Source organism: Miniopterus schreibersii (genome assembly GCF_964146895.1).
Source record: "Miniopterus schreibersii genome assembly, chromosome: 17".
Lineage (NCBI taxonomy): Eukaryota > Metazoa > Chordata > Mammalia > Chiroptera > Miniopteridae > Miniopterus > Miniopterus schreibersii.
In genome coordinates this window covers 13,778,392-13,850,480 of record NC_138117.1, presented here as the reverse complement: position 1 = coordinate 13,850,480, position 72,089 = coordinate 13,778,392, and the positions used below count along the sequence as shown (strand labels likewise).

At 40.8% G+C, this 72,089-nt stretch overlaps 1 protein-coding gene across 3 annotated transcripts; it reads left to right on the top strand.

Annotated features, from left to right (window-relative positions):
• Positions 1-43,185: 43,185 nt before the first annotated feature.
• On the top strand, positions 43,186-70,390 carry RAD21 (RAD21 cohesin complex component). 3 transcript variants are annotated; one of them, XM_081117081.1, is made up of 14 exons: positions 43,186-43,510; positions 50,497-50,674; positions 55,234-55,363; positions 56,391-56,490; positions 57,804-57,910; positions 58,625-58,831; positions 59,265-59,390; positions 59,710-59,832; positions 61,939-62,162; positions 63,242-63,401; positions 63,820-63,968; positions 66,572-66,721; positions 67,906-67,989; positions 68,676-70,390. In XM_081117081.1, the coding sequence occupies exons 2-14, from the start codon at positions 50,531-50,533 to the stop codon at positions 68,865-68,867; spliced, it is 1,896 nt and encodes a 631-aa protein (XP_080973207.1). In that variant the 5' UTR covers positions 43,186-43,510; positions 50,497-50,530; the 3' UTR covers positions 68,868-70,390. The 3 variants fall into 3 exon arrangements, with proteins under 3 accessions (XP_080973207.1, XP_080973209.1, XP_080973208.1); XM_081117083.1 differs by lacking the exon at positions 43,186-43,510 and adding an exon at positions 43,643-43,926; XM_081117082.1 differs by lacking the exon at positions 43,186-43,510 and adding an exon at positions 43,685-43,756.
• The last annotated feature ends 1,699 nt before the right edge of the window (positions 70,391-72,089 follow it).

The following is a 72,089-nucleotide window of genomic DNA, read 5'->3' as shown; positions in this document are numbered from 1 at the left end:
CAGCTCTGTCATGTTTATGAACGTGACTCAGCAGTGTACCGCCAGGGGAAGGTCACAGCTAGTGGGAAATGAAGTCTGTGCGCCTTCGAGGTGTCATTGTGAATTGACTGACTACGTTTAGGACTCGGCCCTAAGTGGACTATTTGGGTAGCTGATCTAGCTGAAGAGTCCTTCAGGTATAAAACCCAGAGCTCTTGCAAATGAATTCTTGGCATTTTAAGAGCTTCCCATACCCAAACATCTCCAAATACTTTACAAATATGAATTTTTTCATTTTGGGGGGGGGAAATGTCATCACAACCATTGCTGGGTGGGGCAGAGCCAGTGCCTGAGATCTCTCCTGGAGGGGTTCTGTCAGGTGTACTACTCGGTGTTTTATCATTGATATTTGAAGGGGGATTAGTGTGACCTTCCCCAAACTTAAACTAATTACAGATGGGAACATAACAAAGAAAATGAGAGAAAAAACATTTAACATAGTCATACCACATATTTGCAGTCTCCCTCCATAATCAAGTTGATAATTCACTTACAGAGATCCATTCTTATAGTGTCTTTCAAATTGCATATTTTCTGTTACCATGCATTCGAGTCTACTAGCCTTCCACTCTGCTTTTAAATCTACTCAGTGAGTTCTTCGTCTCAGGCACTGTGTTTTACAGTTCTAGAGTGTCTATTTGGTCCTTTTATTTATAGATTCTGATTGTTTAGATTGTCGTACATTTTCCGTCTTTCCTTCTACTTTTAACAATAATTACAGTTGTTCGACATGCTTAAATGCTAACTCCAACATCTGGATTGTTTCTGGGTCTGGGTCTGTCTCTTATCTGATTGTTGATCACTCGCCATGCTTTTTTGCGTGCCAGACATGTTTTTTCGACTTTGTAAGCGCTTCGAATCGTTTGCTTCCCCTCAGGAATGTTAAGTGTGTTCTGGAAGACACTGAGATGACAAGCAAGTCACCTTGATCTTGTCACGGCTTAGTGCTAGGCTTTATCAACGTGGGTCTGAGGTTTTAGTTTTACCCACACTCTTGGGGCATTGCCCTGACAACTAAAACGCAGCCTTCCTGCTGTCTCAATCAAAATGTCAAGGTTTTCCTAAGGCCTCTCCAGCATGTCTGAACTTTGACCCCAAATTCTGTCTCTCCGGCACTGCGGAGCCTCTAAATCTTCACTCAGCTCTCAAGCCTCCCAGCCGCCTGCAGTTTAAGATTAGGCCAAAGATTCAAATGGGATTATGTACTAAGATTTGAGGGGCTTCCCCCAATAAATTGACTGCCTTTTTTCCGGGACCATACCCCCTAATCCTAACCACGCTGGCAGTTTAAAATTTCAGTCTTTGTCTTCTTCATGTACCAAGACCAAAATTCTCTGCATCTGCATCATTCTTGCTCTGCAGGTTGGAAACTACCATCAGGGAGAAAGCATCAGGAATGTGAGGGGCACCTCCTACACCTTCCTCCTTGCAAGGGTTAAAGCCTTCCAAGGGCTGCAAATAGGTATTTTACATGTTTCCTTCAGCTCTTATACATGTTTATAATAATAGGGTAAGTTCGATACCAGGTCAGAGAAGCCTCCTCCCTCTGCTGAGTTTCTGAGCTCTTGCCCTGTGCACGTAGCCTTTTGTAGCTGGTGGATACCTCATGGGGAGACTGCATACAAACTCTCAGGCTCACTTTTTTGAGATTGCCTTCCTAGTCCTGTTTTCCCATTTGTGTCTGCCCCACCCAACAGACTGCCCAAGCTCTAAGACACCCCTTTTTCTTGGTTTCTAAGCCTCAAATAGGCAAATGCTCTTAGGAGATATAATCATGATAAATTCAGGGCTTATGATGTATGTTCTTTCTCTATTGTATCTTGGCCCCATATGTCTGGTGAGCTCGGTTGCTTTCCAATACTTTCAGAGAGCTCCTTGCCACTTTATTTTGTGCTTTCATTCAACTTTTATAGTTGTTCTCAGAAGAAGAGTTAGTCGGATAGAAGTTACTTTGCCATTGCAAAAACCCCTCATTTGCACCTTCAATTTAACTTTCTACCAGAATCATTTTCTAGTTCTGGCTAGAAAGTTAAAATAAGCTAAAAATCAAATCAAGGGAAGAGATGGCATGACAGGGTTTTCTAAGCTTTGTCTCCTTGTTATTTTTGATCCCCTCCTATATCACTTATACCAAGTTCCACCTATAATACAGTTCATTGACACAAGTAATTTCAAAGCATTTTAGTCAAATAAATGTCCCTGGTGAAATATTCTTAGTTAATAAATAACACATAAAAAACAATTGGTATTTGTCAGCACCATAAATTTTAAGTTAATTTTATGGCTGTTGAAGAGCAGAATGTTATTCCAGGCCCTAGGCCCTGCCCTGCCAGGCTCCAGGGCCACAGCCGCCTACTGTGGAATTAAATGGACCTTGGTAAGCATCATCAGATGTGGCTCTTGTGTTCTCTTTTCTCCACATTAGCCTCAGACCCTTGTGTGGTTCGTAGGGCTGCAAGACAGAGGGAATATATTTTTCTAGTCAGGAAAAGTAATTTAAACTCAAATATTACAAACGCGTGCAAACTAAATACCAGCAGGAAAGAGGATAGCAGGCTGAACTCGCATATTGTCTCCCTCGCCAGAGCTCTGACTTGGTTTAAAGAGTAAAGGCCGCGACTGATGCCGTGAATGAGAAAGGCGTGTCTGAGCTTTGCTTTATCCGAAGAAAGCAGAAAGTAAAGCAGTTCGGGATAGCACATGAAAATGCAGGTAGACATCAAAAAAGGAGAGACTCTTGCTAGAAGATCGTGAAATTAGTATTTGAAAGAAGAGGAAGTGTAAGGAAAATGCCAACTTATGCTTCTACTACTTTGTTTATGAAGAGAATGAGCGGGGAAGTTCTAATTGCAGTGCAGCAAGGGAGACTCAAAATTGAATGATAAATGATAACTAAACAAGTCACCAATAGCACTCGCCTCACAAAACTCTCCCCAGATAAAGCCTTATTCTTAAGCCTAGACTTCAGGTCTATATTGTTTGGACAAAGTATTAGTACACACACACACACACACATACACATAGCATACAGGAATATATATACCTCTCTAACAAATTGTTTAATTGGTTGGTTTTTAAATCACTTTTTATTTTAGAATAATTATAGATTTATGGGAAAGTTACCAAAAGGTTCAGTGTCTTAAATAAATAGTTTGTTTTTCTTTCATGTACTACCCCAGAGCTAAGCAGTCTAGTTCTGATAGCCATATGTTTTCATTAGTTGCCATTTCTGATCCATAAGAAAAAGAAAGTCTAGATAAAGCAGATTTATTTTAATAATAAATAATAAAGTGACCTGGGAGATGCACACAGGACTTCCACCCTTATATCATTTGTCCGAACTTTGGCATATGGCCACTTAACTGCAACAAAGGCTGGGGAATGTAGTCACTAGTGGACATCTGTATGACCAGATGAAAATTAGGGGGCTTATGACTAATAAGAAAAACAGATGAGATGGAAACCCAAGGACAGTTAATGGTCCCTGCACAGGCCTAAATAGAAAACAAGGTATCATTCATCATATGTCAGCATCCAAATATCAGCTCTAGGAGGCAGTTCTTCCCTGACCACTTGCGTAAAATCTAGGACTGGCCCTATGATTTTCCAGTCTCTCTCAAATATTAAAAAATCTACTTGTCACTTTAGCTCCCTAAAATATTCTCAGTTCAATAATTCATATGTCCAGTCCAGCATAATAATTAAAACTAAAACATTCATTAAAAGAGAAAACCTCTCCTCCTGTGAGCTCAGGTCTACTCAAAGGGAAAATCTACATTGAAAAATGTGTATATAGTTGGCTTGTTTTCTATTCTCTTGTAATGTCAACCGTCTTAAGCCAGCTCAGAAACAGCAGTCACTCCATGGTTGAAGTCATTCACGGGTTGACCCACTTCCCTGCCTCAGTTCAATGAGTTCACAGACTCTTCTTTCATTGATTGGGTTGGGAGGCCTGCAGAAATCAGGTCCCAGACTTCTAATGCAAGCCGGGGCCTAAACAACCTTTTCAGCAATTTTTAACATTGTTTCCCAGACACTTGAGTCACGGGCCACCAAGAGTAGGAAGAGTGTTGCATAATATTTCTAATGAGTGGCCAATCAGGTGTAAATGTACAATTAGACAAGTTTCATGGGAAGAAGAAAGTAAAAACTTGAGAAGAAAGGGAATTGTAGAAATGGCCCTTTTCTCAATCAGCAGTGATTTCAAAGTAACTGAAATGAGCAGTTACAGGATTTGAGCCAGTTTTTTATTAGGTTGCTTGCCTTAGGATATGAAAAATCATCTTTGTTGAAACATTTATTTGCATGTATCGCTTGGTGTGTAGATGCCTCTCCTGACCTAGTAAATATCAGTGATACTATTCAAAGGAAATAAGGCTAAATTTTCAAGTAGAATCTGTGACACAGGTAGAAGAAATAAACCAAGCACATTTTGCATGATAGAACCTCCATTATTTTGGCAGTGAGGCCATGCGCATTAGTCCTGTGACAGGATTATTTGGGAAATGGCCTATTTGATTACTTCTCAAAATAGAGTATGAAAATCATAGAGGGAGACGATGCTCGATGACTAAGGAAATAAACCCACGGGGAGGACTAATGTTCATTACCAGAAACCAACATCATTCTGAATTTGATTCTTTGAAAACACAGAAAAAGCTTCCAAAAAACAAACAAATTGCTTTTGCCTAAAAGCTGTTGAAAATGGCAATATCATCAAACGTTCTCAAAACAAAGGAAACCAAGTTAGTGGCTCCTGCCATAATGATAGCCGTCGCACCTTCCTCCTTGCCTTCCCGCCAGTCCCTTCCGAACGCTGATGACTATCAAGAATCAGTGACATGGCCCAAGGGAACTGTGCAGAGAGGTCCCTTCATTGAGAGATGTGGGAAATTTGTATAACATCTCCACCCCCCACAGCTACTTTCACTTAATCGATTTGTCTTTCTACAGGGAATATGTCTGTACATTTACTATCCCTGCAATACAACCAGCGATAATAATAATAGTTAACACATGATGCTTATATGTGTGTGAGCTTTACTCTAAGTAATACAGGGTGGGGCAAGAGTAGGTTTCCAATTGTGAGTATGCGAAACACAGTTTATTCTTGTATTATTATTTATTATTGTATTGTTTTCCATATGAACAATTGTAAACTACTTTTGCCAAACCCTGTACTACTGTTATATACACGTATAATATTAAATCTTTGTATTTTATATATATATGTATATGTATGTGTGTATACACACGCACACACACACACACACATGAACTCATTTCATTTTCTTAGTAATCCTATGAGAGAGGATAGATACAACTATCCCAATTAACCAATTGTGCGAACAAGCACAGAAAGACTAAGTAATTTGCCCAAGTTCCTATATAAATTAACTCTGGAGGTAGGATAAAAACCCAGGCTCAGAGTCTATGCGTTTACACTCGTCCAATGCAGCCTGTCTGGTAACAGCAGTAGTTATTGTGGGAGACTGTACCATCATTCCTACTGTTCACTCCCCCTTCCTGTAAGAGGACTGGATATGCTCATGCATTGCCATGACGCTTGCAGTGCCTTTGGGGAGAATACTTTCCTTTCCCATTAATGGCAGGCTTGGCCCTGTGACTTCCCTTGACCAATGGAACGTGTCAGTCTACCAAGTTCCCACGAAGCTTAAAGAGGCATCATGGAACTTACTTCCTCCAGTCCTCTCATCTCTTTCTCTCCTTGCTATGAATAAAACAGGCCCCACAGAGATGCTGACATGCAGCTGTTGACATGTAACAGGGTCAAGAATAAGTGCTTGTTGTCCCAATCTACTGAAATTTATGGGTTATTTGTTACTGCAACACAGCTGATAGTTACCATCTCCTGAGTGCCAGTATGAGTTTAAGTGATTCTCAGATCTTGCAGGTAATACATTGTTCTTTAGAATTCAGAAGGGTAATTTGAGTGTATCTAAATAAACCAAGAATCTTCATATGTTTTATCAGGAAAGTATCATTACCCTCACTTTATAAAAGAGAAAACGGATCTCAGATTAAGTGACTTGACTAAAATCACAAAATTAGTATTGTAATCCCATCCCCAACCCTTATCTGTCTGTGTGATTGCAAGGCACAGGTCTTTCTCATGATAGCACGCTGCATCTTCTTCAAGAAGAGAGAGCATCTCAGAAGACCCACGTTATCTACAGAGAGTTTGTGCCACTGAAGCTCAGAAACAGAACCCCAACCTCCTACCAACCTGAGCTGGAAATCCCCCTAAATTTCTGGCATGTCACAGCATTTGTTCCCTCTACTAATCTAAAAAACTATAATTGTAAGTTATATTACATTGTTTAGAAAGAACTTTCATTCCTGGCTGTACCTGGTTATGCTTTATAAACCTATATGCCATCATGAGAAAACTACTATATATTGGATCAATATTAATCATTTTTATTTATGGACTTGGTTTATTCAGGTACATATTCATTACCCTTGTGAATTCTGAAAGACAAAGCATTACACTGTAAAGATTGCAAATTCCAATCCACTTGATGTTTCAAAGTTATAGAGGTGAAATGTAGCTTGATCAGCATAGAAATCAGGACACATCACACTCTTGTTAACTATCAGTGTCCTTTGTGGACAGTCTCCATGGCAACATGAAGGAAAATGTATGATTGGACAACTTGCTGCAAGGATATATATATATACACACACCGGTATAATTAAATTAATTCCCCAGGCAATTTAAAAATCATATGGAAAAGATAGTTTATTGTTCTTCAAATTTTTATGCTAACTTTTCATTCCCTCCTCTCCTATCTTCCATCTTCTTTTTCATATAAACTAAATGGAATTACCAAGGTTTTGTGGGGTTTGTTTGTGTTTTTAAATTCAAACTACCACTTAAAACAGAGAAATCTTAAAAATGTATTTACATTTCTGAAACTCCATTCCTTGACCCTGAGGGATTTTAATATTTGAGTCACGATACTATCTTGGATGATATAATGTGCACTGTTACTTTTCTCTTGTGACAATGACAAGATAGAGCTGTTTATTATTTTTCAGGGTTTAAGAGAAGCAGTTGAACAGTCAGAAACATTCAGGGAATGAGAACAGATTACTGCAAATTGTCCTGAATCTCCCTTTGACAAATGAGTCAGACACTCATTTCATTCAAATCTTTGGTCCTTGTGTTTAGACTCAAATATCTGTGGGTAGCAAAGTGCAGTCGGGAATAAAAGTCATGCATATCTAACTAGCCACTGAGCTTGAGCAAGCCCAAGTCCACTCTGATCCGCTGTGTTCTCCCCTGTAAAGCACAGATGTTACAGTTGCAAGCCTCTCGAGTCCTTTCCATCCTTTGCATCTACTCTCTCCATGGACTCAGAGTGATTCATATCAAGTCATCAGCTGCAGCCTTAATTTACTCACCTTGTTAAGAATTAAAACCAGCCTGGCCCGGCCGGGCGTGGCTCAGCGGTTGAGCATCTACCTAGGATCCAGGAGATCGCAGTTCGGTTCCCAGTCGGGGCACATGCCTGGGTTGCGGGCTCGATCCCCAGCATGGGGTGTGCAGGAGGCAGCCGATCAATGACTCTCTCATCATTGATGTTTCTCTCTCTCTGTCTCTCCCTCTCCCTTCCTCTCTCTCTAAAAAAATCAATAAAAACATATTTTTTGAAAAGAATTAAAAGCATTCCTTAGGAAGGACCTCTAGGAGGGGGATTTCATGGTAGTCAAAAGCTGGTTGATGACAAGAATGATTCAGGGATCTTTCTGCCCCAAGTTCACATAAAGGAAGAATAAAATGTTATTTAAGCCAAAATTGACTTGAGCCCGTGAGTTTTTTCTTTATTCCACTAGCAGAGACTTCTAGGGAAGAGAAAAGGGAAGCCTCTATACACGGAACTGATTCAGAAGAAGCTGGAGGTTAGAGTCAGAGTAAACAGGGGAAAGGTAACCCCTCAAAACCCTGGAATTCCCACCACAGCCGAGATTGGGGGTACAGTCAAGTTCATTTGAATCTCAAAGAAAGAATGACTTCAGCTGACATCTAGGTAGCAGTGGGCAGATAAATGCAATATATTTTTAAATAATCTAATTATGTTGTATCTTGGCTTGAAGGAGCATATTTTTACATTTTAAATGTTTTCTATTCTGTGTATATCTGCCTCTTATTTATTAGAAGGGAACTGGCATGTTAGCGTGGGCTCAGACCTTAGGATGAGCTGTCGCTCCGTTTGTGTTCCAGCTTTGCTGTGCACTCATCCTTGGAGACCTGGTTTCTTCATTTCTAAAATGAACATAAAAGCACTACCTACTACACAGGGTTGTAATGAGGATCTAAAATAGGAACTATAAAATGCATAACACATAATAGGTACTGCACAACTTGATACTTTTAAATTTTGTTCAGAAGTGTTTACTGGGTTAAAGTACATAAAGTATGCAAAGCACCTTCCCCAACGAGGTGCTTGAGTAGGTTATGTAGAGATTAGTGTAGCATCAGGCAATTTGGAAATGATAAAGAAAAACAGAGACGGAGCTCTCGGTACCTTATTTTGGCTTCTGCGCCTGCTGTGCGAGCTTTTGCCCAGAAAGTGGGTTTTTCTCAGAGTCTGGCATCCTGGAAGCCAGGTGCTATGGGGAGGGGTAAGTGCCACCTAAACACTCCGCTAGGTTGATGAGCTTCCCTAAAGCACCGCATGAGCCGAATATGTAATAGGAGCTGTCTGTCCCCCATAACAAGAGTTTTTAAGACACTGCCTAGAGCCACAAAAGTAGTTCTCATTTGTTTTTCTCTTGGCTGCCTCTCCGAGAGCGTTATTAAAATCTGCTAAAGCGCAGCAAACGTCTTCTGTTCAGCCAGGCTTTTGCTTCTGCTTTGGATTAACAGCAATCTTGGGTTTCAGTTCATTAGAATGTCCTGAGTAGAGATAAATTCATTAACGGATTTAACAACCGATATCAGCATGCCCATACTTCAAAGAGATTGCACTTTTCTAAATGCCTCCAATTTGTCATTTTTTAAAGACGGGTCAAGTGGAGGCAAACTAATGTAACTCAATTTGTCTCCTTTCAGCTTTGGGTCTTCTAAGATTGTAAAAGCTCACACCTATATGGATGGAATTTAATGTAAATGTATTGAACTATCCAACTCGTTGCAAACTACACTGTAATGAACACCCGAGTGCATAATATGTTTAATTTATATAAAGGCTGCTTTCAAAAGGCCTTTAACAGTTCACAAAGACACTCAGGACACTTTTTTTTTAATGCATATATAACTACAAGCTTTTTAAAAATATATCTTCATTGATCCCAGAGAGAAGAAGGGAGAGGGAGAGAGAGATAGAAACATCAATGATGAGAGAGTCATTGATCGAGCCCGCAACCCAGGCATGTGCCCTGACCGGGGATCGAACCGCGATCTCCTGGGTCCTAGGTCGATGCTCAACTGCTGAACCACACCCTGCCAGGCAGGACACTCTTTTGAAGTTGGGAGGGAGAATAAATTACCAAGGCACAGGGTAGCCGTAAAAAAAAATACTTTCTCATTAAAAGTAAGTTAGGTAAAATGGTGTGGCTGCTGTGGCAAGCAATTTGTGGCTCCATAGTAAGCTAAATATCAAATTACCCCATGTCCCAATAATCCCATTCCTGGTTAAATACCCCAAAGAACTGAAAACTGGTGCTCGAGCAAAAACACAGATGCTTGTAGCAGCGTCATTTTCAATAACCAAAAAAGAGTAGGTCCGAATGTCCATCAGTTGATGAGTGAATAAACAAAATGTGGCATATCCATGCAGTGGAAAGGAACGCACATAGTGCATGTTGACATGTGCCACAATGTGGATCGACGTTGCAATCATTAGCCCGAGTGAATGAAGCCACACACAGAAAGCCACATATTGTATGATTTCATTTACATGAAATATCCAGAATTGGCAAATCCAGGGATACAGAAAGATTAATGGTTGCCAGGGCCTGCGGAGATGGGGGGAGGGGTGTGAACTGCTGAATGGATATGGGTTTCATTTTGAGGTGATGAAATGTTCTGGGACTAGATAGTCATGATGGTTGCACAACATTGTGAATGCGCGAAATGTCACTCGTGATAAATTTTATGCTATTCTACCACAGTTTTTATAAAGAATTTTTTTTAGTCAGTCTGATTCTCATGTCTCTAAAAGGATATAACTACAAGCCTGCCTAAAATCCAAGGGGGAAACTTTATTTACTTTAATACTCACCTGAGGATATTTTTTTCCTTTGCTTTTCAGAGAGAGTGGAAGGGAGAGAGAGGGAAAGAGAGAAATATCAATATGAGAGAGACATATTGGTTGCCTCCTGCATGCACCCCAACTAGGACCATGGATCAAGCCTGCAACTGAGGTACAAGCCCTTGGCCAGAATCAAACCCGGGACCTTTCAGTCCGTGGGCTGACTCTCTAACCACTGAGCCAAACCAGCTGGGGCGAAGGGGGAAACTCTAGATAGCCCCATGGTTTCCTTCAGACCTGGTGTTCCAGAGAAATAAATGAAGCCCAATTTAAGTGATTTCTCCAATTCCATGAAGTGAGCTTTTTCCTTCCAGGCTTAAAGATCTCCTAAGTGTTTAAAGAGCTCCTGGACCTCTCCCACTCCTGGTCCAATTAGGTGCTTATATAATACCTAAATATAGGTAGTAGAATCCAATCCTATATTTACTAATACCACCATGCTGTCATATCTGCTCACTGGCTCACTGCCCTTCCCCACCAGACTCTGAGTTCCTTGAGCCTTGAAAGTTTTGCTGTGGCCCTTGCACTCTGCCTTGGCACATGGGAAGGATTTCCTCGTGTATTAAAGTAACAGCCATGCCCTGCTCCCAAATTATTACCCTATTAATGCATTAAATAATCTTTCATAAAACAAGATATTCGTTTCCCTTTAATAAACTGAAACCAGATCTTTGCAGGGCAGTGTCATACAAGAAAAGCAGTGCCCTCGGACCTGGCTGTGGTTACACTACTTCCTAGCTCGTGAATAAATGTGTTAAGAACAACATGACATTTTTATGACTTTGATTGATCTTTAATTTTTAAGTCTGTGAAAATGAATCAACTATTGGCTAAAATGAATAAACTTCAACTACTCCCAGGCTATAGATGCTCGTAAAATGTCATGACTTTAATGCCATCGGTAGAGGGAGCTTCAGTAAGAACAGTTTTGTGATGGATTGGGAGAAAAAGGCTATGGTGGGGTAAAATCTATGTCAGTGTCTTTACATCAATATAGAATGAGAAGATTAAGACGGAGGTGGCAAAAAGGAAGATTACTTAAAAGAATTAAGATAACCATTTTTTAAAATATGAAGGCGGCATAGCTTTTATTGGTATAACCAAAGATTGCCCTACACAAAATATTGGTCCTTATTTTTAGTTACTGCTTTTCTAAGACCTACTGTTCAAGAAACCTAAAGCCAGAAGTCATCCTTTCTGGCAGCCTTCATTGGACTTAATTGCCTTGCAGTTAATGAGCCAGTAAAATGAGTTAGCTATTCAGTTCCTAGGCACCTATATTGCAAACAATTTTTCTTTAATGGCACACCAGACAAATAGATTAAATTATCCTGTTGTTGTTGTTGTTGTTACCTCTTAGGACACTTGGGGCTCATTACTCAACCCATTGCTTACAAATATTCAAGACTTAATATTTCAAGTCCTCATCTTATCATGGTGTCAACTATTCTGTCCAGTTTTATTTCTCTTTGCCCCATTTTTTCATTCGTATGTTTTTTCTGCCTTTACATTGCACATGTTTTTGTAGGTTGTCATAAATCCTTTTAAAACAAAGCATTGTATGTATATAAACAGAGGAGACTCAACAATATCTTGAATGAATGTGTGAGTAAGCAAGTAGCTACTCTCAGCCTTCTTCCCTCCCTCCCTCCCTCCCTCCCTCCCTCCCTCCCTCCCTCCCTCCCTCCCTTCCTTCCTTCCTTCCTTCCTTCCTTCCTTCCTTCCTTCCCCTCTTCCTTCCCTCCTTCCTTTTGCACTAAGGATACTGAGGAGATCTTAAGGATGCTCTGTTTAAGGTAAGAGGGCCCTAAAGAGTAAAAGCATAAAATAAGTTGCAACAGTATTGCAAGCATTAATATCTGCTACATTCTTTAAAACAAAAATCAAAAAGAAGATTCTCCTAATATTAAATTCTCATGAAATACGTGGAACCTTCATTTCCCTCAGTTACTCAAGTGTGATTGCTTCCATTTCTGTGGAATTCTTCTAGATTCTACCCCTTTAAGTTTCCTAAACAAGGAAACAGGAATTATGAGCACACACATATTATCCTAAAATACTTAGCTAAATATCTAATGGACTTATAAAGTTGCTTTAAAAATACCTGTGATATGACTAAATTCAACCATTTTCTGCCTCCTTTGACTGTGTTGTGTGTAGAGAAGTATCCATAAGGGAATCTTTTGTGTAGAGAAGTATCCATGGATTTCTACATAAGGGAATCTTTTCCCCCTCGTTGCAGTGTTAGGAAGAGTGAAGGGACTGGAAGGACGGGGTATAAGAGAGCTAAAATTCTTCTTTGTCACAGTAGGAAAGCATAAGAAAGATGCATACTCACATTATTTAGAAGGTAAAAGAATTGAAAGTGGTTTCCTTTGGGGTGGGGATGGGTGGAGAGTGGGGAACGCCATTAGGACACTGATAGTTTTTGTGTAAGACTTTTAGACTTTATTGTTTCATAGGTATTACATGCATGCATTACTATAATAAAGTTAAAATTTAGAATAGTCTTTAGTGGCCACCCTTGCTCTTAAGAACGACATCTGAAACCCAGAGCACAGCTTGCAAGGCCTGTCACCGTGTGGCCTCCTCTGCGCACCTCTCCCGCCACAGTCCCGGCCCTCCTACCTCCCGTCTCATCTCCGAGACACCGAGCTTTTTCACTTCCTCCCAGTTGCTCGCCTCTGGGACTCGCCATGAGCAGTAGCCCCTGCCTAAGACGGTCTGCTCTTCCTCTTTGCTCCCAGCCTCCTCCTGGCTGTGCTCCGGGGAGCTTTCCCTCTCCCGTCACAGCCAGGTTGAGTGTGCTTCCTGTGTGTTCCCTCAGCACTCTGGGTTTTCCCCGACCACAGCACTTATCACATTATATTATAATATACCAGGGGTGCATATGTCTTTTCAAATTAGTGTTTTGGATTTCTTTAGATAAATACCCAGAAGTGGAATGGTTGGGTCATAGGATAGTTTAATTTTTCATTTTTTGAGGCACCTCCATACTGATTTCCATAGTGGCCACGCCAATTTACAATCCCACAGGGTTCCCTTTTTGAGAAATTTCTTTGCATGACAATTTTTAACTGAATTCTGTAGAAATTTAGGGAGACTGGTATCCTCAGTACCAACTTAGAAGCAGTTTTTGCAGAAACTCGATGTCAGGCGGTTTTTTGAAGTTTGCTAAACTTTCCTGATGTAAAAATGTAAGCGCTGGTCATCGTTTTACTGTGTTTGGCTTCCGGTTCACTCCTGGGACACTTTAGGATGAATTATTACATCCCCGCTCGTTCCAGTTGCTGACAGCTGAAGGGTCTTCTGCCACAGAACCAGACAGGTAGCAGGTTACCTAGGCATTTGGAAATCCTTAGTGGGGGGGCTCAGAGAATGACTCCAACAGTCAGAGCATTTGCTGTGAATTCCAGAGTCTCCGCGGGACTCCGGAGGCTGCCTCTCAGACAGGCCTCCTCCCACGCGCTGTGGTTGGCCTGCTGCGGAGGGCGGGTCCTCATTACAGGTGTGTGTGTGTGTGTGTGTAACGTGTAAGCAACAAATGATGTCTCTGGAGTCCTGTGCCCATAGTTTCTAAAGATACCTACTGTTGCAGTCAGACAATGCATCTCCCTAAACCTTCACCCCAGGAGGTTGTCAGGGTTCGGGTGCATCCGTCAGGGTGCTTCGGGTGCAAGGAACTGAACCCCGAGTAAAAGTGGCTTAAGCAATCGGGTTTTATTGTCACCTCACAGATCAAGACTAGCCATGGGCAGGCAGTCTCAGGGTCGGCTCAGCAGCTCAGCGATGCCATCAAAGACACTGTTTCTTTTCACCTTTCTGTCTTCCCAGCCTCCGAGTGCCCATAAACCTTCCCCTTGTTCGCAGGGTGGCTGCAGCAGGCGCGAGCTTTACAGCCTCGTGACAAGGTTCCTCAGTGAGAAAGGTAAAGAGGAAGAGAGCTTCCCTCCCGTCTCTCCTTTCGTAAGAAAGAAATGTTTCTCAGAAACTCCCCCAGCAAACTTCCCTTTATGTCTCCTTGGTCTCAACGGGGTACCACAGCCATGCTGAGCTTCCAGAAGGGCTGGGAAAAGTGAAGCCGTCACTCTCAGTCTCTCGCTTGGAACTGGGCACTTCCAGCAGGTGAGAAGGGGGAGTCAGACAATACTTCACATGTATTAATCCACCAGATCTCACAACAAGCCCATGGGGCACGTGTGATATTACTGTTTTCGAGAGAAGCAAACTGAACGTCAGAGATGTTAAGTAGCACAGGGAGGTGCTGAAGGAGCCGAGATTCCAACTCCATCCTGACTCCCGAGGCTGAGCTTCTGACCACATATCGCACTGCTCTCCTCGGCCTGCAGTGTCTGCCACAGCAGGCAGTCCCCTGGGCTGCTTCTCAAACCTGATACTAAAAAGGCCTGAGCCATGCTCGTCTCCCTCTGAAGTGCAAATGTGACACTTCCCCTGGCTGCCGTGGAGGCATGGGTGAGCAGAGCAGAGAGGCGTCCCAGAGTGACAGGGATTGCTTCCTGTCACCATCAAGGCTGCAACAGCTGGGGCTGTGATCAGGGCCAGAGCTGGGACCTGGAGAGTCCATTCCGTGGTCAGGGGCCAGTGGTGAACAGCCAGCAGCCCGCGGTGCTCCCACAGGTATCAGAAAGTCTGGGCCAGTCAGAGGTGAGCGATTGAAGAGTCCAGGGACAAGCAGACAGGATTAGAATAGAATAGATTTTCTAAGTTACAGGACAGTGTTAGAGCCACTTCCACTCTGCCTCTCATTTTCAAATGAGAAAACTGAGGTCAAAGTAGGGTAGAGTAATTCATCCCAGATCACTCAACTAGTTTATGTAGAAATGCAAAATGAGCCCCCCCCCGCTTGGACACAAATAACTCAATGAAGCCTTCTTGGTGTGACCCTTGCAAAAAGCATCCCTAGCCTATCATGCATGTTTCTCTTATAACCTCTGTTGCAATATTGAGTCTGTTCACTTGTGCATGGGTCTCCCCCATTGCTCCAGGAAGGTCACAATAGCCAGACCACACCCGACCCTTGACATGAACCTTGACAGCTTCACTTGCTGGCGGAGTGACCCATGGCAAGTAGCATGGCCTCGCCCACACTCCTGCCCCTCTTCTATAACATGGGAAAAGCAGAAGTTCCAGCCTCACGCTGCTGGACACTGAAGTTTTAGACGGCACATGGCACTGTAGCCAGGCAGATTGCGGTTACTTTGTTTCATTTGTCTCGGGTGCCTGCACAGGAAAGGCAGGGTCCAAAATGGTAGTAAGATCGCGGAGAACTGAAGATTCAACAGAAAGGAGCCCAGAGCAGAAACGCCTGCAGGACTCTCAGTCCCCAAACCCGCTCTGAGGTTCTCCAGTTCCGGCTCCTGAGCGTTTAAATAAGACGGGTACCGTTTTCACTCGCTTCTTTACACAGATCTAAGGGATTCAAAGTAATATGCCTCAGGTCATACACTGACAAGTGACAGCGTCAGGACAGGATACCAAGGCCAAATGACCCCCAAAACGTGTTCCACACGCCCCGGATCATTGAGGGGATTAAAGAAGCTAATACACGCGAGTCCCTGGCTCAACGCCCAGCACAGGAGCGGCGGCTGGCCTTGCTGCTGGTCTCATGACTGTCATTCCATTCCCCGGTCCCTTCTGCCCTGGTCCCAGCTGAGAAAAATGGTGGCACTATTGCTCCAAAGGCAGAGGTGACCCTCAGCATGCATCAGAGGTGGGGTCAGGAAGCGGCGAGGGAGAACAGCGCCTGACTCGGGCCCTGTCCGAGGCGGGACCCATCTCAGAGTCACGTCGCCCAGCTCTGGGCTCAGGGGAAACAAGAGGCTGCCAGGCCCAGAGGTGGGCGAGGTGGCACAGGCTCAACCCCAAGCCTACCTGCACCTCTCGTCCCCCCTAATCCTCATTAATAATATGGCCAAGAGGCAGGAGAGACGCAGTGGTGCCGTGGCGACAATAAGCAAGCAAGAGAGAGAGAAAGCAGCCGGCGCTGCAAGACCGGTGCCAGACCTGAGCCCCAGGGGCTCCGCCGGGATTCCAGCGTTAAATAAACAGAGCCGATGGCTGCCCAGGGCCTGTTCCCTGCCAGGGAAGGGAGGGGGAGATGGGATTCTTGTAATGACGCCGGTGCAGGCTCAGCCATCGGGGGTCCACTCACATTTGACTCTGATGGGTCCCCAGGCTGGGGTGCCAGAAGCACCTGTTACAGCAGTAGTGTGGCAAGCCAAGCAAAACGCGGCTTCCTTCAGGCCACCTGTAAAGGAATCGAATGCCTAACAGCCCGGGGAATGCGCGTAATTGTCGTAATTAATTTGGCACCTCTTCCCTGGTAGGTGTTAAACAAGTCCCATATAGCGAAGGTCCATTTCCTCCTGCCCGCCCCGCCCCCTGCACCATTAAAGCTGTGAGGAATTGTGTCATTTGGAAAACCTTAGCACCATATTTTCCTCCGACACTATTTTTTGTTTCTCTTCTTTGGCCCTCTCTATCCACTGTTGGTACGAACAACTCACTTTCCTTGGCTCAGCCAGTTACTGCTTCCCTGTTGCATAATTTAGGTTATAATTATTTTCTCATTTCCTCTCCAGCTGGCAGTAGTTTGGTCCCTTCCACCTCGTATTTCTTTAAAATGTCACACTGTTGCTTTAGCTTATTTAAACACTCTGGAAGGTGGGGATCGTAGGCACGTTTAGAAGAGTGTCCCTGCTGTCTTTCCATGTGCCACAGACGATAGGACCGGGATCCAGCAAGCTAAGTCCTCTGAGAAGAAAAAAAGAGAGAGAGATGAAAACAGTCTGGCTTCTGCTCCTTCAAAATGAAAAAAAAAAAAATAGGTGAGGGATAATATATGAGAGCGGAATTCACTGTAAGAGGGGAAACAAAACCAAAGCATTTATTTTGATGCTGTCCCACATACCAAGTTCTCAAGTTCTCATTGTATCTCCTGATTGACAGTTAATACCACAGACCAAGCCCACTGACTAGGGCTTCCAAAAATACGAGACTTTGGAAACAAAGGGTTTCTTATTCCATTTCTGCATCTGTCACTCCTAAACGATACAGTGATCCAAAATTTATTGCTGAAAGATACAAAACAAAAAGTGGTGACCAAAAATTTTACAGTAAACTGGTGACTGGTGGACATTTTTTTTGTTTGAATAAGTGAAAAACAATGCATCCGTTTTCAAAATGAATTGTATTTTCCAAACACAAAATCACTTTGTAAACTTACACTTTGTAAATATTAAAGTTTAAAATGTACATGAGAATGACATTTAGGTAGAATCTTTTTCAGAAAACAGATCACCAGGAATTCCACCGCTCTTTTATCAGAATTTCTATAATTTTGAGGAAGAAACATATAGGAAATCTGTTTTACAAACATAATTTAAGAGATTAGTTCTTCTTGACCACCCCCATGCTTTCCCCACCTCCTTCTTTCCCTAGTGTTCTCTCCCTCTCTCTCTTCCTCTCTCTCTCCCTCTCACCTGAGCCTTTCCTCCCCTTTCTTTCCTCAAAGCACAGGCCTCTGCTTGCTTTCTCCTAAGCTCCAAGGACCCTTCTTTTGCCTCTGCAACTTGTTTCCTGAGCCCACGCAGCCCAGCTGGCTCATTTCTTTAATGGCTCTTCCTCTGTAACTTTCTAAATAAACTTTTGCTTGTATTTGAGTCTTTGCTCTGAATCCTTTCTTAGCCAAAACTCAAGGAACAAGGTCTAACGTTGGTGCCATTCACCCTTAACAACACCACTTTCTTCAGGTCTACAGATTGATCACCACCTCCCTTACTCTCAGCAGACAATCAGAACTCCCATCCATCCCTACCTTCCCCTCTCCTCCCTGACAAATATGTGTGTGTGTGTGTGTGTGTGTGTGTGTGCGCTTGTATATTTACAAGCCAAAAACTTAAAATGCAGAATGCCCCCAGAAATCCAGTGGTCAGATAGGAGGATTCTGCTGACTGCTCATTGATAATGGCCATGGAATTTGAATATAGTAATACAGACCTCCGTTTTACAAAGGAAAGAAATTCAGTACAAAGGATTAGAATAATTCACTTATTGTGAAACACACCCCCCCTCCAAATTAAGGATAACCTAAACTTGGTTCAGAGAACCCTCAAATGCTCACACACATAAAACAACTTGTATACTTGTATTTATTTTAACAGAAAGGTCATGCCCATTCTGTTCTCCTTTGTCTCCAAGAACAAATTTTTATTGTAAATTCAATGTTAAAATTACATACATTTTAAAAATTAATTTTAATTTTTACAGATAACCATTATGAGTATCACTTAGATCTGCAACTATTTTTTTTATTAATTTTATTTTTTGCATCAAGAAGGGAGCACTTTTAGGGTACAGGTAGATATTCTAATTCAACAAGAACCATTTTAACTCCTAACAACTTAAAAAGAGAATTGTGTAAGCAAGGAATGTTTTGCATACAAGTCATAAAACTCCACCTTAATTGACTTAGGCAAAAGGAAATTTTATTGGGACGACACTTGAGTATTTTCACGTATCCAAATGACAGCAAGGGACGGGACTTTATACAGCTCAACCCCAGGGACAGGGAAGAGTAGCTTTCTCCCTCCCCTTTGTGCTCAGTGGTTTAGTTTTAACCTTCTTCTAGCAGCTTCCAAGTCCCCCACCCCACAGCCTCTGCCATCAGGAAATACTCACCTACTCCCTTAGTTCTAGTTCAAACACTCCCAAGGACAAGCTCATCAACCTGCCTTGATCTGCATGACTATATCCAAGGAGGCGGGGCACAGATAATGGTAGACTCTATCTAGAGAGTGTGGTTAGGCCCTGGCTGGTGTGGCTCAGTTGGTTGGAGCATCATCTTATGCTCCAAAGGGTCACCAGTTCAGGTCCTGGTCAGGGCACAGATCCAGGTTGCCAGTTCGATTCCTGCTGGGGGCACGTACAGAAGGCAACCAATTGATGTTTCTCTCTCTTCCTTTCCCTTCCCTTCTCTCAAAAATCAATAAAAACATATCCTTGGGTGAGAATTATTAAATAAATAAAAAGCATGGCTAGACTGCAGGCAGAAGTAAGTCTCAAAAGGCGGTGGTGGAAAGGGATACTGAATTGCTAATTAGACAGACCAACCAAGAATAATGAAGTAAAACAAAAACAAGCACAGATTCTGAAAATTTAGGTAATGCCAGAAAGTTAAGGTGGCACAGGAAAGAATGCTGGGAATTGGCATTGAGGCATTCTTGAATACCTTTTATTTTTTTTACTTCTATTTCCCAGACAAAACAATGAATAACTTTAAAACTTGGTAACACACCATTTTCTCTCTTAGACATTTTGTCACATCCTCATGGTATCTAAGCTTGTGGCCGGCAAATGGTCCCTGAAACCTTATGACAAGCATCCAGAATGTTCCTTTCAGAATTGTTTTGAAGTTGTCTGTTACTTGGGGGTTCAGATCTTCAGCCATGTGTCCTTATTCCAGATTCACAGCTTTGTCTTCTGGGCTTCAAGATTCTGATGCAATTTCCAGTTCACGCTCCTTTTTCAATTGCTGCGTTTTCATGTTTAAATTCAGTTAAAATTTTGGCCAGCTGATGATTTGGGAAATACATTTCCAGCTAAAAGCTAGAAAAACAATGAGGAGGGTACTTTTGTTTCTGGTTTTTTGTTCATTTTTAAAATATATATATCTTTGTTGATTTCAGAGAGAAGAAGGGAGAAGGAGAGAGAGAGAAACATCAGTGATGAGAGAGTCACTAATCAGCTGCCTCCTGCACGCCCCAGACTAGGGATAGAGCCCGCAACCCGGGCATGTGCCCTGACCGGGAATCAGATCCAGATCTCCTGGATCCTAGGTCAACGCTCAACCGTTGGACAAATGAGGAGTTTTTATTGACCTGATATATGGATCAAATGAAACCGCTCTCTGCACAGAAAAAATCAGGGCATTGCAGGAAAGGAAAATAACACATCAAGAAAGATGTATTTCTCATCTTAGTCTCCGGTTCTGACTGTTTGGCCTGGCTATAAAACTGACTTTCTATATGACAAGGTAACATCCAGATATACAAATAGCTTTTGAAATGGCCTTGAAATGAAAACAAAAATAGCTGATGCACAGAGCTGTCCATATAAAAAATTCCTATGCGTGGAAGGCTGTTTTCAAGCAATGGCTTGTGATCTGTGGTGAAATCATTTATCTTTATGAGCTTTCTGAGCATTCAGGACCTGGGCCCGTTTACTTGATTACTTGTCATTTCACATTTTTAGTATTTTAAATGGTCTCCCTGTCGAGCAAAAACATCTAAGGACACCTTAGAGGCACATGTACAGTTATGTGTACTTATATAATCTAACAATTTTCACTCTAGAGTGAAATCTGCTATATAGCAAGACTGATTTATACCCTCCTCCAATGGGAGTTTGTGAAGGTCTTCATGTATCAAAAAATAGATCTCTTGAGCTGTTTGAGAGGCAGCCCAACAAAGCTTAGTCCAACGTAATCTTTGTATTAGAGTTGAAAACTAACAATCAACTATTTGCAAGTTTCTTCAGTCGGTGTCTTGTTTAATACAGTTCACGAGGACCCTGTCCTGTCTGCTTAAAATCCTTCAGCAACTCACCAAGGGAAACTACCCCAGGATGAACCAGGGTGTCTATCGGTAAAAAGCAAACATTGGTGGTCTCCTCCTGATTTGCAAAATCAAGTCTTTGGATACAGTTTTGTTTTAGTTGTCCTCTGACACAGTTTTCTTCATTGTTCATCTGCTGGAACCAAGCAAGAATTGGCAAAGAATAGATCAATGAGCATCCAAGCCAACAAACAGTAACAAAAAGGCCCGGCCCCTTGAGGACAGGAAGCTTGCGTTCCCCAGTGCAGCCCAGATGCTCTGTAAGCCTGTCTTCCTCTCCCAGATTAATTCCCTGGCCCTCTCTTCTTTGCAGCTGCTCAGAAGTCTTGCCTGGCGCCAGATAAAAACACTGGACTGAGCACATCTCCTCCTGCCCCTCTGCTGAGGGTGCGCTTTGCCGCCCCTCTCGGTGCTGAACCCAGTCAAAGGCCAACTCTTACAAGTCCCTTCCTCGAGGCCTCTTGCCTGTGTGTCCCCAGCATCCTGTCCATGGGCCTCTCCCGGCACACAGACTAGCCGAGCCTGATTTCTAATGGTTTGTTGTGTATTGGTCATCCCCCAGCTGTGGCTGCCCGGCCTGGGCACAAGCACGGTGGGTTCTGCGTGTTTGTTAGAGCTCCAGGCGAGTCAAGTCAAGGCCCCCTGCGCGCACACACACACACACACACAGGCACACACACCCCCCACATTCTCCAAAGCAATGCCATTTTAAAGTCTGAGTTGCTCTTACACATTTTGCCCTTTACAAATTCTGTCCTTTGAGAAATTGTTTAAATTAAAAAAAGAGTAATCTAAAATGTTTATCATTTTTCTTCCTGTGTTAACATTCGAACCCAACCTGCCTAATACTTGAAAAGCTACGACTTTACATAACATCTTACCGTTTCCTGGGTCCTGGGTTCTTACCAAGGGGAAAGCTAAGAGGAAAACTTGCTGGGTAAAGAACAGCGGGGGGGCTCGCCCCGCCAGCCCCGGGGAGGGCTGGTGTCCCCGAGGTGCCCTCCCCACGCCTCGTGCTGAGAGTCCCCGGGGGACTGTCTACAGAATAGAAAAGTGGGTCAGGTCGAGGAGGTGCTTGTCACCAGTAGACTCGGCGCCCAACAGCCGCCAGCACCCCCTCTGCGGGACCCCTTCCCTCCCTCGCAGAGGCGGCTGGGGAGGGCGGGCCGCAGCCCCGCGCGGGGAGTGAGGCGCCCGCCCCGTCCCGGGAAGACCGACGGCCGGTTGCTGCGCGCCCTGTTCCCTCCGTCCCTCCCTCCCTCCCTCGCCAAACGGCCCCCTCGCCGCGCCAGCCCTCCTCGGGCCACCCCAACCCCAGGCAAGGCCCCCGCGGAGGCGGCTCCAGCGGCCGCCAGGGCGCGCTCACCGCGGGCCCGCGCGCCCCCCGCGGGCCCGCGCGCCCCCCGCGGGCCCGCGCGCCCCCCGCGCCCGCGCGCCCCCCCCGCGCCCGCGCGCCCCCCCCGCGCCCGCGCGCCCCCCCCGCGCCCGCAGACGCCCCGCGTCCCCGGCCGGGGTCTCCCAGCTGCGGGCGGGCGGCCGGGACCTCCCCGGGGCGTGCGCGCTCTGGCGGGACGCGGGGCTCGGGGCCAACCCCGACTCTGACGGCGCCTCGGTGGGGTCCCCCGGACGTTCCGTCTCTGCGGCCGCCCGAGTCCCTTCGCGGGGTCGCCGGGTCCGCTCTCCCGGCCTGTATTGCTAATGGCTTCCTTCCTAGCGCAGGAGAGGCGGGGGAGGGCGGGGAAGGGGGTAACTAACAGACCACGGGGACCCCCGTCCAGGGGGACGCCACTGCTGCGCCGCGGCTCAGAGGCGCCCGGTTTCTCCCAGGCTCGTCTCTGCTCTTTCCCGTCCTTAGCAACAAACGAAGGGGGTGCCTCCAGCGTCCCCGGGGAGAGGTTGCGGCCGCATCACTTCTTCGTGCTCCTTGGAGCGTCTTTCTAAGGGGAAGACGTGGGTCTCTCCGGGTAAGTGGAAGTTTAAGTCCAGATGGAAGGTTTGGGACCAGAGGTAGAATATTTTGTCACGGGCACGGCCGCACTTGCCTGGATTATTTAATACATCATCCTTTTAAAATAATTTGCTCTGACTTTCGTCTGCCGGGCACCGTTCGTGACAGGTGTTGGGGATATAAAGTCTAATTAGGCCTCGACGCCCAGGTTTTGCTCACAGTCGAGTGGGAAAAGCTTGGCCCTGTTTGGAGCGAGACCGAATGGTTTTCCCTAAGCCCAGCAGTGAAGGAGGCACTTGGGGTTCCTCGCTCCTCTGTGAACTCGACTCCTTTCTGCCACTTTCACATTCATGAAGGGGTTAAAATGAAAAGTGGAAGTTCCTCCTAACCCAAACTGTACTATTTTGTAAATCTCAATTCCGCATAATCATGGGCCAATATATATATTTTTAAAAATATATCTTTATTGATTTTCAGAGAGAGGAGAGAGAGAGTTGAAACATCAATGATGAGAGAGTCATTGATCGAGCCTGCAGCCCCCGCAGGTGCCCTGACTGGGAACTGAATCCCGATCTCCTGGATCCTAGGTCAATGCTCAGCTGCTGAGCCACGCCCGGCCAGGGTCATGGGCCGACATTAGTTGCAAAGCCTCTATCAGTGAACTGCCTCTTTTTGATCTAATGGAATTAGTTCTATTTGATCTAATAGAATTTCTGAAAAGAAATAAAACTTTTGTGCGATCATAGAATGCAATTACCTACTCCCCCCCCCCCCAAAAGTGGCAGTGCTCTCACCTTACAGTTATTCATTCATTCAATAAAGATTTACAAATACCTGCAATGTTCCAGGTCTGTGATAGGCACTGAAGGCACTAGAGCTCATTTTTATTAGGGCTTACTGTGTACCAGGCACTTTTCATGAGTTACCCCATTTCATCTTTACAACAACCATGGGAGGTAGGTACTGTCAGTTTCTGCATTTTACAAATGAAACTAAGGCAGAGGTGAAGCTACATGCCCCGGTTCACAAAATATCAGTGGTCATCTGAGGATTTGCACCTGGAAAGCCTGGCTTGTATCCTGAACCCCTGGGATACACCCTGGATACATACTACCTCCCAAAGAGGAAAAGAAGTTGCTCAGTTTACATGTTGCATTAGTGTTCAAACTCTGAATGCTCATAAGATTCAGCTCTGCTGAAATGGCTGGAGGCTGGATGAAATAAGGAGGAACACAGGTTACCAGGCCTCTGCAGATCATCAGCCAAATTTAACACCTTACAATAGTTTACAACCTAAGCACAGTCAAAGTTATCTTATAATGTTTCATAAAGATTCTGTAGAAACAAGTTCTACCAGGAGCCAACAGAGTATAATTTTAGGTTTTGGGGGATTTTGTTGGTTTGGGGGATGATAGGTTGATGGGGCTTGCCAGCACTAGTCAATATGCAGTATAACTGTTTAAAATGAGTTTTCTGGAAAGATTTTTCACTTGTTTTCAGATCATTTACTTCAACAAGAATTTCAGTTCAGTGTGATTTAATTCAACAAACAGCAAATGGGTCATGTTCAGTGTTAAGCATTATACCAGGTGAGGGAGATAAAATGAGGAACAGGCACAGGTCTTGTCCTCCAGAAGCTTAGAGGCTAGGGGAACAAATTCAGTCATTCATTCCTAAGGCAGTTTTTATTTAGTGTCTTATTATGTAGCAAGTATTATACAAGGTGCTCAGACTGCAAAAGTAAACCAGAAAAACAAAGTAGTGTTTAAAACAGACCAGTTTTTACCAAAAATGAATAATTTTCTTCCATAGGTTGATCCTTTTCAGCTGTGGTCCACCTTGAATTTTTTACAATATATTTTTATCTTTTACACATGTAAAGTGAGCTGAAGCATTAGGGAACTTGAGTGACTATAACATGCAGAGATGCTTGTATTATCCATTGCTGCATAACAAGTTACTTCAAAATTTAGTGGCTTAAAACAACAGTAAACATTTATTATCTTTCATGGTTTCTGCGGGGAAAAAATTGGAAACAGCGTAGGTCATCATCTGGGACTTTCATAGCATTGTAGTTACGTGTCAGCCAAAATTGCAGTCATCTGAAGCTGGATGTGGTTGGAGTGGGGGGATCTATTGGGAAGGTGAATTACTCACCTAGTTAGATATCTCTAACAAAATACGCACAAGGTCTATGTGAGGAAAACTCTGCTGAAAGAAATCAAAATGGAGCTATGTAAATGGGAGATATTCCATGTTCATGGATAGAAAGACTCAATATTGTCAAGACATCAGTTCTTCCCAATGCAGTCCCAATGAACATCTCAGCAAGTTATTTTGTGGATACTGACAAACCAATTCTAAAGTTTATGTAGAAAGACAAAATACCTAGAATAGCCAACGTAATATTGAAGGGTAAGAACAAATTTGGAGGATGGATGCTACCTGAACAAGACTTACTACAAAGCTACGGTAATCAAGAAAGTGTGGTACTGACCAGAGAATGGACAAACAGATCAACGGAAGACAACAGAGAGCCCAGAAGTAGGCCAACAGAAATATAGTCTACTGATCTTTGACAAAGGAGCGAGGGCAACAACACAAGGGAGAAGAGATAGTCTTTTCAACAAATAGAACAACTGGACATCCATATGCTCATAGACCTAAATGATCAACTGTAAAACTCCTAGAAGATAACATAAGAAGGTCACTTTATCTGGGTTCTTTTGAGCACCAAGAAGAAGTCGAATGCACAGATCATACTCAATTCATGCAGAACAGCAGCAAACAAAAGTCTGAAATTGCTTATGAAAAGCTTGAGCTGTATAAATCCCCTTGTGTAAGTTCATCAGTTAATACCTACCATTGTTGCAACTTGAGTCTACTTTTTTCCCTGCCCCTGGGAACCCTGGATCCCAATTCTTTTGTGTTCTTTAGATATGCCTCAGGAACCTTAGATCGAATTCCACTTTGCTTCTTCTTCAGGCATCCACTCTGAACGATTATTCTTGTAAGCAACAGGCTCTGTGTGTTCCCACTACAAACAGGGTGTCCCTGATGGCTCTGTGCAAAAAGGAACAAATGCTTCTCTCGGCTTCAGAGAAAGGAGATTTTCCTTATAAGCCTTAACATAAATATTTGTAATTTTTTCAGTGAAAAGATTAGTGATTTGAGCCATTTGAGTGTCTGTGGAGAATGTGGTCGTTTCATCTCTGCTAACAGAGAGTTGGCAAAATTTCCTTTTTGGTTGTGGAATGTCCAAAATGTAGTCATTGTCTTTCTAGTTTTATTTGCCAGAACTCTGGGGTCAAAATGCTGGTTTAAAATCCCAGCTTCGCCCCTGGCTGGCCATGTGACTTTGTGTAAGCTCTCTGGGTCGATTTGTTTACAAGTAAAATGAGAATAATCTTTTCCTTGTTGAACAGATTAACTGTAGTGTTCAGGAGTGCACTGAACCAAGTAAGCCCCTCAAAAATATGAGTCCTGCTTCTCACGTAAGGGATGTGAGTGGGGTTATGCCACAGGGGCCTGTTTCTGAACACTGCAGGAATGAACATCACAGTGTTATGCATCTAAAAGATACAAGAGAATTGGTATGAAGATTGCAAGGGAAACTGAGTTAGGGTAGAACTCCAACAGTGAAACCAGGCTGGGCAATGCCCATGCCTGTGGGTTGGATGACCCTTTTAAATTGCCGGTGATCATATGGAACCAGTACGGTCCTCTCAATCACACCCTCTAAGTGTATATGGTGAGTTGTATTATTTTTTATCTCTCGTGGTGGGAAGATTATATTTCTCCAAACCAGTGACCTCAGGCTTGGCCGTAGGACTTGGGTAAGTCAATGAACTGTGAGCAGAAGGGACATTTGTGATTTCCCAGTGAAATCTTTAGGTGGCGTCACACACACACACACACACCGTTTTCTAGCAGTGTCCCAGGGCAGGCATCTCCTTTACCCTGGGTCCTGGAACAAAGAAATCATAGAGCAGGGGCCTAGCTGGCCTGTCATGGATGTGTCATTTGAGTGAGAAATAAACATGTGTAGTAATCCATGGAGATTCATGTTTGCTTTTTTGAAGTCCTGATAGCTATTTGTTTTATTTATTTCCTTTTCCTAACAGTAGAGTGCAGACGTTAGCATCCAGAGAACTGACAATTTTGGAAAACTGAAGTTTTACTGAATTATTTGTGAAGAGATGTACAGATGCTAATTTGCCTCAAACACGAAAAATTTAGTTGGAAGTTACAAAAAATTTCTAGTAACTGTTCAAATACCTTTGCTCTTTTATGAGATGAATCTAAATAAATTACAAAAGTCATGTGCGAAATATGGATAACAGTAACTTTTTTATTGACCAAGAATATATAAAAACCCATCTGTAGGATACTGTATCATTTTACTGTCAGTTTATAGTCTGAGAAGAACATCACAGCTTCATTTCCACACCAAATCTGAAACAGGATATGTTTCTTTTAAGATAGTTTGGACTGTTTATCTTGTCTCCATGATGCCCTGTATCTTGAAGACATTTCAATTACAGCCTTCTTCTAAGATTCAACAAAACATGACACCAGAAAAGTGTAGAAACTAGAAAACTTATGGCACTTTTCTGCAGGGCCTTTTGGGTAACTGTTATATGCAAGAGTTTTGAGAAATAGAATCAATGTCAAATTTGTCCAAACAGCAACTTTGATACCCACTCTAATAAATATATTGATATTTTAACATAAGATAAACAAGTTAACTATTTTCTTTGACAATTTCAATTCTGTGAATAGTTATAAGTACTCAGGAAACAGTATCTGCTGGAGAATATTATTACCTTCTTTGAAAATTGAACCTTCTTTTCAGTAAAATGGAAATATTATTCAATTAGCATATAAGTTTGTCGAGCTGTACTTAGTTCAATGCACTGTTCAAAGAACACCCAAGCAGGGAAATATGTTAACAAACACATTGCTTTCATGACTGATGACACAGATTTAAATTGAAAGGGTGGTCATTGTCATAAACATTTTTAGTATTTGAGGTAGGCAGCCTCTAACAGCTCCCTGGAATGGGATGTTATTTCTGAGATTAGGTTACAAAAGGACTGTAAATTTCATCTTGCTCACTTGTGCTGAAGGAAGCCAGCTGCTATGCCAGGAGCTGCCCGATGGAAAGAAAGCCCATGTAGCAAGGACCAGAGGTGTAATTGAACCCAAGTTCATGTGCCCTGTGCACAGTAAGACCAACCACTAAAGCATCGAGTATGCAAGAAGGAAAGAGTTTGTTCTGAGAGGCAGCCAAAGGACGAGGCGGAGAATTCCCAACCCTGTCTCCCTGATCCACGGTTCAGGGACGGTTTTAAGGGGTTAAGGGAGCAGGTAGGCATAAGCTCTGGCAGGGCAAGTTTTCATTGGAGAACCTTGGAACTCAGCCATTTGTGGCAAGGGTTTTAGCACCAAATCTCCTGGACAGTGGGCCCTTTTCTGAAGGGGTTCTGGTGTTCAAGTCTTGTTTATGTCCCAGTCCTTTGGTTGGGAGGGGGGAGGAGATGTGCATGGTGTGAGACTTTGGTTCTGGGTGTAGCTGAAGGTCAAAGTTCTCTCCTTAGCACATGCTTCAGCTTCATGACTTGTGGTTTTGGTCAGTTGTCTCTGAAACGCGACTCAGTATTTTGTTAGAAACAGGACAGGACCATTTGAGCTGGTTCTGTGGTTACAGAGGGAGGCAGGCCCTTTGTTAGCAGCCATTCAGGAACTAAAGCTCTTAGTCCAGTAGCCTGTGAGGAATTGAATCTTGGCACAAACATGTGAGTGAGCTTGAATGAGAATCCTCTCCCAGTCAAGCCTTCAGATGACACCGCAGCCCACCCAGCAGCTTGACTGCATCCCCGTGGGGGACTGTGAGGCAGAGGACCCAGCTCAGCTACACCAGGTTCCTCAACAGAAAAATGCTGAGATAATTAGTGTTTGTTATTCCACACTCATAATGTTTTTTAAAACTGTTTCTCTTATTTAAAAAAGATTATTGAGATGTGATTGACACACAAAAACTATACATATTTAACACATACAATTTGAAGAGTTTGGAGGTAAGTATACACTCATGAAACCATCACTACAATCTGTCCATAAACACATTCATTACCTCCAAGAGTTCCTCCTTTGCTCTTCATTTATTATGATGATCTGTGATAAGAACACTTGACATAAGGTCTCCCCTCTTACCAAATGTTAAGTATACAAGGCAGGATTGTTTAGTATAGGCTCTGCGCTGCACAGTAGATCTCTAGGACTTATTCATCTTATATAACTGAAATATTGTGTGCTTTAAATGCCTCCCCATTTCCCCTCCCTCCAGCCCCTGGAAAACACCATTTTATGAGTTTCTCCTTTTAATGTGTTTCACTGTTTTAGATTCCTCATATAAGTGGTATCATAGAATTTGTCCTGTGTCTGGCTTATTTCACTTAGCAAGATGTTCTTGAGGTTCATTCATGCTGTTGCAAATGGCAGGATTTCTTTTTTTCTCATGGCTGAGTAATATTCCATTATACAGGGTGTTCCAAAAACATGTCTACACACTTTAACAGCTGATAGCTCAGTTGATGTTTCTTTTCAGCCACACTTTGTCTTTCTTTCATGTACATGAAAGGTAAAGATGACCAGGTGATATTTAACTGCATCTTAAAGCAGTGCTCATAGATGACAGAACCAAGTGAGACTTATTGGGAACTCATAGGCTTTCTCCCCTGGGCAGAGAAGGACCATTTCTTCTACCAGGAGACTGCTTCTGTCTGACCTATATCAAGTTGATCAGAAAAAGAATAAAACTTTCTAAAAGAGTTGTACTGCTCATTTGTTTACATCCTTTCTACTGAATGGAGAAACAGAGAGCATTGCCTCTCACACCTCATTGACGCATCATTTTACTTTGGTGGGTTCCCTCTATAAAGGAAGAGTTGGCAGAGTTATAACAACACTGACAGCATTTGGCTGGGGGAGGGGGGTGGGGGGTGGGTGTCAGTGTGTGTGTGTGTGTGTGTGTGTGTGTGTGTGTGTGTGTGTGTAAGCTTGCACTTGGGGGCATAATGCAAATTATCTTATAATTCACATCCTAGGGACAATTAATTATCACTTGAAATGTTCTAAAAGGAATCAACACTGTAAGAGTAGATAATTTGGTGCTAAAGTATTCTTATTGATAGCTACGCCAGAGGGTGTGTTAATTAACATAAGCAGTATTAAAAATAATTTTTCATTAGTGTAATAAGTGGTGTCTGCAACAGGTGATTAAGAGTTGATTAATGTGTCCTTGAAATATGCTTATTGATATCTACACCAGAGGGCGTGTTAATTAGCATAAGTGGTATTAAAAATAAATGAAATAAGCCAGTCAGAAAGAGAAGTGCCATACGATTTCACCTATATGTGGAATCTAATGAACAAAATAAACTAACAAACAAAATAGAAACAGACTCATAGATGCAGAGAGCAGACTGACAGCTGTCAGAGGGGAGGGGGTTGGGGGGACTGGGTGAAAAAGGTGGGAAAAAACCCCACAACTTGTAGACACAGCCGTATGGTGATGACCGGAGGGGGAGGGGGTGGGGCAGGTCGAAGAGGGTACAGGGGGATAAATGGTGTTCGAAAGAACTTGCTTGGGGTGGAGAACACACAATACAGTATACAGAGGATGTATCGTAGAATTGTACACCTGAAACCTATAAATTTTATTAACCAATGTCACCCCAATACATTCAATTCAAAAATCAAAAAAGCCCTGGCCGGTGTTGCTCAGTGGTTAGATCATCCGCCTGAGCGCTGAGGGGTCTCGTGTTCAATTCCCACTCAAGGGCACGCACCTGGGTTGCAGGTCCGATCCCCGGCCTGGATCAGGGCACATGCGGGAGGCAGCCAATCTACGTGTCTCTCTCACATCGGTATTTTTCTCCCCCCCTTCTCCGCTCTCCCTCCCTTCCCCCTCCACTCTTTCTAAAAAATCAATGAAAAAATATCCTTCAGTGAGATCTAACCAAAAAAATTAATTTAAAAATAAAAAGTCTTGGGATACCTCAAAAAAAAAAATAACATTCATTGGTGTAATGAGTGACGTTTCCTATAAGTGATTGATCAGGGGCAAGTTACAAGACTCACTGCCCTTGGACGCCAGAGATGTAGGAATAGGACAAGCCCAGGAATCCAGTGCCATCTGTCAAGTACGTGAGGTCAAGGCCCCCTTCGGGTCACTAGTCCTCCCTGCGTGACAAACCCTGAAGCCTGTGAGACCCAGCACTCACGGCCCTGCCTCCGGACCACTGTTGTGCTGGCCTTTCAAGCAAAGTGTTGGTAACGGCACATAAAACAGAGCCACAGGTGTCTCTGAGAGAACTGTGGGTGGAATGTGTTCAAACTGGTTTTGGGGGAAACATAACATCGAAACCATGATTCCCCAAAACTACTTTGAAAGACACACAGATACACGTAGGAAGGTGGAACCCAAAAGGCTGATATTCGGGGGGGAAGCTCAGCAGAGGATCATCAGACGTTGGGTTGATCTCGACGTTTCATAAGTTTGTGACTTGGGCCAGTTCCTTCTCTGAGCCTTAGCTTCCCTCATGACATGAGGACCGTAGTCAGGAACTTCAGCCGAGCTGTGGTGACTAATTGAGGCATTCACCGTGCAGCAAAACTCTGGGCGCACAGTGGGCATGTTGGCGTCCTCTGCACGCCTTTGCACCTAACTCCACTTCATTGCTTAGGATAAATTTCTAGAAATGGGATATCTGGTCAAGATACCATCTTTGACTCTAACATGATTGATCACCTGTATTTTCTCAATGAAACGCTATTAATGCAATGATTTAATGATTTTCTTTTTTGTGTTTTTTTTCACTTCTCTTTTAGGAAGAAAAGGTCAGTCCTCCTTTTGCTCTTCTCTTTCGGTGGGAGTCAGCTTTCCTATTTGTTTTCGAGAATGTGCCTGGGAAACTTACATTTTCAGTTCTCTCCCACTCGCCCTGGAGCACTCAAGGGCATTTGCTCTGGGAGCCCTCCCACCTGGCTCCTGGGATTATTCTAGAAAAGTCTCACACTGAGCCTTGCATGTGGCGGGATTTTAGAGTTTCTGAGACTGAGGGAAGTAAATCCTGTTCTTTGCCCTGAGAAAGATTATTTGCATTTTATAACTAGAAAGGCAGGATGACTTATACAGTTTTTCCAAGTCACAAAACTAGGGATGAGTATGTGAATGTATGTATATCTATGTGTATGTATGTGTATATATGTATGTATATGTAGCCCAGATGGTGTGGCTTAGTGGCTGAGCGTCAACCCAGGAACCAAGAGGTCGCAGGTTCGATTCCTGGTCAGGGCACATGCCCAGGTTGTAGGCTTGATCTCCAGTAGGGGGCGTGCAGGAGGCAGCCAATCAATGTTTCTCTCTCTCTGTCCTTCCTCTCTCTCTAAAATCAATTATATATATATGCATGTATATGTCTAATGATGTGTCAGTGCAGGTTCATCACTAGTTACAAATGTCCCACGCTGGTGTAGGGTAGTGATAGTGGGGGAGGCTGTGCACGTTTGGGGTAGGGAGTCTATGGGAACCCTCTGTACTTTCCGCTTGATTTGCTATGAACAAATCACAGTCTCTAAAGCCCAAAGTCTGTTTTTTTAAGTGAATGATAATACTCTGTCTTAGGCTTTGGGAAAAACTGAATGACATCCTTATAGGCAGAGCTCTTAGCACAATGCCAGGCATATAATACCTGCTCAAGCCATGTTTATCGTTGTCGTTGTTGGAGAAAACATAAACAAAGGCAGGAATTCCTTAATCTGTGTATCTCCATTCCCCATAGTAATAAAATAATCTAAATACTTGTTTAAACGCATAGGGGAAAGGAGGGCACTACGTGGAGAACATTCTAGGGACTAAACCCAGGTGCCCTGCCTTTAAATGCCTCTATCATTTAACTAGTTCTTAATTCAGCAGACATTTATGGCCCACCTACACTTGTGAGGCACCTTGGCTGGTGCTGGGAATACAGAGCTGAGTGGGACCCAACTCAGAAGGCAGGAAACCTGCAACCAAGAATGTGTGCTCAAGAGTCACAGGGAGGGGAGTCTCCATCAGATCAACTTCATAGTCAGATATTAACCATCTAAAAATATCAAGGGGGAAAAGATCGGATTCACAATAACTTACTTTGTCTCTTTCTCTTCACATGGATGGTGTTCCATGCCAAGAGGAGCCTCGTGACGATTCAACTCCTCTTCCATTGTCATTCTAAAAATGGAGACATATTAGCTGCAGCTCAGGGTAGGAAAGAATTTAAATTGAGGTTTGTTGGTTTGAAGTTAAGTCTCATTATAGTTATGAATTGAATCTTTCTTTATCTGAAACTCAACTCTGCCTATTCACCTTGCCTTAGGTTTGGAATGCAATTCCTCATTTTTAGTTGGCATTCACATTTTTCTTCAACCCATGTAATTTATTTTTATGATTGGCATCTTGGTTAGATTAATTTTTATCATTTATTCTCAGATCTGTTAACACATTATTATTTCCTGCCTTGACATAGTACAATTTATGCTTAATTAATGCAATATCCCACCTAGGCTAAGTGATATTCATAGAGAATTGTAATAAAAGTATCAGAGAAATGAAATGTATTGAGTTATTTTTAGAAAGTGAATCAAGATAAATTTTAGTCATGAATAATACTATTTTATATATTCAGCCCATCCTTAATAATACTGTTTGATTCCTATTACTATTAAACATGTCACTACGGTGTCTCTTAATTAGTATAATAAATTATTTCTACTGGATTTCATAATCTCAAGTAGTTATTTAACAAGACAAAATTTGATTCCATAGTCCAAGAATCATAAATATCTACTGAGAAATACTTAATAATTAAAATAACTCCTGGAAGAATACCTTTGGCTTTTAGCTTTTCAATTTAAATAGAAACATCCCTATTCTGGTGAAATTTTTAAAATATATGATACAGCCTATTTATAATGCTGGCATTGGAAGAAAAGCTCACAATTAATAAGTTTTATGTGCGGAGAGAGACATCCATGTACTAGAGGAAATCTATTTGACCTTCAAATGGATTCCATATAATGTGAGCCACAATTTTGCTCTTGATTGGACAAACCAACAGAGCCACCTATTACTTTGCACTAAGAGATACAACTATCAAGCCAATCACAATGTTCTTATCAGTTAACATGTTATCTTCCAAGAAGAAAAACGTCTAATTAGGAAATCAAACTCTCAGATCTTTTCTACCCCACAAGGGAGCCCTTTAAGTGAGTGAGGTTTTAAGAGTCCAGTAAGTAATACTATTTTCTCCCACTCTTCAGCTTGGCACCCCCTGAGAGACAGGATGACTGCCATAAACTCTGCTGGAGGGCAGGGCCTGGACGTGCGGCCACAGCCGTATTTCCTGCACCGCGCTTTGCAGTGTTCACAGGCGTCCCCTGGATCAGTTACAGTGCTGTCCCCACTGTTCAGTTGAGGAAACCGAAGCAGAAAGAAGGCAAGTAACCTGCTCGTGTTCGCACATGTAGTAGGTGTTGGGGCTGGAACTGTGAGGTCAAGAAGTCTGCCTCTAGAACCTACATTTAAAGCACTGTCTGCCTCACTTCACTTGTTTTTTTTCTTATGTCAAGGGGATTCTAATGGCTTCAGAACAGAGGTGTAAGCAGGAAGCTCTTCTGTTGCTCAGCTGGGTCTCAGTCGTTTTGATAACTGACAGTTCGTCTGAGAGATTTCCTTTCAGTATTAGCAATTTCAGGGAAGCCAGAAATCCTGAGGGCCACCAAATCAAAATTGACCGCATGACCACTGTGGCTCTCTGTGACACTGGCTACATGCTTGTACAGGTTCCCTTCCCTTTACCTGAGCTGAACCCCTCTCCCTTGTCTACCTCACAACTCTCAACCCATCCAGACCCAGGTTTGAAGACTCAGTTGCCTGTTTTAAAAAGTCTGCTCTGATCCTTCTGGAAGGTGAAATGAGCCACACCATCCTCTTGACTCCAAAGCCTCTCAGGAATTTCACTCACCTAGCACTCACTACAAGTATTTTAGATGATGTAAGTACTTGCCGACATTTATTTTGCTCTTCCTAGGATTTAGCACATCAATTATATGGCATTAAGAAATGTAGTCTGTGTCATGAATGTTGGAGAATCCTAAAATCTAGTCCAGTCTTATTCCGGCTATTTGAATTCTTTGTAACTCTTTAGTTTGTCTAGTGTGTCTAATGTGGTCTGTCTAAGTGTGGGCATAGGGTTTGGAGATTATGTGCGTATTCTCTGGGCATGAGGAAAGTCAGGAATTGAGAAGAAACTAAGTAAACTTTTCAGTGTAAGACATTTGAAATTTTTATATGAAAAGTAACGCATACTAGTAGAAAAATAGAAAAATCATAAGACAGTTCTAATCACATCATCTCAGTTTACCATCAATATATTCCTTCTAGTCTAGTCTAGTGAAGCCATTAAAAAATAGAAAGAAAAATGGAGTAATAAAGCCTCTTAAGAAAGTGAAATATTTTAGTTAAAATTATATGTTAAAAAGGGGAAAGGAAATGTGAAATGATATGGCACCTCAAGCGGGGATAAGGCAGGTTCCATTTAAGTCAGTGAAAGTATATTGAGTGGTTGCTAAGGACAAGCTAAATATGGTGACAGAAATGAAACCACCATCGTGACCTCAGAATCCTCAACTCTCAGATGGTGATTCCACTCATTCATTCACTCATTCATTCATTCATCAAAAGAGAGTGACTTGACACAGTACCATATATTGGTTAGCCCCTAATAGATTAAAAAGAACTTTAGAAGATATTTTCTCCATTACCTAATAAATTCACCCAACAAAAGATTTCCAACTGCCTACGGAGCAAAAACAAATTAAGCATGATTCCTGCCCTAAGTGAATTTATATAATCTTTTGTCAACCTCTAGGGGTCTACCTTCCTGAAAATGCTTACTTTTGTCAATCTCTGGCTTGGCAAAAATCAAGGTCTCATATAAAATCGAGAGTTAAAAATGATCTAAAATGGCAGCAAGTGCATATTTAAAATAATAAAAAAGATATATTCGAAAAAGGATCTGCTTCCAAAACAAGTCAGATTCATGGCATTAAAACCCAGGCATATTGGAAACCTTTCTCATTAACGGCCTCTTCTGTTGTTCAGGAGACATTGACGGGGTGTCGTTTTGCTAAGGCAAAATTGATTTCCCCACAATTTTAATATCTTACAGGTCTTTCAGGTCTTCATAGTTTTGAACTAGCCCTTACTGGCTTGAAATGTAATGACATTAACACTTGCGCTCTTCCTGTTTTGTTTCAACATGTTCACCTGCCTTGTCATAAATGATCACAGCGCTCGAGGGCACAGTTTTCCTGACTTTGAATCTGTAGATAGAGGGTGGAGCATTCACACTCACAAATTCTCTCTCTGTAATATCCTCATAAATACACACCTGTGATCCCCAGGGGTGGGGAGCTGAATGTGGATTCATTAGCAAGACTGTCCTGAACCACATTTTTTAATAAATCAGGGTGGTTTATATATACAAAACCCCATTATCTCTGTAAAAAAAAAAACAACCCTGGTTTGGGACAGAACCCTATTTTGTAATATTATTCTAAATCTGCCTCTGGGAAAAAATTAGTCCTTCTGATAAAATGCATGAGCAATTTTCTCAGGTTTGAGCCCAGCCAGTGTGGCCCAGTGGTTGAGCATCGACCTATGACCCAGGAGATCGCTGTTCGATTCCCGGTCAGGGCACATTCCAGGACTGTAGGCTCCTCGATCCCCAGCAGAGAGCGTGCAGGAGGCAGCTGATCAATGACTCTCATCATTGATGTTTCTCTCTCTCCTTGTCCCTTCCTCTCTCTGAAATCTGTAAAGACATTTAAAAACAAGAATTTTAAAAAAAGAAGTGGGATACAGCAAAAGAAAACTAATACGAACTCAGGCTATTTTCAGATGCAATTAATACTCAGTAAGTTCTTATTTTGTACTATGTTTGGTTCTTCCATATCATCAGTTTTGTATGTTGGAATTGCATGTTTGGGCTTGCAGGATTTTACTGAAATAAATTGGCCACAGAAAATGTTGAGGAGAGTATTAAAGAAAGCCTTTAATAGAGAATTTTATGTCCACCATTTGTTTTAAGTTCTAAAGGGTGAAATGTTAATATAAAGGGAAGAACTTGTATAAAAAGCTGTTCACCCTCTGAGGAGAGCTCTTGAAGGGTGTCTCCTAATTTCAGATCATTCAGCCTGAGCATCTAATCAACAATCTCTGACATTAGGTGATAACTAATTCTTGTCCGCATCATACCTCTGTTAAAAAAACAACAACAATACCATAGGGACATCTTCTTAAAGTAAAATAAAATTAGGATCACCTAATTAAATCACTGAGAAAACTACAAACTTTGGCAAAACCAATCTCAGCATAGCAGCGAAGGGTATTTTTCATCAGGGAAAAAGACATTCGTCCTACCCTGAATGTAGGAGAAACTCTACAGAACTGGAGTGCCACGAACTACTAATTTAGCAGGCAAGAGCTATCTCCGGAATGTTTCATGCTATTTAAAGCGAAGGATTCATTTGCCTCTGAGCTACATTCAAAAAACCTCAGGTAGTAAAAGGCTCCTCAACAGAAATGAACTAAGAAAATTACATGGAAGTCAATTTGCTTTCCTACTTGGAAACTTTTTACTTCTGGGATGAAAAAACTGACTATCATTTTCTATAAAGTTATGGATCCAGCTATATGAGTGCAAGTACCAATAATACATCTTAATGGAAACATGCGAAGTTATTCCTGGCATCCTCTACTTCCCCATTAGAAAACCAAAAGGCTCTTCCAGCTATTCCACATTTTTATGAAATAGACTACTTCCCTATGCCCTGTATATGGAACAAGTCATCAGAGTAATGAGTGCAATCTGGAAGGAGCTGTAAACCACACTAGAAGTTCTGAAATTGCACAGTTTTAAAAGTTATTATGTTCTGTTCCCATCTTTGGACTTCAAAGAGTTGTTTTATTCCCAAAGGATCCTGCTAGTACTAGGAAAGACGAGCAGGATGCAGCAGAAACCACTGGCAAAACCAAGTTTCTAAGGGCTAAGTAGGTGTAAGGTGACAGTTGAGCCCATGGGTTATGGAGTCAGACAGACCTCGGTTCAAAGAATGCGTCTGCCCCTTACTAAAAGATACTTAAATCTCCCTAAGTCTCAGCTTCTCCATCTGTGAAACGTTACAAAAATACTACCTACATTAGAGTGAATAACATTATGTATTAATATAAGTACAATAGGCATATATTTTGTTTCTAGAAACTAAATCATGCCATGTCTAGTGTCCCTTGCTGCCTGTCAAAGTGCCTTTAATACAGCAAATGCTGCCTGGCCGGCGTGGCTCAGTGGTTGGGCGTCGACCCATGAAGTAGGAGATGGAGGTTCGATTCCCGGTCAGGGCACAGGCCCGGGTTTCGGGCTCCATCCCCAGCAGGGGGCATGCAGGAGGCAGCCGATCAATGCCTCTCATCATTGATGTTTCTCTCTCTCCCTCTCCCTTCCTCTCTCTGAAATCAATAAAGATATATTTAAAAAAAAAAAAAACAGAAGTGAGTCAAAGGCAGCCCACTCGTTATTCTCTACCCTTAAGACACGTTTCAGTGACGTATCTGACAGCTTACGCTCAGACTTTCTTCCAGTGTAATCGCTGCTCTAGAATAAAGATGAAGCCTGTTGTAAGAACCCTACCAAAGGTAGAATTCAGTCAGGCAGCTCATTAATTCTTCACACAAAACATGTTGGATCAAAGACAGAGATGTATTTTTAAATTTTTTATGATGATAAAATCTTAAAAAGTAAAGAAAAAACACCAAACTAGATATGACATCCTTCCTGCACAGAATATTATTTGAAAGCAAGTAGCTTTAAATATATCGCTATTAACAAAGCTGTTCTGTCATTTCAAGAAGCATGCATTAGTTTGAATTCTATCCAAATCTTCAAATGTCCTAGTTCAAAATACACAATGTAACAAACCCAACAATGAATTACTTAAGAAATCTCTCAAGAAATTTCTACTGCCGAGCAAGTGTGAATCCCTGACAGAGGTGTCATCCCCTCACTCACCCTACTCCAGCCACACTTGTCTTCTTGCTGTTCCTTCAGATTTCCAGGGAATCGCCTGCCTCAGACCCTTTGCACTTGCTGTTCCCTCTCCTGGGCACTCCTTCCCTCAAGGGCCACAGGGCTCATCCTCTCACTTCCTTCAAGTCTTCACATGAATATCACTTTCTCAGGGAGCCTTCTTTCACCCCCTCAGTAGTCTCTGCACGTTTTCTCTCCATTGCACTTATCACCGTCTAATGTATTCTATGTTTTACTTGTTTGCTGCAGGAGTGGGTTTAGTAGGCGTGATCTGGCCCTGCAGTTCTCATGCTGGCGGCAGCTTCTGACTCCAGTCCACGGCCAAGGTGGTGTGTTTGTGGAACCAGGTGTGCCAGCAAGGCCTTCCCGACTCCCCAGAATCGGGACAGTTGCAGAGGTAGCCCGTTCTTCAGGGGGGGCCTCTCAGGTCCTGTCCTGGGAGTGACTCCTGGAGACGCAGCCAGAGCTGCTCTCCACAATCTATCTCCTTCATCTTATGTTATCCAAATGTTCCCCATTATCTAACACAGAGCCCTGACTAATGTTATGTGTCTATCATAGTGTTTACACTTACACTAATGTTATATCCTCACTTCACAACAGGAAAACTGGGCATCTGACAGGAACAGCAATGAGTCAAACTCAAGTTCATATGAGCCCACAAACAAAATGAGCAATTCTAGATTCCTCTTCCCATGACTCAGAAAAACCTATGCAGTCCCAGAAACTTCTCCCCCTAAGCCCTCAGAAATGTGGATTTCTGGAACTGATGAATCAATTCCAGCCCGGCCCTCTGCCTGGAATAGTTTGCACCTGCTCTCGATACCTATTCAAACTGCTCCTGAGAGGCAAGATCTTGCATCTCAAGATTTGAGCATTTGCATAATATGTGCTGTATGATATTTTTGTGGAATTTTCTGTATGTTTTGTACTGGGAAACTCAAATTAAGTCACAAAAATTGGCTGGTTATAAAATATCCATTGTGGGTTTACAGTGTATATTGAGGGTTCAATTCTCCTCTCAACTAAAAATGGTTTGTTTTCCTTTTGTGATTACTCAGTTGATGACTGGTATGACTTGGGACAATCAGAGATTGAGGACAGGGCTGTCGCTTTCTGTCTTTTGCACATTCTGTTGAAGTAGCTAAACTATTTCTGCATCTAGTTATTTTTTTGTATATCTGTGGAGTTTGCTTTTAAATCTGAAAACATTTTCCAAAGAGAAAACCAGATCAGAAAAAACATCATAGGGGGAAAATCCTTTCCATTATTTATATGACATTATACAAACAAGCCAGGGACAAGCTCCTCTGCTGAAGGGACAGTTCTGGCGAGAGAAGATTCCAGAATGTATAAAGCAAAGGAAGTAGGAGGAATCGAAGGATGAATAGGACCAACGTATTTTTTTCAGGGATATTTGAAAGTTAGCAGTACAAGGTTATCAAATAATGTTTAAGTTAACTATACTGCACTTTCAACACAGTGGACTAATTTATTTAAAGAGTTATTCTATGAATTTTTAAGAATTGGTCCAAAAGAAGTACAGGAGAAACTGTCCCTTCTAAAGTTGCCAGTTAGATGAGAAATTGTCATAGTTATTCAAAGAAAAGAGAGACTGTTGGCTCCTTCACCGCATTTCCAGCCAAAACAAACCAAAATCACCTGTTCACTGATACCTGCGATTCTTCACTTAATAGAACACTTTATCTAGAAGACATGACATTGACTCATCCTTAATTATATAGCACCTGCTTTGGGCTTGTCTTTGGGAGGGCTCCAAGAGAGAATTCCCTGTAAGGGGAACTTTTTAGCTCACAAATTCAGGTATCCTCAACTTATCTTTTCTTTAATTATTACAGATTTCCTTCTTCAGCCATTACTAAGCTTTTGTTCTCAAATGAATCACACTGCTATCATGCATTGCATAAATAACCACCTCTGAAATGATTCATCAGCCACCTTTTTCCTGGACTCTTCCCTCAAATGATCGCCTCTCAGCTCCAAGCCCCCTTACTTTGCCTTGGGGCAGATCGAAGAAACCGTCAGCTGGCGCGATGTCGGGCTTCGTCAGTAGGGGGCGCGGAAGGGACATTGCTGGAGGAAGGGGCTGCGCTTTCTGGTTCCTGTGCGTGGCTTCTGCTCCCCCAGTCCTTGACAGCAAGCAGCACATGCACACCCAGTGGCACTCATGCTCCAGCAAGTTTTGGCAGCACCTCTGCAGAGCCTCACTAGCACCTCGGAGGGTGGCTTCCCAGTGAGTTTCGCCAGCATCTCAGAGGGTTGATTCCCAGTTAGCTGCACTGGGACCACAGGTGGTTTCCAGCCAGCCCTATGTGGTCGCATTTCCGCAAATTTCTCTGCTATTAAATAGGCCACAGCCACACCCTAATAGGGTCTGGATGTCACTGTTGTCCTTTCTCCAAGTCCTTTCTTTCCATGGCTGTTAGCCTCAGCTGTAGGGGTGTATCTGCTATCTTGTATTCTGTAGAGTTAGTTATCTGTATTGCTAAGTTGTAACCCCCTGTTATTAGTTAACTATTAATAAGTTATCCCTTAGTAGTTAATCCCTGCTGTTAGTTCATTATTCTTTATATTGAAATGTTCCACTCAAATTGCTGAGTGGTTTCTGTCTCCTGGCTAGACCCTGACACATCATCTCTAAGTCAATCATGGGAATTCTGCATGGGGTAGTTTTATTTTACACAAATGTCAGGAGTCTACTGACTTCTAAAATAAATTAACCTATCAGTTGGACTCTATCAGTTCTTTTGTTTATTAAATTCTTTAGGGTGACATTGTTTTGTTGTATGTGTGATCGTGAATAATTAGACATAGAAAGAACATGTCTGGTTGTATAAACATACTCAAGACAGTTACTGCATCAAGTTCCAGGCAGTGATTGACCCAAAGCATACAGGTCATCAACTGAGTCATCAGAAAAGTAGACCATTTGTCAATTTAAAAGGCAGTGACACTGAAGCACAGTTAGGAAGGGAGGGGTAAGAGAGGAAGCTGGAGCAGGAGGCAGGGGCTAGCTCACTGTGTCATCTTAAGCATCTTGGGTAATAGCCTGAAAGCTATGGAAGAGTTTATAGAAGGGGAGGGGAGTGATTAGATATGTTTTGCAAAGATACTTTTGGCTCCCTTGCAGATCATTGATTAATTGGAGGACCAGGGTGGAAGCGGAGAGACCAGTTAAGATGGCCAACGAGACAACAGAAGCTTGACACTGAGATGGATCACAAAACAAAAATAAGCAAAACCCTCATATAACATTCCTCCATCTGCCCTTAGCGTATGGCTTCCCAGTCCAGTCCATCTAACCCTGCAAGCCCCAAATCAGAGGAATCAACTATGCAGTTTCCTCTACCACAATCCCATATGGTTTTGTTTCCTAGAAAACAATTCCTCAAATGAACACAAATTACAGCTGGACATTTGCTCTAATCCTCAATACGCCTGGATGGTCCTTTTAAAATGCAAAAGCCTCCAATGGGCTTGCTTTCCGTTCCTCTAGCCCCGCCTTCCTCTCGGCTGCCACAGGACTTTTGCACGTGCTGCTCCCGCTTCCTGGAGCTCAGCCTTCACATCCGGGCTCCCCTATAGTGACTCTGGAAAGACCTCTCCCACTTCCCCCCCATCAAGTCTCCCTCCATACCCGGTTTCTTATTCCTGACACAGCTAAGTACTTGTAGAAAACTTAAGCTTCCTCCCCAGGTATACTGCAAGCTTCGCGAAGGCACGCACCCTCTCTGCTGGTTCCATAACTGCATCCCAGGCCCTAGACATCACCTAAGGCGGTTCAGAGGCGACCGTGTGCAAACACAGGCCGACTGAATGAACGGACCCCCACCTTTGATGGGGTCTGTTTAAGGGTCCTATGTCGTTACGGAACCATTAAAGTGAATTTTGGGGTTAGGGCTACACAAAACTGCACGACGACAGCTCTTCACCTTTAAAAACAACCCCAGGAATAGAGCTAAACCGCCCCGACGGCCGGCACTGCGCTCCAGTTTCGCAAACCTCGCAGACCCTCCGCCGGGAGAATCACCTCCGCGCCTGCTCAGTTCGGGCCGTCCGACCCGGAGGCGGGTGCCAAAGAAAAGGAAGTGGTCATTGCGCCTGCGTCGCTGCCGCCGGGGGCTCGCGCGAGCCGCGCAGGCGCACAGGTACCATTTTGACCGTAAACATCCTGCCGATTTGAACCGAGAATTTGGGCGGCAGGAAGAGCTGCGCCGTAACGGCAGCCATCTTGTTTGTTTGAGTGAATCGGAAAGGAGGAGGCGTCGGCTGTGGCGGCGGCGGGGGCTGCTCCGAAGCTATACCTCACAAGGGCTCCCCCCCTTTCCCCGCCCCCTCCCCCGACCCTTTTCCCCTCCCCAGGCCACCCAGCCCGCTCTACTCCCGGCGGAGAGCTAGGTAAGCTCCTCGGCCGACCCCTCCGTATCCTCCTGCTCCCTCCCCCCACCCCTTCCCCGCCGTCTCGCGATCGGGGAGCCGGACTCCGGGGGGCGGGAGAAGGCGGCACTCGCCGCCCCCCGGGACGCCGGCGGGGCAGCCACCCGGGAGCCCCCGAGCGGCGGCGCCGCCCGCCCGGGCCGCTTCTCCCCGGGCCCGCCCTGGGCTGGGACCCGCGCAGCCTGGGCCCGCATCGTCGCCTGTTCGGTAACAATCGGTTGTGGCCCGTTCCAAGGCCCCCAAAGCCGTTACTGTGCGGGCTCCTTGGGGAGCAGCATCTCCCCGAGGAGGCAGAGGAAACCTGGAGCCGCGGGTGTCCAGGGAGGGGAGGAGGTTTGAACGAGCCCGCTCTAGGGACCGGGCCGCCTACTCCTCGGGTAAAAATGGCTGGCTGGCTGGCTGGGAAGACGCGGGAGTCGGGGCTGGAGGCGGCGGCGGCGGGCCCGGCGCCCGCGATGTCAGCCCCGAGGGGCAGCTACGGTCCGGCGAGCGTGGGTGCGGGGGTCGGAGACTCGCGGGCGCCGCGGGGCCGGAGGGCGGCGGCGGGCCCCTGGCCAGGGGCTGCTGCTGCTTCCCCTCCCCTTTTTTTTTTTTTTTTTTTTAAGGAAGAAATTTTACGTTTGGGAATTAATATCGGACAGGCCAATAGAAAGCGCGATCTAGGGAAGCTGCTTCTGATTCTTAGGAAATGAGCAAAATTGGTGTGTCGTCCCCCCCGCCCCCCGACTTTTCTAACGATGAAGACTCCGGGCTGTGCAGACGCATTGGGGAGGTGTGTGTGTGTGTGTGACAAATGCTTGGTGCCTTTTTCCTCGCTGAGAAAGGCTGCGGATGACCTGTGCGAGTGTGGGGCGACGCTTTCGAGCTGTGCTGCCCGACTGAGCGGCCTTCTTCAAATTTGAAAGGAGGAAACGCTGGAGGGTCTGTCTGGCCACCTTGTGATTTGTCAGGCTGTCTTGAGCGTTCAGAAACGCGCCTGTGTTTTTTATGGTTTCTGGTAAAGGGTTGTGTTTATCGGCTTCTCTACGAGCGAAAGTTAATCTTGGCTCCCGTTACACGGTTTAGAATAATCACTAAATTCCAGAAAAGTTGTCCCTGTTTTCTGAAATTGAATGTAAATGCCAGTGAGCTGTGTGAGTCTGCAGAAGTTTGGTGACAAGGCTGGAGAAGCTTTGCTACGTTATAGAGTCAGTAAGTTTCTTTGTTTAATGTTGAAGGCAACTAATTGTTTTTGAAACAAGACATTGATGAGGCTGATTAATATCCAGTGATTAAGTTACTTAACAGTTTGTAGGTAGCTGAGATGACAGCAAGTGCATAACAGCTTTTTTGTACTCAAGTCAGAATTACATTGGTAGAGTATGACCTTTATTTACCTTTTTTATGTTTATAAAGACAACACATTAGTACACTCTAGAATTACGTTTTAATTAAATGTATTCTTAAAGTTGAGAATTTCCCAATTCCTATTTATTGGAACATAAAATTCTTAGCAGTTTTGTCTTTGTAGTTTGGTACAAAAGAGAAACTTCTAATTCTTGAGAAGTAAATATTCTGTGTTTTTTGTTTAAATGTAATGTCAAGATTGTTAGGCATGATCATGCTGATTAGTATATATTGTGTGAGTTTTTTGAAATTGTTTTCATCCACAGCAGCGCTGTCTTAGGTATGCTGTTCTAGGTAATTCTCATAACCGTGTTTGGTAAATATTATCCACATTTTATAAATGAGAAAGCGGAAACTCGGATGTTAAGTGACTTCTAACCATTACAAAACAACTAAGGAAGGAGCAGAATTTGAACTGAGGACTGATTGTAAAACTCTTGTTCAAAGAATGTTAGTACCAAAAAGGGGGGATCTCTAGTGTGAAGGGTTGGAAATACCTTCTGTCCCTGAAACACTCCCCTAGCCCCCCACCCCCACCCCAGAGAGAGAGTTCCATTATCATCTCAGGTTTTGGCATTTTCCAAGGGTAGTAAATCACTGAATTTAAACCTTTCAGGTTTTTATAGGAAAGTGAACTACACAGATTAAGCCGCTTAACTTGCTAGTTAATGGAGTGGTCGTGACTCCCAATATAATTTTACTTTGAATAGGTGATGTATGTGTATGTCCCAAGGTTTAAAAAAAAAAAAAAATCAAGTAGTACAAAAGCGTAGGCCTTACTTTCCAAGCAGATCCACTTTCCAGAGGTGACCATTGTCATCACTTTCATTTGTACAACACAGATATGTCGTGCTTATGCATGTGCAGGTAATTTATGTAGAGAGCCCTCTTTTTTTTTCTTCTACCTTTTTTTTTAATCCTCACCTGAGGATATTTTTTCCATTGCTTTTCAGAGGTATGTACCCTTGGCTGGAATTGAACCCGACACCCTTCAGTCCGAGGGCCGACAGCTCTAACCACTGAGGGAAACTGGCTAGTGCAAGCCCTCTTTTCAAATACATATATTATCCTTGTTCAAGGCTGCTTGGAATTCTGTTATATGGCTGTATTAATTTGTTAAAAGTCTGTTATTACTGCCCAGGTGGGTTACTGTATTTCTAATCTTTTGCTATTAAAAGTCATGCTGGCTAGGCAACATAGTGTTACAATTAGAGGTGTGGGCTCTGAAGTTCAAGTTCCGTTTGCATTAAACATTAGTGACTTTTGACACATTACTTATCATCTTTTTCTTTGTTTTCTGGCCTGTAAAATGGACCAGTATAAATTTACTTTATAGGGCTGTCATGAAGAGGATGGATACGTAAAATACTTAGAGCTTAGTAAGATTTAAACAAATTTTTAGTATTAATGTTATACATCTCTAAGTATATCTTTGGCATTATTTCTGGCAGTACAGTTTCTGATTAGGAAGTATGAGTGTTTGAAATTTTCATAAGATGTTGCTTAAATTGCCTTTCAAAGAGGCCATATACAACCACTGTCCACGAACATCACTGTAGATACATGAGCTGTAACTTGACTTTGGCTTTTTGAAAAGATCTTAAAGAAAATGCTGGGTTTTTACATTCCTGAATGTGTTCTAAAATATCAGTCTTTCTGCCATTTCACATCAGACTTAAATTTATTTTTTTAGGAGCAATTGAAAAAAGTTGTTTGCTGCTTTAGAAAAAATTGAGACATCAAAATTTCTAAACTATGCTCTGGGATGCTGGCCTTCTGCTAAGGTCTTCTGTAAAGGGTTAGCAAAATTTAGAATCTTCAGAACCTGCAGAGATTAATCAACTTTTTTGTTTTAAGGCTGGCTAAAGTTTGGTATTATTAAGGGAGAGAAATGGTTTAAAAGGCAACAGTGATTACACTTTCTCCTTATTTAGATATAAGCCAATAGTTGATTCACCACTGTACCTCAGGCTTCCTTTAGTTATTAGGATGATTTCCTCTTGCTAATTATTTCCCCAAATAATTTCAGCAGCACTCTGCTGTAGTTACCCTCCCCCCACCCCTAGTCCCATGTCAAGAAAACATCTATTTAGGAATCTCTGCCTCTGCATAGCTGGGATATTTTAGGCATGGTACTCTCTTAGTAGCTGAAGTGCTGGCCATGACTTACTGACACCTGTTGAGAAGTACCAGTAGTTTTAATTTCTAAAATCTCCAGAATTATTTACATATTTCAACTATTAGATCACTTGGTATATCTTATTTCCTTATTCATTAAGCACATATTTAGTAGTTGTCATGTGGCAGGCAGTATTCTAGAAGCTAAATATTAAGAAGGGGTTTTTATTTGGAACACAGCTGTCTTGTGGAGTAGCACTTGGGACTTGTATCTGACAGTGACTATATTTCTAAGAACACTGCCATATTGGATTGCTGCAAAATCCTGTAGGTTTTATTTTTAATGCTGTAGAGGCAGCTTAATTTTTGTGCTAACTTGAAGGCTTCAAGTAGAAGCACTGATTTGCAACACAGGAGGCTGTCTTTGACTATGGCAATATATTCTGATCTATAAAATATTTCTAAGTGGGATACAGCATACACTTGAGACATTATTTAATGCTTCTGCCTTAGTGTTTGATCTGAATTCTTCCTGGCTTAATATTCATTAGTTCTTTGCTTAACTCTGTATTTGAGATAGAGTTCACAGCATTAGGCAGTTGGTGAAACCTGTTTTATTTTTTTCTTTTGAGAAAATTTTCCAAGTGTGAATTAATGACCCCCTAGGAGCATCTGTTCAGAGAATGAGAATTTGAATACCCTTTGCTACAATAGAAAACGGAGATGAGGCAAACCTGACTGAATTACTCCTGCACCTCCACCCTCCCAAACATTTTTGACAGGCATGCAATCTCTTGCCTCTGATACGTTTAACTAATGTATATTTTCCGTACATCATTGGAAAAAATGGGCACAGTTTTTAATTGAAAGGACAGTAAGCAAAGTTCTCATTTTAAAATTTAGTCTCTTTGTTAAAACAAAAATTAGAATTAACTTACTCTGGATCTTTTTTTAAAAAAAGCTAATTCAAAAGAAATTTTACATTCCACTAGCAGTGACTGAGAGGTGCTGCTTCTGGGTATCCTCACCAGCACTGTTGTTAACATTAATTTTTATTTTAGCTCTTGTAATAGGTGTGCGGTGAAGTCTTAATTACTGGTGATGTTGAGCATCTCTTCTTATTTGCTATCAGTATATCCTTTTCTGTGAAATTGCTCATTTCTGTTGCTCATTTTCTAATTGGATTTTTTAAACTCCGGTTTTGAGAGGTTTTTATATATTCTAGATCCAGGTCCCTGTCAGATACAGAATTTGCAAATACTTTTTTCCCCACTGTATCTTGTTTTTGCATCCTCGGTGGGCTCCTTTGTAGAGGAAAATTTATATTTGATAAAAGCCAGTTTATTGGTGTGTTTTTTCTTATGGGACATGTTTTTGGTGTCATGTCTAAAAATTCTTAACCAAGTTTTAGGTACTAAAGGGTTTCCATATTTTTTTTCCTAAAAACTTTATAGTTTTGCATTTAAGTCTGTGATTTATTTTAAATTAATTTTTATATAATGTGTGAGGTTTGAGTCAAGGTTCATTTTTTTTTTTGCCTGTGGATGATATCCAGCCACTCAAGCACCATTTGTTGAAAAGACTATTCTTCCTTCTTTGAATTGCTTCTGCATCTTTATGAAAAGTCAGTTGGGCTTATTTTTGTGGATCTATTTCTGGGTTATCTGTTCTATTCCATTGATCTGTGTGTCTTTCTGCCATACTATATAGCTACAGCCTACTGTAGCTATATAATAAGTCTTGAAATTGGGTAGACTTTTTTTTTCAAAACAGTTTTAGCTATTTTAGTCCCTTTTCCTTTCCATATAAACTTTAGAAAAAGTCTTTTCAATACCAATAAAAAAAATCACAGTAGGATTTTGATAGGGGTTATATTAAAGTTTCTTTAAAAACTTAAACATATACTCAGCCATGCTATCCAGAAATCACACTTCAGGACATTTATCCTAGAGAAATGAAAATGTATGCTCACAAAGAGTCTATATACACACATACTTATAGCAGTTTTATTTGCAGTAGCCAAAAACTGGAAACAACCAAATGTCCTTCAAGAGATGAATTGCTAAGTAAATTGTAGTATATCCATCCCATGGAATGCTAGTCAGCAATAAGAAGGAGCATACTGTTGATACATGCAACAATTTAGATGGATCTCAAGAGCATTATGCTGAGTCCAAAAAGTCACATACTATACAATTCAATTTCTGCAACGTTCTCCAAATGACAAAATTAGAGATGAAAAAGAGAATGGTGGTTGACAGGGCATAGGAATAGTACCAAGCAAGGAAGCGGGGGGGGGGGGGGAGTAACTTTGTGATGAAGAATTAGCTCTATATCTTACTTGCGTGGGTGATGGTTTCACAGATCTACACATGTGGCAAAGAACTGTTGCATACGCTGTATCAGTGGCCTGGTTTTGAAGTAGTTTTCCTGTGTTATGGGTGTGCTTGAGTTTATTTCTGTAAAAGCATCACATATCTTATTCTATTTGTGGGCATTTTAGAAAAAGATAGGAATTCATTTGGCAAATAGACTTTTTAAAATGTATGAAAAAGGGAAAAATAATATAAGGGCAAAAGCGATTTACACAGTTAATATACTCTAAGCTGGAATGTTCAGGCTGCCTTTTTTCCTTCTGTATTAATACATTAGCTTGAGGAAAGAAAGAGAATGTGAATAACATACTTGTATTTATGCTAAGACTATTAGCATAAGATAAATGTTACACTGTATCATTGTCTTGAATTTAGTTTTTAAATTATAAGTAGACAAGTGCTTTTCAAGTTCTTGAGTTGAAATAACTAGATACAATACTTTATTTTTTTAATCTTCAGCTATTCTAAACTACTCACCATAGGCCCAACCCACCTATTTGTCTTTGCTTGATGGAATATGAAATGCTTAGCAGAGTGCTCATCATGAGATACTGATTATTGTATAAAGCTGAGAAAATCTTAGTTTTTAATGGGGTTCCAAAAATGGAAGTTTACACATTGATGAATATTTGTGCCTGAATGTTTTTCTTCTTGGGCATTCTTTTCTTGCCATGAAGAATACATTCTCTAGCTTTTGGTCAGAAGCAGACTTTCTCCATGGTCAAGAATCAGGATAGGAATGGAATTAACACTTGATGGAACTTCAAAAATGATAGTTCTCTGGTGACAGTTTTACTTTAAAAGGAAGTAGCACTTTTAAGGTGGCAGCAGGGCGTGGGTATAATTTGACTCTTGCCCCTTTCCCTTCAGCTTTTAATATTTTGGGGTCTTTTTCTGCCCTCTTAAAAGTAAAGCAACAGGTTGTGCTATTTTTAATGCATACTAAATTCAATCCTTTTGTAGTTTTCATACTTTTAGTATGAAATAGGAAACTTTTCGGACTGCTTATATGTTGTGATAAATATTTCAATTCTTACATGTATTTATATTAACTTTTTTCCTTTTTAGGTTTTTTCCTCCTGTTCGATAGTCAACCAGAACAATGTTCTACGCACATTTTGTCCTCAGTAAAAGAGGGCCTCTGGCCAAAATTTGGCTAGCGGCCCATTGGGATAAGAAGCTAACCAAAGCCCATGTGTTTGAGTGTAATTTAGAGAGCAGTGTGGAGAGTATCATCTCACCTAAGGTATGTTTGATACTGTTATTTTCATTTATTTTGTTGATTGATTGTTGATGTGTAAAATAGACTTCTATAAATCAACTTTTAAGTAGGCATCTACGTATATTGGAGGCAAAGAGAATCCATAGATTATCCAGAGTTCCAGTTTGATATTCTCTCCTCATGCAGATATTTTCATTTGCCTGTAGATAACCATGAGTTCAGGCAGTACCCAAATATTTTATATTTGGCTTTCTAGATATTTTTATGCTAAAATATGTGTGTGAGCGCTCCTCATTTGGGAATTTACAAAATATTCAAAATAAAGACGTATTAATTAGAAAAGGTTATAGGGGGCAGATCTGTCTTATCTATCTAGCAGATAGTATCCATACCACTTGCTCCACCTAAACTTCACAGGACTGACTACTTGCTGTTTCTTGAAGACTTTTTCCCCATCTCAGGACTTGGGTGCTTTCTGTGCTCTTCTCCAAAATATTTAATTCCTCTCTATCTCCCGCTAGAAGGGAAGCGTCATGTATGTCCTGCCCTTATCTGCCTTGTTGACTGCTCTGTTCCTGGAGAAGCTTTTATTAACATCCTCTGAAACTGTTCTGAAGCAGTGATTTCCACCCTTGGATTTCTTAGAAATAGAATAACTTAGAGTAATATGGGGCTTTTGTGTTGCCAAGAAAGGATCTTTAAAACACACAGATGCAATTCATCATTAGCATTTCATTGAAGAACAGACATGTTGACTTCAAAAATGTACGAAGGAATCTCAAAATAAGGGAAGTCCTTAAATATTTTATATCTATAACATCTGTGTTCTAAAAGTCCTCTCCTGGACCTTATACATACATGCACTAATTGTCCTGTTGTAAAAACGTTCAAAATCACAGCTGTCTGGATCAGCATTGGGAGCTACTCCTTAGCATAGGTAGTTTGGACAATATTGGCATAATGTGTTAAATGAATAAGACTAGTTCTTTATTGCTGAAAGAGTGAGGTGTTCTTGGAGAATTAAAGCATGGATGTTGCAGAGACTTGTTCAGAAAAGTTACATGGGAAAGTGTATGTTTTAGATGGGGAAAGTGAGAGTTTGTATTTGGAATTAGAGTAAATTATAAAGTGTCTGCATGTGGAATTTTTGCTGGTTTTAGAGTTATAGCTACTAGAATTTATTGGTTTTAAAGACATTTCTGTCATGTTATTTCTAAGACAATACTAATTTCAAAACTTTATTAAAATGAAAACTTTACAGAGGAAAAGAAGTAACCTAATAGCCTTACCACCTATAGAAACCTTTAGTATTTTGATGTCTTCTAGACTTTAACTTGTGCATGTGTTTTACACATAATTTTTGTCTTTTTATGCATGTACACAAATACTTCATTAATTAATATGTTTTGTAACAAGACTGCATTCAGGAAAAGCTCTGGTCATAGTTCTGTCATTTTTTAATGGTTGCATTGCAGTGTCATAGTCTCTATCCACAGAACTTAAATACAGAAAAACAGAAACAGACTTGACCAAAATTGAAGCAAGGTAATTTGCATATTCATAAATTCACTATAGAAATATTAGTGTGTATGATTGTGGGAGGCTGCTCTGTACACTCCTGGGGATGTTTTAGTATATAGCACATGTACTGCCTTACCTTTATAATATTCAGAAGTTCTGAATGCCAAACCACATTTGGCCCCTAGGATTTCGGGTAGAGAATTATGGACTTGTGTTGATTACGTATGATTTATGTTATCAGTATTTTTTTTTTCTAATAATCCATGTTTTTTCCTAAATTTTTTTATTTTAGTTCCTCTGGTCTTATGCAGTGCAGCCATTAAAAATTATGATAATGTTATCAAAAGAGCCTTTTTTAAACAGTCTCTTTACAAAACAGGATGATGGAGTTTTTACGTACACACACAAAAAGAAGGAAAATGATGAGTACGTGCCTACGTGAAGGCCTAGAAGGCCAACCAGAGTACTGGTGAAGGCTTCTTGAGGTGGTAGGATTGCAGGTTGTCTTTATTTTTCTCTTTTTAAAAAACCATTTAGTAAACATTGCTTGCTAAATCTTCACATCTATAAGTCTTTCCTTAACCTTAATGTTTAGGAATGTAATTGAAGGGCCAGGTGATAAATTCACGTTTTTAGATTACTGATAGGCATTAACGTTTCCTCTGTGAGGAGATTGTACCAGATTGCACTGCCAGTCGAATTGTATGGAAACATGATTTTCACTTTTTTATAGGTATGCTTATTGAGATAAATTTACGGAAAAGGAGAAATTTAGCTCTTTTCTTTAAAATGATATATGTGGGTAATCTTTAACATCCATAAGCAAATATTGAGGGTGATTTGCATGTCCTTAAAAGGACAACAAGTTTTTTCATAGTATGTGCAGAGTACTTTGCAACCTGTTAGGGACACGACAAATAGTATGCACCAACAGCCGCAAAGCAAGGCATCCTTAGGTTCAGGAATAATATAAAAAATTGCAGAGTATATTGGAAGAGATAACTTAATTTAAGAACCATTTCTAAGTGGGTTTTTATTTGATTGATTTTACTTTATTGTGATAGAATAGAAAGATATTTCCACAGGGTAAAGTGATGATCTGAAAATTTCTAATGTTTGCTCTTGGTATGCAGTTGGGAATGCTGGTTTAGTTGTTTAGAGCAAGTGCCAGACATGGCTCAGTTGGTATTGCGTGCCTTCTCTTTTTTCCCTTTTGTGTGGTTGGAACAGGCACTGGCAACCTCTGCAGAACTCTCCCTGGATATAGAAACTGTGTTCTTCATTATACCTGTGCTCTTAGCATGAGCTAGGAGCTAAACTTTGAACCAAATTAATCCAGAAAGAAAGCCTTTACCCAAACACTGCTTGTAAAGGTGGTTAATTCTGGACAAGATAATGGCAAGCAAAAGTGTTTTGGTTTTTCTCTCTCTTCCTTTCTTAGGTGAAGGTACAGTCAATATTAAGTTTCCTAAGACCATATTATAAAAGATTTTCGTTTTCCATTCATAGCAATAAGTCCTGGATTTTTATCATATTTATTATAACTTTAGAATTTATAGCAGTAAACTTTAGCAGTATACTTCATAATTTTTGCTGTAACTCACGTCAAGTGGCCTTAAATATAGACCCTGAGAGTCATTATAAATGGAATTCTAGGTACTGTAGAGAGGGCACATATAACTTAAAAGTAACATGTTTTGTAAGTAATGTAATTTCTTAGTTATAATTTAAGAAAATGTTTAATGTTCTTTGCTACCTTAGAATTTGCTGAGTTTTATGATATGATTTGGAAAATGACCTGAGGAAGTATGAGTTCATGTTGTCTTATTCCCTCAAAATTTTTTCTTGGTATCCATAGCCAGAGGAACTTTGAATCCTTCTGTGTACGTGGGGTGTTTACTTCTCTCATTCTTTTTCCAACTACTGCATCTCATCCCACATAAGCGTTTATCAAGATCTACCTTGGAAAAACAGGCCAAGGAGTGTATTTCCCCGTGAAAAAAGATGGGCGCCATTTTCCTTTATGACTAGGCAGCTTTCCAGTCGGGTACTAAAATCTCCATGAAAGTGGCTTAAACAGTAAGGAAATGAACAGTCTTACTTGATTAGAAGTTTAGAAATAGAAAGACACAGGGTTGATTCAGCAGGTCAGTGATGTCACCCAAGGACTCACCATTTTGAGTGTGTTGGCTTCTTGTCCTCACACTTTCGGGCCTCTTCGGTACAGGGTGACTGTAAACAGCTCCAGACCCCACCCACTTGCAGTGCAGGAGAGGGAGGAGGGGGGCATGTTTCTTTCATGGGGAACCTTTCTTAGGAGCTCCTTGACATACTTTATACTTACTTCTTTGGCTGAGCTGTTAACATGCTCACTCCAGGGTAAGCATTAGTGCCCTAGCCAGTTTTGCTCAGTGGTTAGAGCGTTGGCCTGGGGACTTAAAGGATCCCATGCTTGATCCCTGGTCAGGGCTCCTGCGAGAGGCAGTCAGTCAGTGTGTCTCTCTCACATCGATGTTTCTCTCTCTCTGTCTCGTTTCTCTTTCTCCCTTCTTCCACTCTCTCTCTGTCTCTCTGAAAAGCTGTGGAAAAAATATCCTTGGGTGAGGATTTTTTAAAAAAGAGTAGGCATTAGCAGAGAAGAATGAAACAATCACCCTTCGATGGGGACATTTGTTTCCTAAACAGAATCAGTTCAGTTAGCCATCAAGGAGCAGTGGCTCTGGATTGGCCTTTAAAAGTGCCACATGCTCCTTAGTGTGCTAATGACAACAATCCACTAAATGCTTTAGTACCTGCTTCATGGCTACCTTCGTGTCTGTCTGTGTTAACTTCATGAATTACTGCTAGTCTATCCTTTGGGGGTACTTGGGGAATTGACAGGTAAAGGGAGTGAGAAAATACAGGTGATGGAGATAACTTCAAATAAATGATTTTAAAAATAGGAAGAAATAAAGTAAAAACTGCCTATAAATTGAACAAAATACAAGCTTTGGGGTATGATTACCTATAAAACCAGAAAATTAACTTTATAAATTAGATTAATATCAATGTTTTGTTCACAGGTAAAGATGGCACTTCGAACATCAGGACATCTCTTACTGGGAGTAGTTCGAATCTATCACAGAAAAGCCAAATACCTCCTTGCAGACTGTAATGAAGCATTCATTAAGATAAAGATGGCTTTTCGGCCAGGTATTATTGACTTTTTAAAAAATTTTGGACTTTCTTATGCTTGGTGTGAAACACTACTTAAAAAAAAAATTCTATATCAGCATGTCCTATTTTAATTTCAGTACAAAGGACCCTTCAAAATACAGCAAGGCTGCGAGGGGCAGGGGTTCGAGGAGGAAGCCCACTTTACTTTTGTTCTACCTATGTAATTGTGACAATCACCCCTTCTTTGTTCTTCCTTTGGAGCTGCCTTTTTCGTTTAACCCCCTTGTAGCAACTTACGTAGAACTCAGTCGTGAGAGATTAAACTGTTGGAAACCAGTTATTACATGATTTTTAAAAATACAGCCCAGAAAAGAAAATTTGAGGTTTTGATTTTTCTCAAATAATTTTTAAAGCATTGATGAAATTTTATTCTAATAAAAGTAATCTGAATGTATAAGAGAGATGCTTTATACAGTATTTTCTAGTAAGGTTATATTCTAGTACTTGAATTTATTTTACTGTATGAATAGTGAAATTTTTTAGATCTGAGATGATATTTTAAAAGCAAAATATTTAAGCAGAGGCTGTGATACTTGAATGATTTCTAACACAGTTACTAAGTGCATTGTGTTTAAATAACACACTTTTTTGTTTTGTCTTTAAAGTAATGCGCATTTATTACAGACAGCTTGAAAAATATAAAGGAAATTAATCTCTTATAGTCTCACTTTCCTTAAAAAATCAACTCCTCTTAACATTTGGGGTACTGGTTTGCAGTCATTCCATGTTCCTTATAAATTCCATGCTTATCTTTAACTATTTGTTCATATGCTCTTATAAAGACTTATTAGCTTTGTGCATAATTAGTGCTTTGACTTTTTTTTGTAAAGGAAGTAGTAGGGTTTATGATTATAGAGAAACAAAAGTACTTGTGCTTCAGTGTACTTTACATGTTATCGCCCTTCTAGAATAGAACCTTATGAAATCACACCGACTTTACCTTTCTTGTATCCCAAAATAATCTGGTGTAGCCAGTCCTTGAAGCTTCTCATTTCTTTTCCAGGTGTTGTTGACCTGCCTGAGGAAAACCGAGAAGCTGCCTACAATGCTATTACCTTACCTGAAGAATTTCATGACTTTGATCAGCCACTGCCTGACTTAGAGTATGTCTTGTTTTTATTTTTTTAATTGTTGGCTTGGTCTACAAGAAAACATACTGGCTTGTACAATGTACAGTCTCGACATTGAATTAATATTTAGCTGAAATACATACTCTTTCATTAAGGATAGTAGAGCCTAAATGGAAGTATATGTATTTCTAACTATAATCTAGAAGTGCCTCTATGAGGAGAAAATAGTGTAGAAGGTAATCAGTTTTAACACAGCTAAGATACGAGAATTCTCATGTGCTTAGGTCAAAGCTTATATAAACAGAACAGTTGTCCAGGTGTGTGCTTTACATCAGGATATCAGTAAACTTGAACTATTGCTTTATGATTTTTCTTTAGGAGAATATATTAAAATCATCTACTCATAATTTTCTCTCTTTTTTTGCCAAGCTATACTCAGCCACAATTTTTGTATTTTTATTTTAATAAATATATGAGGTAGCTTTTTTTGAAGAGCATGAAAGAGTCATTGTCAAAACACACATTTAACAGGAGAAAGTTGTACAGAGATGGCCATTATAGCAGAATACTGTGGTATATTGTTTCTCTCCTCAAGTCCTCAAAATCCAGCTATCACTACCATGACATGAAATGTGACTGTAAGTTTCTAAGTGATTGATGAGCACTGTTGACAACCAAGAAACCCTCTATACCAAATCCCATTTATCTTTTGACAAATTTCTCTGCTTTTTAAAATGATCTATGACTCCTAATTAAATTTGCATCATTTTGATTTTTGTGTGTGTGTGAGTTAATTATCAATGATTGGCAATTTTATTTCATATGTACTTCCCCAACTCACCTTCCAGCCCCCACTGAATTATTTTAAAGCAAATAACACATATCTTGAATTCTGTAAATACCTCAGAATGTGTCGCTTTGGAAGTAAGGAATTTTTAAAACATATCCATAATAGCATCATATTGTTAGAAAAATTGAAGTAATTCCTTAGTATATATCCAATTAGCATTCAAATGTCCCAGTTGACACACACAGCCCTTTTTATCCCTTCTAGCTTGTTTGAGTTAGGTCCGTACACAGTCTGCATACTGCACTTGGTTGATATGTGTCATAGCCTCTCAGGAATCTACACTAGCTCTATCTCCCCCTTATGTTTTTCCTATGTATACCATATTGCCTTATGTAGTGATTTCTATATATTATATTTTGCTTGCTGGTCATTGATGGCTTTAAAATTTAAATACAAATTAAATTAACATTCAGATCATTCAGGTTCTTGGACTATGTTTATTACTTTATAATTACAATGAGACTTGACTAAAATGTATTTGAAATTTTTTTTATAGTGACATCGATGTAGCCCAGCAGTTCAGCCTGAACCAGAGTAGAGTGGAAGAGATAACCATGAGAGAAGAAGTTGGGAACATCAGTATCCTACAAGAAAATGATTTTGGTAATAGAGAAACAAATCACTAGCTACTAGCTATGTTATAATTAAGCTTGGCACTGCTAGCAATTTGAAAAAGAAAACCAGACATATGTTACATTCACAATGACAGAATAACAAAATTTCATCTCACCCATTTTTACATGTGAGATATTTTAAAAGAACTTCCCTTCCTACCAGTTTATTAAGCATCATTTCCATTTATGCACCAGACTTAGAGTTCTTTCTTTGCCTGCTCCTACTTACCATACACAGTAATAAAGCATATATTGATTGGTGTGAAAAGTCTCAACGTTGACGTAATGTGCACTTTTAAACTATCTGTGTTGGAACAGTTGCATTGTGCACCTGTTCTTTTGGAATAGTGTTCAGTCTGGTAGCAAGCCAAATTCTTTTCTTGATGAAAACCTATTATAACAAAGTTTAAGTCTGTGAATGTTAATGTAACCTAACAGGGATACATATTTAGATTTTCTTATCATATTTAGGATAACCTAAATTTGGATCTTACCTTTGAATTTGCTAGTCATGCCCGAGCATCAGTTTATGAAATATATAGATGCTAAAGATTTGAAGTTTAAACTAGATGTTTTAACATTCAAAGATAAAGAAGACTTCAGAAAGCAAATATGACATCATAATTATAAATCATTAACCTTTTTTTTGTAACAGTGATGTTTCTAACTTTTTTCAGCTAATGACTAACTAAAATTTATTCAGGTGACTTTGGAATGGATGACCGTGAGATAATGAGAGAAGGCAGTGCTTTTGAGGATGACGACATGTTGGTCAGCACTAGTGCTTCTAACCTCCTGTTAGAGCCCGAACAGAGCACCAGCAATCTGAATGAGAAAATTAACCATCTAGAATATGAAGACCAGTATAAGGATGACAATTTCGGAGAAGGAAATGATGGTGGCATATTAGGTAGGTCACAGGTGGCTATTCTGACATAGTTTCTTCATTCATGTGTTAGAGCTGCTGTTAATCCTATTTCTCGAGTAACTCTCTCGGCATGTATGTGTGAACTGTGACCCTTGGCTCAGTAAACATTCTCAGTTTTAAATTTTACTAGTCCTTAAAACTGCTCTGCTTGTGTTTGAGATCTACGATAAGTAGATATGTTTTAAATAGAGATAACTAGGGAGTGTAAGTTAGAAATGAGAAATGTGTTTATATACTAAGTGTTTTATTCTTTTGCACATGACCTTGTAGAGAAGAGAAACAGATGCAAATTGAATACAGATTTAAATTTTTAAATTTAATCCATTTTAACATAGTTTTATTTTCCCAGTGATTGGGTATTGTTCTTTTAGCATTTCTTTCATAAAATGTAGCTAAATTGCATTCCCCATTTCAGATGACAAACTCATTAGCAATAATGATGGCGGCATCTTCGATGACCCCCCTGCGCTGTCGGAGACGGGGGTGATGCTGCCGGAGCAGCCGGCGCACGATGACATGGACGAGGACGATAACGTGTCAAGTAAGCGGCTCCCGCTGAGTGGCCTGGGCCTGGCCTGTGGTTCCCAGAGGGTGGGCGTGGACGAGCCACGCCGAAAGGTGGGGCCGGCAGTGCTCATGATCGATCACTGGCTCTGAGCCTCAGGTGGTTAACCACATGCCCCGCCCCCTTTTTTGTCCAGTTGGGTTCAGCTTTGGAGGGACTTCCTCAGAACTAGAAAACTCTTTTCTTGGTACCAGTGGTAGGTTGGTGTTTTTTCCAGTGTTTCAGGAACTCGTTCGCCATTTGTGGGGTATCTGTAAATACCAAGCCTTTTGTGACCAGTTTTCTGTTTTTATAGTGGGTGGCCCTGATAGTCCCGATTCAGTGGACCCTGTCGAACCACTGCCAACCATGACTGATCAGACAACACTTGTTCCCAATGAAGAAGAAGCCTTTGCTTTGGAACCGATTGATATCACTGGTGAGCATACCTTTCGACTTACAGAACTTCCTCATTCTGGCTGTTGTCCACTAAACTGCTCTCATTTTTAGATAATCTTTCTACTTTGTCGCAGTCATGTATCAGAATATTTGTATGTGTTGTTGTGAAATATAAAAACATAGAACAAGTTGTCTGCTATTATGTATCTTTGTCTTTCTGGATTCCCAAAGTGCCAACAGGTCATGTGTGTAACAATTAGAAAACATTGGAAGGTGTTTTATAGTAAAATACAGGACTTCTAAAGTTCTATATACTCTAGCTGCAATCTAGGAAAACCTAAAAATACTTTTTCTTTTTAAACTGGAACTATCAAAGATTCTAAAAGCAGTATTGTTGCCATGGTGCTTATTAAGAAACATAACAAAACATTTAATTGGGGTTGCTGCTTCTGAATGAAAGAGGCAATTTGAGATATATGATTTGGATGTGAAACTTTAAAATTTCTAGATGGTTTATGGGTAGAATGGGATGGAATACTTGAAATCAGTTACAGTATATTTCAAGATATAGTTATTACTTTTGAAAAGAACAAGGTTAACCTTTTGGGTTTTCTACTTAAAATCTGGTCACCAAAAATTATGTGTGACTTGGGCTTCTGGTTTTTAAAGAGTGTTTACTAAGTACCTGACTGTTTAGGAACTAAAAATGTAACAGTGAAATCTTTATCCTCATGCAACACTAATTAGGAGACCATGAGTAAGTAAAATATGTGCTGTATTAGTGACATATTACAGAGGACTATAAATGAGGTAAAGGGGATAAGCTGCAGTGTTTCAAATAGGATTTTTCAGCTATTTTAAGAACTTTTACTTTCAAGGAAGGGAACTCTCAGTAGCTGGAGGACAGTTTAGACAAAGGCTGTCACTCTAAAAAATCTTTTTAAATTTTGAACCACTCAAATAATTTATATATAAAAACCTGTGGGAGCCCTGGCCTGTGTGGCTCAGTTGGTTCAAGTGTGATCCTGTGCACTAAAGGGTCACGGGTTCAATTTCTGGTCAGGGTGTGTACAGGAGGCAACCTGTCTATGTTTCTCTCCCTCTGCCTCTCAAATCAATAAAAACATGTCCTCAGGTGAGGATTAAAAAACAAAAGAAAACCTATGGGGTATAACATGTGTGACAGGATGAAATCTTAAGGAATTTATTTAATCCTATGAGCTTTTCTGTTATCTTCAGAAACTGAGATAACACTGCCTACTGTGCAAAGTTTTACTAAGGTTTAGAAATAAATATATGTGTCTGTGGTGGAGTTCCAGGTCCATCTGACGGTTTGGGCTTGTTTCACGTCATCAAGCTGCTTGTACAACTGCCATATATGAATTGTAACTTTGCCAATAAAATCATAGTAATTGCAACCATTTATGGAGGACTCAATCTATGCCAAACGGTCTAAATATTTTACAACTGCTATATGTGGTTGGCCATATTGCAAATAAGAAAATGAAGAGGGAGGTAAGCAAGATGAAGTTAACTTTTCTTACCTTTCACTCAACTAATAAGGCAACCCAGAACTTGAGCCCAAGTGTGATATATTCCATGTTTACTGTATAAAGTTACATAGGTAAATATGAATTGGTTCTTGAGTTATTTTACTCATTTTGTACTAAATACATATTCATTTATTCAGAAAATTTTTATTGAACACCTGTTGATTGCCAGCCTTTATTCTGCATGTTGCTTGGGAAGCCTCATTTAAAAGAGATTCTGGCCCTGACTGGTGTTGCTAGTTGGTTGGGCATCATCTAGTGCACCGGTACACCGGAAAGATTGCTGGTTCACTTCCCAGTCTGGGCACATGCCCTGGTTGCTGGCTTGATCCCTGGTGGGGGCGTGTAGGAGGCAGCTGATCAACATTTCCCTCTCACATTGATGTTTTTCTGTCTTCCCCTCTCCCTCCTTCTCTCTCTCTCTCTCAAAACCAATATAAAAATCTTTAAAAAACAAAACAAAAACGAGAGATTCTGCCCTCATGAGGTTTTACTTCTGGATTGGGTTTGTAGAAAAACAATACAATGAGACCAAGTCTGGTTCTGTGTGGTTTATGCTGCCCTCTCAGGAAAATGACCATCTTTTATCATTTCAGTCAAAGAAACAAAAGCCAAGAGGAAGAGGAAGCTAATTGTTGACAGCGTCAAAGAGTTGGATAGCAAGACCATTAGAGCCCAACTTAGTGATTATTCTGACATTGTTACAACTTTGGATCTGGCACCACCCACCAAGAAATTGATGATGTGGAAAGAGACAGGAGGAGTGGAAAAACTGTTCTCTTTACCTGCCCAGCCTTTGTGGAATAACAGACTACTGAAGGTAATCCAGTTTGCAGAATTTTTTATTTCATGTACATTTTGACCATTTTCAAAAATACCTTTAAAACCTTTCTTTGAATAATTTTTGGTCAAGTATTTTTCAACTATATGGTGCCTTTTTTTCTTTCTTAAATCTCAGTATGCTGAACATAACTTGATCTGAAAGATCATGATAAATGAGTGACACTTGCATTTCTAAAAGATGTAGAATGAATATTCCCTGTACAAAGAAACTACTGACATTTTTAATCTCTCTCAACCTCCTTTGATAAACTATTAGTTCTGTTGCTTTACTTGTGCACTGTGCTTCAAATCTGTAATCTTTAGTTGTTGCTTTCTGGATAAAATATCATGGTTATACTGTTCCCACTGGCTTTATGAGAATAGGCCCTGTCTGCTCACTAGATTCCAGAGTATTCCAAAGAAAGATTCTGAGGCTTCTAATGATGCAATGCTGTTAGGCTGTTAACTTCTTTCTAAAGTTGAACCAATTGATTTTACTTTATTTCACTGTGTTCTAAATTTGAAGTGTTTCATAGCGGCAAGACAATGGTAAAACTGCTATTTGTTGAAAGCATGGTCATATACAGTATTTATTTGGAAGATTTATGTTTATATTTTTTGACTTAGTGGTCTTATTATAGGAGTTTTTCCTAAGGAAGTAATTCACAATATGGAAAAGCAATTTCTCTGAAGATGTTCAGTTACATTGTTGTTTACATTTAAAATTTTTAAAAGAAACTTAAAATATTTAAAAGAGGTTCAAGCGTGAGACCTATGTGTGTATGGAATATTATGCAGGCATTTAAAATGTTAAAATGATAGTTAATTAGATTACCATATATAATAATAAGTGAAAAAGCTCTACATAAAGCTATTTGATATGATCCCAGTTGGATTGAATTTTAAGTATCAATATGAAAATAAACTTCAGGCAAATAAATTAAAACCTAAGTCCTATCTCTGAGTTACAAGACAGTGGATTTCAATTTTTAACTTCCAGCTTTTTAAAAATTTAGCTGAAGCTATAATTTGAAATCTTGTATTTAAAATAATTTTTTTTCTTAATTTTTTTTATAGCTCTTTACACGCTGTCTTACACCTCTAGTTCCAGAAGATCTTAGAAAAAGGAGGAAAGGAGGAGAGGCTGATAATTTGGATGAATTCCTCAAAGAATTTGAAAATCCAGAGGTTCCCAGAGAGGACCAGCAACAGCAACACCAGCAGCGTGATGTTATCGGTCTGTTCTATTGGTATAGTTCCCTGATGAAGTTTACATGAACATTTGGCTTAAAATTTACCTATATATTATCGAAATAAAAGAAATCAGGAACAAGGGAGTATACTCCACTTTTGGACAACAAAATGCATGCCTTATTATATTGTGTGATTGCTTTGTTAGCTATGAAGTTTTCTGGCTGCATGATAGTCTGCTGAAGGATTGTCCTGTATTGGACTGGAGATGAGACTTTTAAGGTCCTTTCCCACCTTTAAGTGTATTGTTATAAATTGACTAATCTTTGTGGAGGTAAAATTTTACTTGGCCATCTTCATTAGAGAAAGTACCTATATTTTAGTGTATTAGTATTAAAAGTAAATGGTTCTGAAATACTGTTTAAGACTGTATGACCTAAGTCTCTTCATACGGCCAATTGCAGATGAGCCCATTTTGGAAGAGCCAAGCCGCCTCCAGGAGTCAGTGATGGAGACCAGCAGAACAAACTTGGATGAGTCAGCCATGCCCCCACCACCACCTCAGGGAGTTAAGCGAAAAGCAGGACAAATTGACCCAGAGCCTGTGATCCCTGTAAGTAAGCACATCTCTTCCATCACGATGTTTGGGGGCATTCAGACAATCATTTTAAATCCCTAGTAGTAGCAAGTGTTAAGGAGCCCTTTTAAAGTATCTTGGTTCAGGCAGGAAATGCAAAGTAATGGGCCCAGAGAGGAAGAATGGTAGCCAGTGGTATGAGCACAATGTGCCTTAAGTGAAAGAAGATGCTCTAGGAGTTGTCAGTCTTTCTGATTCTTGGATAGTCTTGCTTCAGAGTGGCCTAAAGTGAGCATCCTTGACTCTGAACTTGGTTCTGGTTTTATTTTTCTTTCTTAAACATTAGTTCAGGGTGAATTTGACAATTCTAGATAAAATAAGAAAAGCAGTATATTGAACCTGTTAAACTCTACATGTATTAAATATTTTGTCAGTAAAATGAAACTTTCTGATAAATAGAATTTTTGTACTTGAAAATAAGCTAGTAGATTCTTGCACATTCCAAGCCAAGTGGGGACAGGTTGTCACTTCCAGTTCCAGGTGTCTAACCACTTTATCTTGTTTTCTTTTCTTTATGAACAAGATTGAACATTTTCCAGTTTTATTAAGAAATAATTAACGTAACTGTGTTAGTTTAAGGTGAAAGCATAATGTTTTGATATATGTAAATATTATGAAATGATTACAATAAGTTAACATTCATTACCTCACATAGTTAAAATTTTTCTTGTGATGAGAACTCTTAATATCTACTCTCTCAACTACTTTAGTACATAATTACATATTAATTATGATCATTGTACTGTGTATTAAATCCACAGAATTTCATCTTATAACTAGAGGTTACACTAGTAACCACCATTCTCTCCACTTATATGAGTTTGGCATGTCTAGATTCCACATATAAGCAGTATCATACCATATTTGTCTTTCCGTGTCTGACTTATTTCACTTAGCATAATGCCCTCAAGGTTCATCCATGATGTTGCAAATGACATGATTTTCTTCTTTCTCATGGCTGAGCAGTACTCCATTGTGTGTGTGTGTGTCATGTCTTTATTCACTGACAGACATTTAGGTTGTTTCCATTAATCAGATTTTTTTTTACTTGAGTTGTGAGAGTTTTTTATCTGATAAAGGGTTAATATTTTTTAAATATATGAGTTGCAAATATTTTCTTCATTCTGTAGGTTGCCTTTTTATTTCTGCTTTTGATGTCAGATCCAAAAAATCATTGCCAAGATCAATATCAAAGAGCTTATGGCCTATAATTTCTTCTAGGAGTTTGAATGCAATACCAGAAACCATACAAGTCTTTAATGATTCTATTTTGTGTTTGGTGTAGGAGATTAGGGATCCAGGTTTTTTGGCACCATATATAGAAGAGACTGTCCTTTGCCTGTTAAATATTCTTGGCTTTTTTGTTGTAAATTAATTGACTGGATATGTGTGGGTTTATTCCTGGGTGCACTATTCTGTTCCAGGTTCTGGTTTAATCTTTACCAAATATTCTTGCATATCTCCAATACTAGGCACTTTTAGGCTATCGTATTAAGTAATCAGAGTATCCTTTTCAAATTGCTGAAAGAAAGCGAAGTAACATCTGGTTACTTCATCAGACTAGCTACCATTAAGTTTACTAAAGATATGGAAACTAAAATAGGTAGAAAGGAAGTAAGGTCTGACTTAGGACTTCTCAACCTTAAGTCTACATAGAATAAGTGAATCTGAGTAAAGGAGGCTCTTGGTTCAGCCTCCATCAAGAGGTATTGGCCAGATACTCTGCCAGTTTTAAGAACTAGTTCTCTGTGCCCTCTGGTGGTAAGAAGTTGTCGAAAGGAGCATTTTTCTCTCTGAGCTCAGGAATCGGAATGGGGACAGGTAAATAAATGTGTTATTCTAGTACCTCTCCTGGTAATTGTTCCTTGCCATTCCTTTGGTTTGTTACAGTTTTTTAATGCTCTCAACTGTTAATAGTAAGCCTAAGAGGAAGGAAATTCAAGAGATGGACCCCAAAAATAATGTCTTTATTTGCTTCCATAAGCTTCAAGACTATTTACAGCCCAAGCTTAGTTGTGATAGCCTTAAAGCAGTTTTATGCAGTAATGGTGATAGTACCAGGCTAATTGATGGTAAGGGTTTTTTGCACTGCCCTAGAGTTGTTCTGTTTTCTGTGTTTCTTTTTAAATGCTACTGTAGAGAGTTTGGAGGATGTTTACTGTGTATAGTTTTTCTTACTTGCACATTTCTCACATAGACTTTTAAGTTTTTGACTCCTGAAAAGTAAGTATAGAAACACTTTTGTTCTAGAATAATAAGATAATGGATTCATTTCTTTTGCAAACTACGATACTTTAATGTTGTGCTTTACAAGTAAAAAAAATAAAAAGATACAGGGTGGGGCAAAAGTAGATTTACAGTTGTGTGTGAAAAGTTTTCTTGTATTATTTTCCACAAGAACACCCGAAAGCCTCCTTTTGCCCTGCCCTGTATAACCAGTTTCTGATTGCAAGGAAGCACAGCGCCATGGCCCAGTGTTTCTTTCATTTTGAAAACTTTAGCAACTATGTATTTGCATATTTAAAAGAAGCTACCCTTAAAATATGCACCTTTAATTGCCTTATTTTTATTGCTTTAAGCCTCAGCAGGTAGAGCAGATGGAAATCCCGCCTGTAGAGCTGCCCCCAGAAGAACCTCCAAACATCTGTCAGTTAATCCCTGAGCTGGACCTTCTGCCAGAGAAGGAGAAGGAGAAAGAGAAGGAGAAGGAGGAGGAGGAGGAGGAGGAGGTAAGGCTCTGCACAGCCCGCCCCGCCACGCAGGGCCCCTTCCGGCTCTGCTGCGCTGCTCCCTCCCGAGGGATGAAGCACGTTCAGACACAAGCAGGGTTTCACCGATGCACATGGGTCTGGCTCGTCATTGAGAATACAGACTATGCTGTGCTGTACCTCATTGCTCCCAGGTGGCTTTCAGGGACAGAGGACTGCCCTGCACTGACTCTTTTTGCTTGACATCTAAATTGTAGCTGATTTCATTACCTTGTGGTCAGTAGTCGATTGTCATTTCTTATTAGTACTGTTATCTGTGGTCTGGAACTCAGATAACCAAACATTTTTCATGCATGAATTTTTTTCGTTAGACTGGGGTGGGGTGTAATTTATCATTATGCCAGCCATAGACTTCATAAGCACTTATTGCTTAGGATTTCATATGAGCACTACATTGTTTTAAAGTCAAAATTGAGCCCCAGAACTACTCTAGCCTATGTAGTGCAGTGTGCCATTATCTTAGCATTGAATTGGTATTTAAAAATCACTGTGCTTCCTATTATGTTGTAAAGCTGTTCACTTCTGGCTCTTTGGAACATGGTGGGTAGTTCTAACATCGCCTGGGAGCTAGGTGGCTCAAGTAAAATATATATTATGGGTCATAGCCCATTTCTTTTAAAACACCATATAGAACAATAACTTACTCATTTTTGCTAGGTTGTGGCCTCTTTTTGGTACTGGTCCACAGTGAGATTAGAAATCTGCCAGAAGATAATAGCTCATCTAGAATATCATGCTCCAAAAAATAATATGTACATATTCAGTTGAGATCATCAGTGTGTTTGGTGGCATAGATGATTAATATCTCAGCGTAAGTTCCTTATGTTAACAGGGGCCAAATAACCACCCAGCAGTAGTCCATGGACCATGCTGTATAGACCACATCTTTATAGACCAGTACAGAATCATCTGTTCAGCCAGATGTTTGCCTGTAGGTACAGAGGACTTTCCTTTGTAAATTTAAGAAAGACAAACTTGATACTAAATCTAAGTGATTTTTCAGCAGCATCAAGCATAATTTCCTGTTAGTCAAAATAGTTCCATTTAGAGCTTTCAGGAGATAGAGAAATATTTCCTTTTGCAGCAGAGTTTTATCGCAGTTTTATCAGTTTATTTTTTTAATGTGTGGGGTCATCTTCCTTCAGGATGAAGATGCTTCTGGTGGTGATCAAGATCAAGAAGAAAGAAGATGGAACAAAAGGACTCAGCAGATGCTGCATGGTCTTCAGGTATGCCGGTGCAGTCTTGGAATCTTCAGCAAGGACTTGTGGCATTACTCCCTCAGAAAGTGCTATAACCAGAAAACCTACCTTTGTGAAACTTTTTCTAGAACTATATATTTTAAACTATTTTAATACATAAACTGTTAGGCCAAGGGGTTAGCCTGGAAGTTATTCAGGGGAATACTTTCCTATGGTTTATCTCAAAAAGCAGAATTGTGGTGGTGATTTATGGTATTCCTTTGTGTGTCATCTTACTTAATTTCTCTGAATCATTAAATTTGTTGAATCATTGTAATGTCAGATGTTACTTACCCTTGGGCCTTAAAGTATCAGGTACAAGAGAGATATCTTAAGCATGGATGACATACCAGGGAAGTTGCTCAAGGTTTCCTAAAATAGATTCAAAGGATAGTTGGAATTAGTTGAAATTTAAGAAATACAAGTGCTAGATTTGACTGTTGTATCACATTAGGTGTCCAAAGAAATGAGTCATTTTAATAATAATCCTTGGATTTATGATTTTAGATATACTTTCTTTTTGTCTTCTTGATTAATGTGAGACTGTTACTATTCCAAGAAGTCTACTTCCAGCCCCCAAAAGAGTGAAAATACAGTATACCTTTTCCAGTATCCCAGAGTGGCATCTTACTATATAAATTACTTTCATTTTATTCTTTCTTTTTTTATTTCAGCGAGCTCTTGCTAAAACTGGAGCTGAATCTATCAGTTTGCTTGAGTTATGTCGAAACACGAACAGAAAGCAAGCTGCAGCAAAGTTCTACAGTTTCTTGGTTCTTAAAAAGCAGCAAGCTATTGAGCTGACACAGGAAGAACCGTACAGTGACATCATCGCAACACCTGGACCAAGGTTCCACATTATTTGAGCAGCTTAGAAGCATTGTAGCTAGTGTTCATTTCACTAGTGTGTACAAATTGCCCCCATGTGTAGGGCACACAAACCCTTTAAGAAAATTCAGATTTTTGTCTGTACAAAGTCTCTGCCTTTTTCTTCATTTTTTCCAGTATTTTAAATTTATCAGTTTCATCTTTAAGGGAAACTGCTTGTATGGATTGTGTTTGTGTTCTGATGGAGAAAACAAGCACCCCAAGGACCAGAAGGTTATTTTAACAGTTCAGAACATATGTGTTCAATATTGGCACATGCAATAATGTTGAGTAGCAGTCAAAAGTCAGGATTTTTAGCTTTGTTCTCCATTACTGCATTGGAAAGGAAAACTTGTCAGGAAAAATGTCTGACCATTTAAGAACTAGGGTGTGAGTCTTAGAAAGAAATTGTCTTTTCCCATCAGTAACACTGGCAGTCTTCTTGGTAACCATTGTTCTTAGTGATGGTGCCCAAAACAGAGATTGTCCTCGAGATACATAAACTGTAATTCCATGATGACCAAGGGGGTGTGGGAAATTGTGTTGTAACTCATCCCCTTCAGCTACAAATGATAGGACTTGGTTTAAAGTGTTCTATTTTATAAATCATTCCATGAATATTTTTAATGAACCTTAACTATCCTGAAATCCGTTGTTTTAGTGAGGCTCTAAAATGAGCAGAAATAGACTTTTTAGAGTAGAATGAATTTAAACATTTATAATTTTCCAGGAGCTATAAATCAAAGTTTTAAAAAGATGTTTGGGTATATTTGAGTATTCAGATCATGAAACTAGAAATTGCTGTGCCAGCTAAAAGGAGGGCAGACTGATGGGAAATCATACACCTGGTTGACTTAACCTGTAGCAGACAATGCTGTAAAAACTATGGCTTCTCTGATATTTATTATAAGTTTTATTACTGACCTCTCTTTCCAACGCTGCACATACTGTGTTTGGAACTTCAGTAGCTTTGCAACAAATCCTATATCCGGTTTCCTATAATTTAAGTGAAGAAAAACATCCAAATAAAGGCTTTATAATTAACAGACCAGATAGCACCAGAAATTATGTGACTTATGATTATCAAAATGTCTTAACTTTTTAGGACCGAATTACACTGAGAGTTCTAGCTTAAGTGTTGGCACTTTTGTGGAAAAAAAAATCACGTTCAAAACTCAGACTTCAGTGTATATCCAATAATTTAAAATTAAGTGAAATGTTTTAAATTTGTGAACACGTAATTACTGTTTTAATGATTCATTTTCTTGAGAATGGTAATTGTATAAAATTGCTATTGCAGCTTTATTTTCACTATAATGTGCCTGTAAGCCGTTGATTTTTCCCCCTTTGTAAAAAGACATTGTAGATAATTGAATGTTTGATTATAGAAAGGTCATTAGTTTCTTGTTACACATTTTGTTAGTCTGGTTTTTGTTGCTTATTGGGTTTAATATTGTTCTTGAAAATAGTTGATGCTATGTTATGTATAACTTTTCTAATAAAAGTTATGTTATAAGCTGTAAAAAAATTTTTAAGTTCATCTTTATTGTTGAAAGTATTACAGGTGTCCTATATTTCCCCCCAGTTGACCCCCTCCACTTCACTCCCACCCTGTTCCCAAGCCTTCACCCCATTATTGTCTGTGTCCGTGGTTATGCATATATGCATATAACTTCTTTGGTGAATCTTCCCAGTCCCCTTCCCTCTGAGATATGACAGTCTGTTGCATGCTTCAGTGTCTCTGGATCTATTTAGTTCGTCAGATTCTTTTGTTCATAGGTGCTTCTTAAAGAAGACCCTTCAACGTTCCATGTAGTACTGGTCTGTACTTAAAGGTGACAAACTCCTTTAGCTTTTCCTTGTTTGTGAAGCTCTTTATCTGACCTTCAATTCTAAGTGATAGCTTTGCTGGGTAGAGCAATCTTGGTTATAGGTTCTTGCTTTTCATCACTTTGAATATTTCTTGCCACTCCCTTTTGGCCTGCAAGGTTTCTGTTGAGAAATCAGCTATCTTATGGGAGCTCCCTTGTAGGTAACTAACTGCTTTTCTCTTCCTGCTTTTAAAATTCTCTCTTTGTCTTTAACCTTTGGCTTTTTAATTAGGATGTGTCTTGCTGTGGGCCTCTTTGGGGTCCTCTTGTTTGGGACTTTCCGAGCTTCCTGGACTTGTAAGTCGATTTCTTTCACCAGGTACAGGAAGTTTTCTGTCATCATTCTCTCAAATTGATTTTAAATTTCTTGCTCTCTTCTCCTCCTGGCACCTTAATAATATGAATGTTGGGCCTCTTGAAGTTGTCCCAGAGACTCCTTATACTATCTTCATATTTCTGGATTCTTTTCTTGCTCTTCTGGTTGGGTGTTTTTTGTTTCCTCATGTTCCAAATTGCTGATTTGATCCTCAGCGTCCTATCAATTCCCTGTAAATTATTATTCATTTCAGTTAGTGTAGCCTTCATTTCTGACTGGTTCTTTTTTATGTTGTTGATGGTCTGACTGGTTTCCTCAAAATTCTTACTAAGATCCTTGACATTCTCATTAAGTTCCTTGAGCATCCTTATAACTATTGTTTTGAACTTTGTATTTAGGAGCTTGCTTGGCTCCATTTCATTTAGTTCCTCTTCTAGAGATTTCTTCTGTTCTTCCCTTTGTGACATATTTCTTTGCCTCCACATTTTGGCTGCTTCCAGGTGTTTGTTTCTATGTATTAGGTAGAGCTGCTGTGTCTCCTAGAATTTGTAGAGTGGCTTTGTGTAGTAGGTGTCCTGTGGGGCCCAGTGGCTCAGCCTCCCCAGTCACCTGAGCTGGGCCTTCTAGGTGCTCCCCTGTGTGGGCTGTGTGCACTGTCCTGTTGTAGTTGAGCCTTGGCTGCTGTTGGGAGGAACTGACCCCCAGGCCAGTCAGCTGTGAGGACCAGCTGCAGCTACAGCCAGAGAGCTGCTGTGCTGGAGACACCCCTATGGAGCAGGATTTACTTCAGTGGGGCTTTGGTGTTCACCAAGTGCGCCCCTTGAGTGTGTCACTCGTGGATGTGGTAGGGTTGTAATCCAGCGTGGTCGAGTCTGACCACCAGGTGCACTGTCTCTGGGGCCTCCCGGGAGGGGCAAAGGCAGCCTGTGCCAGTGCCTTGCCCAGGGCCACCCAGCAGGAGCTACACAGCAAATCGTAGTCGGCTGCTCCTTGTGCTGGGCTTGGAGGTGCCCAGGAGAGGCCAAGCCATGAGC

What these genes read in the sequence shown, in the direction of transcription:
- RAD21 (XM_081117081.1), top strand. Translation starts at nt 50,531, where the DNA reads ATGTTCTACGCACATTTTGTCCTCAGTAAAAGAGGGCCTCTGGCCAAA. An exon ending in CCAGCAGCGTGATGTTATCG is followed by an intron (nt 63,402 to 63,819) that starts GTCTGTTCTATT and finishes GGCCAATTGCAG; the next exon opens with ATGAGCCCATTTTGGAAGAG. An exon ending in AGGAGGAGGAGGAGGAGGAG is followed by an intron (nt 66,722 to 67,905) that starts GTAAGGCTCTGC and finishes ATCTTCCTTCAG; the next exon opens with GATGAAGATGCTTCTGGTGG.